Source organism: Bufo bufo, chromosome 6, assembly GCF_905171765.1.
Source record: "Bufo bufo chromosome 6, aBufBuf1.1, whole genome shotgun sequence".
Taxonomy (NCBI): domain Eukaryota; kingdom Metazoa; phylum Chordata; class Amphibia; order Anura; family Bufonidae; genus Bufo; species Bufo bufo.
The window spans coordinates 178,120,620-178,192,708 of record NC_053394.1 but is presented as its reverse complement, the minus strand read 5'-3'; the positions used below and the strand labels follow the sequence as shown (position 1 = coordinate 178,192,708).

General features: G+C 46.3%; 1 protein-coding gene across 2 annotated transcripts; it reads left to right on the top strand.

Annotated features, from left to right (window-relative positions):
* The first annotated feature begins 19,600 nt into the window (after positions 1-19,600).
* On the top strand, positions 19,601-67,517 carry LOC121003407 (oocyte zinc finger protein XlCOF7.1-like). Of its 2 annotated transcripts, none has more exons than XM_040435250.1 (7): positions 19,601-19,698; positions 27,633-27,787; positions 27,870-28,058; positions 28,133-28,256; positions 42,151-42,236; positions 42,748-42,856; positions 63,858-67,517. In XM_040435250.1, exons 2-7 carry the CDS (start codon positions 27,710-27,712, stop codon positions 64,607-64,609), a joined length of 1,338 nt encoding a protein of 445 aa, XP_040291184.1. In that variant the 5' UTR covers positions 19,601-19,698; positions 27,633-27,709; the 3' UTR covers positions 64,610-67,517. The 2 variants fall into 2 exon arrangements, with proteins under 2 accessions (XP_040291184.1, XP_040291183.1); XM_040435249.1 differs by having other exon boundaries at positions 63,855-67,517.
* Positions 67,518-72,089: the final 4,572 nt, after the last annotated feature.

The window sequence follows — 72,089 nt, the reverse complement described above, 5'->3', positions numbered from 1 at the left end:
GCAAGGCAAACACAGAAAACAATCACTAAGAAACAACGTGATCTTTAGATATAGAGCGCGCAGCCACCCGCTGCGACCTCCTGACCCCGGGTATAACGGAGTCAGACGTGGCTCCTGATACCCTCGTGACACTGGGCGAACCAGGAGACAGAGGCAGGTATGAGCCTGGGCGAACCAGGAGACAGAGGCAGGTATGAGCCTGGGCGATTCAGGAGACAGAAGCAGGTATGAGCCTGGGCGAACCAGGAGACAGAAGCAGGTATGAGCCCTGGGCGAACCAGGAGACAGAGGCAGTATGAGCCTGGGCAAACCAGGAGACAGAGGCAGGTATGAGCCTGGGCGAACCAGGAGACAGAGGCAGGTATGAGCCTGGGCGAACCAGGAGACAGAGGCAGGTATGAGCCTGGGCGATCCAGGAGACAGAAGCAGGAATGAGCCTGGGCGAACCAGGAGACAGGGCCAGGTATGAGCCTGGGCGAACCAGGAGACCGGGCCAGGTATGAGCCCGGGCGATCCAGGAGACAGAGGTAGGTATGAGCCTGGGCGGACCAGGAGATAGAGGCAGGTATGAGCCCGGGCGATCCAGGAGACCGGGGCCGGTATGAGCCTGGGCGGACCAGGAGATAGAGGTAGGTATGAGCCTGGGCGATCCAGCGGAAAACAGCGACATATGAATAAAAGCACATACACATACCGCACGGTCCTGCCGCCCCTACAAATCGGTACAGGTAACGGCAGGCAAATGATCAGTGAGCAGTGACCGCGTATGGAGTTTGGTCCAAAGCTGCGAGTTTCCAACCCAGGTGGGTCGAGCTCATGGCAATTGGACTTTCTAACAATCTGCCGCGTCCGTGTATGCAAGCTAAGCAGAGTAAACCTGTGCTGAGAAGCTATATCTAAGCCCTGAGTGGTATTGTCTGCGTTGACCAAACCTAACGAGTTTGGTACTGTCGGCTAATCTGTAGTATCTAACCTACCATGTGTGACAATTTCCCTGAGCAGTGTAACTAACCATATAACGTTAATGAGGTTAAGCCCTAATCTACATCTGGCGAGACCCCCAGATCTCCCCCTGTGCATTACGAAGACTCCCTGTCATAAATGCATCTGCATGTGACCCCCAGACCTAAAATGTGGTATTGCGTGTGCTGCCACCCGGACTAGAGCTACCCATTGTCCTATGAACCAGCTGCATGCGTCCCACCGAGCGCATGAACAGGATTGCTTGGACTCCCCAACCTACGCTATCCATAGCAGAGGGTTATCGACATGCGTTCCACGCTGGAACGCACGCTGTCCCCACAACCAGGAGAGTGAGTGGCAGGAGCGCAGCATGATCCATTATCATTTCAGGCATCAGGGTTCCTGGTGCCCCAAGTAATGCTGAACCTACAGGGTAACCAGATCAAGATGCCCTAGGAGGAGATAACTGTATTACAGATGTAGCAGAGCTCATGTTTCCTTTTAGCAGGGAAACATCAGATGATGGATCGGTGGGGCCCTTGTGGAGGGGGTGAACTGAGGGACGGAGCTTACCCGTCCTGAGCTGCATGTGAGCGGTGGAAGATCCGAGTCCGGGAGCGGATATCCACGTGTGTTCCACGCTGGAACGCACGCCGACCCCGCGACCGGAAGCCCGGAGGCATCAGGGAACGGATCAGTGGGACCCTTGTGTAGGGGATGACCTGCTGGACGGAGCTTACCGGTCCTGAAGCCACCTGAGAGTGGTGGGATAGCCGGATCCGGGAGCGCGTCTTGACGTGCGCTCCACGCTGGAACGCACGCCGACCCCGTTGCCGGAAGCATGTGACCGCTGCCCGGGGAGCCTTGTGGAGGGAACGGACCTGCAAGAAATTAGTTACCTTCCTTGGGGACAAAAACCTGCGGTCTACAAGCAGCGGACATAGCGGGTTGTGGCAGCGAGCGGGCGACTTCGTGTCCAGGATGTGAACAGAAGCGCTCTGAGGAGCTGGGGGCCGGCGCTTATAAAGGTCAGACGCCCCTCCCACAAATTCAGGCTGACTTTTCAGCCTTCCAACTTGTCTCGCTCAGATTTTGATTTTGATTGCTATGTGCTTTCCTACTGACTTCAAATGGCTTCTCTTGTAGTTTCCTCACTTAATGTCCGGGGCCTGAATGAGCCGTGCAAAAGATCCCAGGTGCTTTCCTTGCTACAAAAAGATAAAGTTTCCAAAGTTTTCCAAGAAACACATTTTCGGGCAGGTAAGATCCCTAATCTTCCTTCCAAGAAATTCACTCAATGGTTCCACAATGCGCAGACCTCCGCTAGCCGGGGTGTCAGTATTGCCATTCACAAGCAGGTGGCCTTTGCGGTTGTAGCCTCCTCCTCGGATCCTGACGGCCAGTACTTGTTTGTGAAGGGCTCTATATCGGACACACCGGTTACACTGGCCAATATATACGCGCCTAATAGGGGACAAGTTGCATGGCTGGTTCAGACCCTCTCTGCGCTCACTGCATTCAAACACGGTATGATAATTCTGGGGGGTGATTTTAATGTGACCCTAGACCCACTCCTGGATTCCTCCTCGGGGAGATCGGCCATCACTCATGTTCGTCTTAGACGCCTGAAATCGGCTCTGCGTAAATTGGGTGTCATTGACACCTGGCGTACCCTGAACCCTACAGGTCGTGACTATTCGTTCTACTCTCATGCCAAGTCCTCACACCATAGGTTAGATTATGTATTTCTTTCCTCTGAACATGTTAAACAGATTGTTCATATCCGAATAAGCAACATTACGTTGTCGGACCATGCCCCTGTTTTTTTGACGGTCTCGCTGTCCACTCTCCCTACAAGAGAATGGAACTGGCGTCTCAATGAAACCATCATTCAGGATCAGGTATCATCCGAGAAAATAGCCACCTCCCTACGGGAGTTTTTCAGTAATAACACTGCAGGTCCCTCCCCTCCCTCCCCTGCTGTAATCTGGGAGACTCATAAGGCTGTGATTCGTAGGGAGCTCATCGCCCTCGGCTCCCATATTAAAAAACAAAGGACCCAAGCCATATCCACCCTCCTGTCCCGTATCGCCACTCTTGAGCTCAGCCATAAGCAATCCCAAGCTATAAGCCTTGCGGAGGAGCTTGCGGTCGTGCAAACTCAACTTAAAAATCTGCTAAACATTACCTCGGCTAAACTACTCCTACGTGCGCGCTATAAATCTTACGCCCACGGGGACAGAGGGAATAAACTTATGGCGGCGCTAACTAAACAACAATATTCTGACTCCTTTATACCGGCAATCAAAGACGCGGCAGGTAATCATCTTAAATCTACCCCTGACATAGCCAAAGCATTCTGTGCTTTTTATGAGGACCTTTATAATCTCCCGTGCCCTCCTGGCTCATCTCCCTGCTCTATCGCGGATGCCTCGAATAAGTTCCTCTCCTCCCTTCAACTCCCCTCTATATCCTCAGAACAGTCCTCCCAATTACTAGCTCCCATTTCCGGCCCCGAAGTCCTGAAGGTTCTGGCCACTATCCCCTCCGGACGCAGTCATGGACCCGACCATCTGCTATTATAAAGCTTTTAAACCCATACTGGTCCCCCACTTTAGCTCTTTATGTAATTACCTTCTAGGTGGTGGCCACCTCCCTCCCCAATCACTTACAGCCCACATCACCATTATTCGTAAAGAGAACAAAGACCCGTTGCACTGTGGCAGTTACCGCCCTATCTCCCTACTAAATACGGACATTAAATGGTGGGCTAAGATCTTAGCCCAATGGATTCAAAAATTCAAAAAGTCCTCCCGGACGTTATTCATAAAGAGCAGGTTGGCTTTGTTTCTGGCAGACAGGGAAATGAGAATACCGTTCGCCTCCTTCATCTCATGAACTGGGCATGGACTACTTCTACTCCGCTAGCTCTGCTAAGCACTGATGCAGAGAAAGCTTTCGACAGAGTGAGCTGGCAGTATATGTCCCTGGCTTTGTCGAAGTTTGGCTTTCCTGATCAACTCATTTCTGCTATTCTTTCTGCCAGGGTCAAAGTCAACGGCACTCTCTCTCACCTGCCTTTGCTATTACTAATGGCACTAGACAAGGTTGCCCTCTCTCCCCCTCCCTCTTCGTGATAGTCATGGAAACTCTCCTGTGCAAAATCAGGCAGGATCCCGATATTGAAGGTCTTCGGAGAGCCTCCCACATGCACCTCACAGCTGCGTTTGCGGACGACCTCCTTATTATGACCACTAACCCTGAAAAATCCTTCCCCCGGCTGCACTCTATATTTGAGGAATTTGGCTGGATCTCCAATTTTAAGATCAACTACAGCAAATACCTTGCCTTGAATGTCACCTGCAAACCTGCTCTTGTAGCGTCGCTTAAATGCTCCACCCCCTTCGCATGGGCCACCCGTGATATCACATTTTTGGGGATCCACATCTCTGCCAACCTGAATGATCTTTTCAGCCTTAACTACACCCCTATGCTTAAATCTATCAAATCCCACTTACAGTCAGTTAAAATTGCTTTCATCTCCTGGATAGGCAGGAAGAACTATCTTAAGACTTTCATCGTCCCCAAACTCCTATATCTACTGCAGACGTTGCCTATATGGCTTCCGCGCTCATATTTTACAGAACTGCATCGGAGGTTCTCCCTCTTTCTTTGGGCGAACAAACCGTCTAGGATAGCCTACTCCACATTGACGAGGGAAAAGAGGTTTGGGGGCTTCGGCCTACCCGATGTCCAATTATATTATGTTGCTACGCACCTGAATAGGTGCTTCTCTCTTCTTTCCCGAGGCTCCCCGAACTTATGCACAGCCCTGGAACGTGACCTCATCACATATAAGGATAAACTCATCCTATGGGGGGTTCGTAGCTGCTCGCCCTCACACTCCTTTGTCTCTCCCATCTGGAAAGGCATGCTCGTTGAATGGGCTAAACTCTACAAATCTAAAGATCTTAAATTCCCAAGTCCCCACCTTCCTCTACACCTCTTACAAAATTTAGTGCACCCAGAAACCTCTGCCCCCAAAGGTGTTTGGTATAGGTTGTCTGACCACACCCTACAAGAGATTATGTCCACAGCTGGGGACTTGGCATGGGACACAATTCAGGCCTTACCCGAGGTTTGAAAACAATCCTTCCTAGCTCTTGCTGCCTTCCGCAAAGATATTGCGATTTTAAAACTTCCTCCTCTTTGCACTGAAGAACCCACCTGGCTGGAAAAGAAACTAGATAGTCCGATCTCCCCAAGGAAGCCCCTGTCGACTCTTTACAAGGAATTACTTTCTTCCACACCTCCAGTACTATCCTTTATAGCCGCCTGGGAGAAGGAACTCATTCCGCTTTTCGGAACCTGAAAGAGCATTTATTCTCGCTAATTCTCATGGATTCAGTCATTGTATCAAAATTCAGGAGAATTCCTTCAAGTTACTGACGCGTTGGTACAAAACGCCCAAATTCCTACATAACCTTAACCACGAGATCCCTGACCAGTGCTGGCGGTGTGGAACAGAGAAGGGGTCCCTATCTCACATATGGCGGTCCTGTAGTCTAATCCGTCCCTTCTGGAAACAGATTGAGAGTCTACTCAATCGAATCTGCGGCTCTACTATAAGACTAGACGCGCAACTGGTCCTGCTCTGGTGTCCCAATTTGTCTCTAACCCCTTCCAAAAATAACTTACCAACGTTACTTCTTACTGCTGCCCGCCTGCTGATCCCTGTGCTGTGGAAGAATGACTCTGCGCCCACGCTGCTGATGTGGCAAGAGAAAGTTGATCAGATATGTCGTTTTGAAGAATTGGCTCACTGGGAGTCTCACACTCGCCCTCATTTCCTAGACACATGGAGTCCCTGGAAGGCCTATCGCCACCCGGGGAACTGAGCGATACCACCATGTACTGAGCGACCCCACCACTATTGTAGCTATTCCCCCCCCTTTCTTCTCATGTGTGTCTTCTTCTCCATGTCTGTTAGTCTCGTTTGTTTCGTCTGTGTCAACCCACCCCCTCATAAGTTTAAATACCAGTGTATTTGATTGCATTTGTCTGATGCCATCTGCGTATGGCGTTTGTCATACTATTACGTTTCTCAATTATTTGCATTCTCAATAAAAAGAGATTTGGTTAAGAAAGATGAGCCTCAAAGAAAACCCTTATTTGGTTAGGGATTTAATTTATTTATTCACAGAAGGATAACTACAGTGGATGTACTCTCCATTTACTCTCCATTTACCTGTAAGAAATGCAGAAGATAAGTTTAATTCTAACCATAAGAGAGGGTGTGAGTCCCTCCACAAGTCCATCCATACCTCTGACATAATAATAGCCAATCTATTAGCACCACCAGAGCTCACATTGGTTGATCCAACGCCAAACATTCATTTGGGTACATAAGCATATACATATGCCCTTTGCAAATGATATCTTAATAAGGGTACTTTCACACTAGCGTTATTCTTTTCCGGCACTGAGTTCCGTCCTAGGGGCTCAATACCGAAAAAGAACTGATCAGTTTTATCCTAATGCATTCTGAATGGAGAGCAATCCGTTCAGGATACATCAGGATGTCTTCAGTTCAGTCTTTTTGCCTTTTCAGGACGGAGATAATACCGTAGCATGCTGCGGTTTTATCTCTGGCCAAAAAAACTGAACACTTGCCTGAATGCCAGATCCAGCATTTTTTTCCATAGGAATGTATTAGTGCTGGATCCGGCATTCAAATTGCCGCATTGACGGATCCGGTATTCCATGCGCAGACCTTTAACAATGTGAAAAAAAAATATACCGGATCCGTTTTGCCAGATGACACCGGAAAAACGGATCCGGTATTGCAATGCATTTTTCGGACTGATCAGGCATTTTTTCAGACTGATCAGGATCTGAAAAATGCCTGATCAGTCAGAAAAAATTACAGGCGTTTGCATACAGTTTGCCGGATCAGGCAGGCAGTTCAGGCAACGGAACTGCCTGCCAGAATCAAACAACGCAAGTGTGAAAGTACCCTAAGGATACGTGATGGCAAACAAGATACCCTTCGAGAGAGGGAGACAGGTCAGAGCATTATACATACATACTAGTATACTCACAAAAAGTTAGGTATATTTGGCTGGTGGGTGAAATTTCAGGATGAACTTAAAATGCACTCTAGACTTCCAGTTCCGGCGCCATCATGGTGAGACGCGAGTAATTGCAGCTCTGCGGGGTGAAACTCCTAACTCTTCCCCTTGCAAACCGGAGAAATACCAGGACCATCATCTCCACCTGACTGGTGGCCACCTATGGACTGTTTTTTATTGAACATGGGGAGCAAGAACAAGACAAAAAGCCAAGGCAAGCAGGCAAAGCCCACAGCGCGGGAATCAGAAATGGCAGAGGATGACCTAATACTTCCGACTTTGCAAGCCTCCAGTGCCCAGGCTGAGCTCACATGCATGGACGCAGACATAGTCAGTGAGGAACCGCAAGTCAATTACAAGCAGCTGGCAATTTAAGTAGCCAACAGAATATTACCGGACCTACAAGAGTCCCTGGCCACTACTGTGGGGTCGACGCTACAAGCACTTCAAACCACTATCGCCGAGCATGGCGCCGGATTTGATGGAGTAGAGAATAGAGTCCAGACACTGGAAGGCCTCTCCCACAAAATGAAAACTCACCTAGAGGCTGTGTTTCCCGATAATAGACTGTTAAAAGAAAAGGTAGATGACCTTGAGAATCGTTCCTGCAGGAACAATTTGTGGATCATCGGCATCTCAGAATCGATTCCTGCCCAAGACCTACTACGCATCTGTGAATGTGATATACCAGCGGCGTTGGGGTTACCGCGACCATTGCAAAGTCGAAAGGGCACACAAAGTAGGCCCCGAATTACGGGCCTGAAAAGACCACAACTTGAAGGCCCCAAGCACCTTGGTTAGGCGTCCCAGACCGGTGATAGTAAAATACCTGGACTTTACAGATAAAACAGCAACCCTGCACTCCTACAAACAAAACCACTCAACGTTGGAGTTCAAAGGCCAAAGACTCCTGATTTTCAGAGACTATTCCGCGGAGGTACAAAGGCGAAGGCGGGAATTCTCAGTCATCTGCTCGGAGTTGTATGAAAGGCACATTAGATCTGCTTCAAAAGACGCATCTGAGTGAGGTGGACAGCTCTAGGATGCAAAAACTATGAGTGGGAAAAGTTATGTGCACCCCATCCATAAACTCTAAAGCAGGGGTGTTGACACTTTTGCACAAGAACCAGCCATATACTGTGCAGCCGTGCTCCTCGGATGGAGAAGGGAGGATATTGCGGGTCTGCCTACACTCCCCATCCGACGACATTAGTATCTATAATGTATATGGGCCAAATGATGCTAACTCTTCTTTTTTTGGTGATCTAGGGCGTAGACTCATGAATGACACCTACAAAAACCAAATAGTAGCAGATGACATGAATGTGGTATACAATCACTCGGAAGAACAGCGCCAATCACAGGGTAAACTGATCACCCCAAGAGGTAGGGATTCTTCACTCCCCGGCTTTTGCCAGGCACATACACTATGTGATATATGATGAGCCATGCACCCTGAGGGACGTTAATACACTCACTATTCTAATGCCTGCGAATCATGGTCCAGTCTAGACTACTTCCTCTTATCAGCTACTCTACAGACTAGAACCATGGCTGTATCGATAGGGCCCTGATAATCTCAGACCATGCCCCGATTCAGCTCCCAAATCCTCAGAACAAAGAGGCATGGGTGAAGGCGACATATGAGCAATGGGTACATAAAAAAGAAACTATTTTTAGGACACAATTTGAAGCCAAATTATTTAAATATGGGAACAAAACTGGGAAACTGCTGGCGTGTCTGGCAAGAGGACCGTTCCACACCTCCCCGATTCTGGCTTTGAAGGACGAAAGGGGAAACACACACAACACCCTCAAAAATAAATGAAGCTCTTAAAGACTTCTATACTGCCCTGTATTCAGGACAAGTGGGCCGACCTGATGAGGCGATGAAGTGGCTCTTACACACACCCCTACCTAAAATTACTCTTAGACCTGGCTGCATTAAATACCCCAATCACTAGAGAGTAAGTAACAGAGGTTATTGGGAATTTGGCATCCAACAAGGCCCCAAGCCCAGTGGGCTTTACAGGAGTATTTTAAAAAACGATGAGGGACACCGTTGCACCCTTGTTGACCTCCCTATACGACTATATGTCAGGCCGACAGATGTTCACATTGGCTCGTACCGCCTACAAAAAAATGCTACCAAAACCGGGCAAAGACCCATTGATGGTATTCTCTTATAGACCAATATTCCTCATAAATGTGGACATAAAGATAATATCTAAAATCCTAGCGAGTCAACTAGCTCGATTGATGCCCGGACTTCTTTCACCAGCATAGGCAAGTTTTACGCAAAAGAGGGCGGCGGTGACAAACATCAGGAAGGTATTGGCGGTGCTAGATGATAAATAAATGCGGCCTCGGGTTGGCCAGTCCCTTATAGCAATTAATCCAGAGAAAGCTTTTGATAACGTGGCCTGGGACTGGTTGAACAGAGTGCTGGATTTGATGGGGCCATTTTGTCGATACCTGGCGGCTCTCTACTATACTCCCACAGAACAAATATGAACCCCAGTTTTCCTATCCCCAAGATTTACACTACAAAAGGGCACACGCCAGGGTTGTCCTCTATCCCCACTGCTCCTCAACCTGGTAATTGAACCGCTATCCAGAGCCATAGCAGTAAGCAGAGACATCCGGGGAATCACAGTGGGCAATATTGAAGTTAAACATGTGCTATTCGCGGATGACTTATTGGTATTCCTGGCACATCCAAAGATAGATCTGGCGAAACTATTTGAACTCCTTAACCTCTTTGGCTCCTTCGAAGGGATGGGGTGGTGGGCTTCCCTGACATAGGTCATTATAATATAGCCAGCTTACTGAGACATGGTATAGACTGGATTAAAGGATCATCCCAGTTCTCCAACCCTACCTTAGAGACACAGCTAACACAGGCATGGAGTCTCAATGCCCTGCTACACACCAGATACTGTCACGGCCAGGCCCATGACCGTGACTTCTTACTGCATGCAGTTGCCGGCGGTTTTGCATGGGTCTTCAACCACGGGTGAGGGCCGCTTGTCTGTGGCCTCACTTGTGGTTGCCGCGGGCAACCAGTGTTTGGGTTTAGCAGCAGAGCAGCCTGAGCGTTGCTAGGCAGCTTGCTGCCCTGGCATGCGGTCACACCTAGCAACCTTTTTGTTAGGTGTGTGTGTTGTGTGCACTGTGTTGTATGTCATTGTGTGCACTTTCCTTTATGTATGTGTTTCCCTTCTGTGGCATTGGAAGGGTTAACTTCCTTCCCAGTGTGTGTGTGATGTCACTGGGTGTGTCCAACCTTTGGGTGTGGCCACTTTGGCCTATATATACCCTCTCTCTAGCAGGGCTCAGGAGGTTGCTTCAGTCTTGCTAGCTGAGGCAGCCTCCTGTGCTTTCCATTCCTCTGTGAGAGCCACCACTGTGGTCATAGGTTTAAGTTCAGGTTTTATGTCTTATTAAGTTTATGCTCACCTGTATGTGTGATGTCTGGGTGATGGTCTGTTGGGATTTTCCTATGTTGGTTTGTGCAGCTAATGGTTCTGGATTCTCTGTGTCAGGGATCCAGTCAGCAAGGCTGTGGCAGGTTGGTTGAGCTACTGAGTTCACCTGCCATTTCCGTTAGTCTGTTTATGTTTCCCCTTTTTCCCAACAGCTTGGCCGTTGAGACTCCTGCTCCTCCGTTACTAGGAGGAGTGGGTTGTCTTACTCAGCTCCTAGCTTAGGGCCATCTTGAGGGCTAGCAGGGACTTCCAGGTTCCAGAGCATGAGCCCTCCTACCATCAAGGTTGGCTCATGTAGCTAGGAGCCAGGGTCAGGTTAGGGAAGCGTTTAGGAGGTGACCTGCTCCCTAATCCTGCCTTCTTGGTCAAGCAGCCATACCATCACCTGGCTGCACACGGCTGAGGATTTCCCCCATACTCAGCCGTGACAGATACTCAGCCTTCCACACACACCTAAAAAAAAATTGTGCTACTTAAAGACGCAGTTGAAGCTTGAAAAGCGGCCAGAAAGCTCTTTTGCCTACCTTTTCTCATTTCTAAACATTTTTCCCATTGGAGGCACCCAGTATTCCCAGCAGGACGCTTAAACAAACAGTTCTTGAAGTGGCAGGCAAATGGCATTAAGTCAGTGAAAGATCTATGGGACATGCAAAAACTACATTTACTACTTCTTTACAGACTTAGGCTACTTTCACACTAGCGTTATTGCAGGATTTGTCAGGGTTCAGCAAAAACGCTTCCGTTATTGATAATACAACCATCTGCATCCATTATGAACGGATCGGTTGTATTATCTTTAACATTGCCAAGACGGATCCGTCATGAACTCCATTGAAAGTCAATGGAGGACGGACATGGGTGTAGGAACTTCCAAAAATCTGGGGGGGACAGCATTTTTGCTCGCCGGGTATATTCTTATTCAGTAAACTGCGAGTTGTTTATATCGTTAAATTTTAAGTTTGTGTGTGTGTGAAAAATCTCACAACCAAAAAATATGCAAAATGAACAGTTCTTTGTTTATCAGGTCACAGAAATTAACCAAACGTTTGGCATATATTTCAGTTATTCCGGGTACTTTCTCTGGCACCCCCCCCCTTCCCCCCGCCGAAACAATAATCTCCCCTTATATATAATTTACTTACAGTTCTGAAGACTCAGGGGTGCTGGCTGGCTTTGCCTCAGGGGTGCTGGCTGGCTTGGCCGGGCAGAAGGAGTGTGGGAGACTGTGAGGCCTTTTTCTCCAAGCTGCTCCGGATCAGTGCTCTGGGCAGCTGGGATCCGGGCTGGAAGTGGGCACAATAAGAAAAAAATATTTTTCATTACACTCAATAATCAGACCTCAGCTAACAGCCCCAATAAGATCCCCAATGTTAATAAGACCTCAGATCACACCTCAGCTCAGACCCCAATATGAATGACCCCCAATCACACCTCAGATAAGAGCTCCATGCCTCTCCAGCAGCCCCCAGTGCCTCTCATCAGCCCCCCCAGCGCCTCTCATCAGCCCCCCCCACAGCGCCTCTCATCAGCCCCCCCAGCGCCTCTCATCAGCCCCCCCCAGCGCCTCTCATCAGCCCCCCCCAGCGCCTCTCATCAGCCCCCCCCAGCGCCTCTCATCAGCCCCCCCCATCAGCGCCTCTCATCAGCCGCCCCCCCCCAGCGCCTCTCATCAGCCCCCCCCCAGCGCCTCTCATCAGCCCCCCCCAGCGCCTCTCATCCGCCCCCCCCCAGCGCCTCTCATCAGCCCCCCCCCCCCAGCACCTCTCATCAGCCCCCCCCCCAGCGCCTCTCATCAGCCCCCCCCCCAGCGCCTCTCATCAGCCCCCCCCCCCGCGCCTCTCATCAGCCCCCCCCCCAGCGCCTCTCATCAGCCCCCCCCCCCAGCGCCTCTCATCAGCCCCCCCCCCAGCGCCTCTCATCAGCCCCCCCCCAGCGCCTCTCATCAGCCCCCCCCCCAGCGCCTCTCATCAGCCCCCCCCAGCGCCTCTCATCAGCCCCCCCCAGCGCCTCTCATCAGCCCCCCCCCAGCGCCTCTCATCAGCCCCCCCCCCAGCGCCTCTCATCAGCCCCCCCCCAGCGCCTCTCATCAGCCCCCCCCCAGCGCCTCTCATCAGCCCCCCCCAGCGCCTCTCATCAGCCCCCCCCCAGCGCCTCTCATCAGCCCCCCCCCCCAGCGCCTCTCATCAGCCCCCCCCAGCGCCTCTCATCAGCCCCCCCCCAGCGCCTCTCATCAGCCCCCCCAGCGCCTCTCATCAGCCCCCCCCCAGCGCCTCTCATCAGCCCCCCCCAGCGCCTCTCATCAGCCCCCCCCAGCGCCTCTCATCAGCCCCCCCCCGCCAGTAATAACAGCCCCCCAATCATGTTCAGGTAATAACAGGGCACCCCCCCAATCATGTGGCAGTAATAACGGCCCCCCCAATCATGTGGCAGTAATAACGCCCCCCCCAATCATGTGGCAGTAATAACGGCCCCCCCAATCATGTGGCAGTAATAACGGCCCCCCCAATCATGTGGCAGTAATAACAGGGCCCCTCCCAATCATGTGCCAGTAATAACAGGCCCCCCCCAATCATGTGCCAGTAATAACAGGCCCCCCCCAATCATGTGCCAGTAATAACAGGGCCCCCCCCAATCATGTGCCAGTAATAACAGCCACCCCTCAATCGGCGCATTGCTTATAGCACAGACCTGTCACTTACCAGTAGGAGGTCACAGACAGCGCAGGTAAGTATAATGCTTCTAAAATTGCTAAGTAACCATGGCAGCCAGGACTGCAGTAGCGTCCTGGTTTCCATGGTAACCGATTGGAGCGCCAGCGATTAAACTGGGACTCCGATCTGAACTCTCCACTGCCACCAATGATGGGGGGGGGGGGGGGGGGTGATTTTAATTAGGGGGGGGGGGGAGAGGGGAGGCTGCACTGGCCACCAATGAATTTAATACGGGGGAGGCCGCACTGGCCACCAATGAATTTAAAACTGGGGAGGGAGGGGGGTCTGCCCCCTGCTGCCTGGCAGCACCTGATCTCTTACAGGGGGCTATGATACGCACAATTAACCCCCCAGGTGCGGCACCTAAGGGGTTAATTGTGCGGATCACAGCCCCCTGTAAGAGATTGGGTGCTGCCAGGCAGCAGGGGGCAGTCATGTACACAGTTGTTAGTATATTCTAACTTGAAGCGTCCCCATCACTATGGGAATGCCTCTGTGTTAGAATATACTGTCGGATCTGAGTTTTTACGATCTAACTCAAATCCGATGGTATATTCTAACATAGAGGCGTTCCCATGGTGATGGGGACGCTTCAAGTTAAAATATACCATCGGATTGGAGAAAACTCTGATCCGATGGTATAATAATAGGGACTCCTGACTTTACATTGAAAGTCAATGGGGGACGGATCCGTTTGCAATTGCACCATATTGTGTCAACGTCAAACGGGTCCGTCCCCATTGACTGCATTGTAAGTCAGGACGGATCCGTTTGGCTCCGCACGGCCAGGCGGACACCAAAACGACTTTTTACCTTCATGTCTGGTGATCCTCCAAAAATCAAGGAAGACACACGGAAACAAAAACGGAAACGGATCACGGAACAACGAAACCCCGTTTTGCGGACTGTGAAAAGGCCTAACAGGAATGTTAGCACTAAAGCATTCGTCTTGTTGCCTAATTGATAATGTTTGTATCCTATGCTTATTTGAAAATTCAATAAAATATATTTAAAAAAATTTATATGCACTCTAACCTTTACAGGTGAACTTAATGTGACCTTCTCTAAACATTTGAATGCACATGTCCAACTGTTCAATGTTTGAGTACTTTTTGCACAACTTGCTGTTCTCTAACAAGGAGCTTAACTGCAAACTTTACAACAGGTGTTTGATCCATGAACCATCCAATAAATTTCCTGGTTCAGTTAGAATTGATATTTAAACAGTCCTCCTCATCACGCTGTTCACATTTTGACATCATGAGAGCAAGACGACACCTAACAATTGATCAACAGTACCTCGCCACTGCGAGGCTTCAAGCAGGATGTTCTCAGTCAGAAGTGGTCACTGAGCTTAGTGTCACAGAGTTTCATCAGCAAGTTGCAACAGAGATACAGAGACTGGAAGAGTCACAGAAAGGCATAGTGGACGTCCTTTGACCACATCCAACACTGATGACTGCTTACTTATGAACAATGCCCTGTGGAACCAGATGATGAATGCCCACAACTCCAGGCACATTTAAGGGAGGTGAGAGGCATCCAAGTGTCATGTAAGAACATTCAAAACCATTTACATCAGCATGGTCTGCATGCTAGACGACTTTCAAGGGCACCCGACCACAGGCGTCTTCGTCTTGCATGGGCCAGGGAGCATCTACGTTGGACAATGGACCACTGGGCCTCAGTGCTGTTCACTGATGAAAGTCGATTCACGCTAAGCAGAATTGATGGCCCCCAACGATGTTGGAGATGTCCAGGAGAGTGCTATGCATTAGCCACTGTTGTCACCAGATGAGCCTTTGGTGGTTGTGGTGGTGTTACAGTGTGGGTAGGTGTGTCTAGTCAATGCAGAACTGCCCTACACTTTGTGAATGGTACAGTAAGAAGCCCATATTACCTGAATAACATCATTAATCCAGTCATTGTGCCTCTGCATTAACAACACAGGCCTAATTTCATCTACATGGACGCCAGCTCATCATTAGGGAACGGCTGCTGGAGACTGGAGTACCTCAAATGGAGTGGCCTGCGTTTTCTCCAGACCTGAATCCCATTGTAAACCTATGAGATCCGCTCAGTCGCTTTGTAGAGGCTTGTAACTCTGTATCCCGAAACCTCAATGACCTGAGGGCCACCGTTCAAGAAGAGAGGGATGTAATGCCTGAGCAGACAATAAGTCGACTTGTGAACAGCATGAGACGTTGTTGTCAAGCTGTAATTGATGCTCAAGGCCACATGACAAGTTACTGAGACACTGACATTTTTGTGGGGGTACCCACCACTGTTGTTGGCTTTTGTTTCAATAAATTGTTTGAGATGAGGAAATCACCATTGCTGCTTCTACTTAAATGTCCTACTTTCTTGATATAATATCACTGTAGTGCGAACTTTTTAAGTTTTCCATATATTTCAACAAAAAAATTTAAACTGCAGAATCAGGGTAATAGATTTTGAGTTTTGTTTGGCTGTTAACCCGTGCTGTGTTACAGAAACAATGGATTAAAATGGAAAATCTGGCAAAAAAAGTGAAATTTCATCTCCATTTTCCTTTCATTCTTGTGGAACACCTACAGGGCTAACAATGAATAACTTGAGGGGTGTAGTTTCTACAATGGGGTTATTTATGGGGGGTTTCCACTATGTAAGCCTCACAAAGTGACTTCAGACCTAAACTAGTCCTTAAAAAGTGGGTTTTGGAAAAAAAATTAAGAATTGTTTCTAAAATTCTGTCTTCTAATTAGGGATCGACCAATATTGATTTTTTAGGACCGATACCGATAATCTGTGAACTTTCAGGCCGATAGCCGATAATTTATACCGATATTCTTTTTTTGTTTTTTTTTTCGGAAAAAAAAATCCTACACAAATCTGCTGTTAAATTAACATGTTTATTGTTAACATTTAGATTTTTTTGCAAATCTTTCTTTTTCATTGGTGATATGAGTCAAATACAACAAATTGTACCACTTCTTTTTCTTTTTTAATATCAGTCAAAAGGTAACAACTTAGGCTACTTTCACACTAGCGTTGTTTTAATCCGGCGTTCAATTCCGACACCGGAACTGCCCGCCGGATCCGTAAAAACGTGTGAAAACGGATTACATTTGAATCCTGATCAGGATTTTGATCACAATGAAAAAATGCATTGGAAAAAACGGATCCGCCATTTATGGACTTTAACTTTTTTTTCACATTTTTCAGGCTTAACATGCAAAAGCCGGATCCGTTTTGACTGAACACACAGTGCCAGATCCGGCGTTAATGCAAGTCAATGGGAAAAAGGCCTGATCCGGCGTTCAGTCAAAGTGTTCAGGCTTTTTGGCCGGAGGTAAAAATACTGCATGCTACGTTTTTCTGAAAAGCCTGATCAGTCAAAAAGACTGAACTGAAGACATCCTGATGCATCCTGAAGGACTGACTCTCCATTCAGAATGCATTGGGATAAAACTGATCAGTTCTTTTCCGGATTTGAGCCCCTAGGACGGAACTCAGCGCCGGAAAAGAAAAACGCTAGTGTGAAAGTAGCCTAAGGCCTCTTTCACACTTGCGTTGTCCGGATCCGTCGTGCACTCCATTTGCCGGAGGTGCCCGCCGGATCCGTAACACCGCAAGTGAACTGAAAGCATTTGAAGACGGATCTGTCTTCAAAATGCGTTCAGTGTTACTATGGCACCCAGGACGCTATTAAAGTCCTGGCTGCCATAGTAGTAGTGGGGAGCAGTATACTTACCGTCCGTGCGGCTCCCGGGGCGCTCCAGAATGACGTCAGAGCGCCCCATGCGCATGGATGACGTGATCCATGCGATCACGTCATCCATGCGCGTGGGGCGCCCTGACGTCACTCTGAAGCGCCCCGGGAGCCGCACGGACGGTAAGTATACTGCTCCCCCGCTCCCCACTACACTTTACCATGGCAAACAGGACTTTAGCGTCCTGGCAGCCATGGTAACCATTCAGAAAAACTGTATGTGTGTAATATAATAAGGTATAGGAGTCCTTATATATACCTCATTATATTACACATATACAGTGTGTTATATTATATCATATACCTCGGTCATACTACATCATACACTCCTTAGAGTCCTTATATACCTGATAATAGTATACCATCATATACTGTGTTATATACCTCATATAACACATATACAGTGTGTTATATGTATTATATATACCTCATACTACATCATACACACATTACAATACAATTACATACTATATAATGTGGCACTGTGTATGATGTAGCACGGTCGAGGTATAGAATACATGATATAACACACTGTATAATAGTATATGAGCCTGAGGTATATAAGGTGATTCAGATTGTAGGTAACAAACTATGACGGCGCACGTATTTATTTTACCATGGCACAACTGTATATAGAGTCTAGACTAGACTGTAATGGTGGCAGCCGCAGGCACTCTGGTTCTCGCCTCTGCCCAACACTCTGACCGCCTCCAATGACGTCAGCGTCTGCTATGGAGTTCCGTTCGGCACGTTGCATGCAGACACGCCCACAAGCGTAGTCTCTCCTGTACTCCCGCGATAGTTGGCACTGGCAGCCGAAAGACATGGCTGGACTCAGACTTCGGGCGGCGTAAGCATTATCGGTGGTATCGGCAGTTTAGATGCCGATACCGATAACTTGCAAAAACATGAATATCGGCCGATAATATCGGCCAAACTGATAATCGGTCGATCCCTACTTCTAATGCCCTAAAAAAATAAAATGACATTTACAAAATGATGCCAACATAAAGTAGACATATGGGGAATGTAAAGTAATAAATACTTTATAAGGTATCACTATCTGATTTAAAAGCAGAAAAATAGAAATTTTGAAAATTTGGTAACATTTGGATTTTTTTTAATAAATAAAGTTTAACTATATCGACTCACATTTACCACTATCATGAAGTACAATGTGTCACGAGAAAACAATATCAGAATGGCTCGGATAAGTAAGGCTACTTTCACACTTGTGTTTTTAGTTTTTCGGTATTGAGTTCCGTCATAGGGGCTCAATACCGGAAAAAAACGCTTCAGTTTTGTCCCCATTTATTGTCAATGGGGACAAAAACTGAACAAAACGGAATACTCCAAAATGCATTCCGTTCCGTTTAGTTGCGTTCCCATACCGGAGAGCAAATCGCAACATGTTGTAGTTTGCTTTCCGTCCTGGGATGTGGCCATGACCCAAAGTGTAAGTCATTGGGGACAAATCCGTTTTCTCTGCCACAATCTAACACGGATCCGTCCTTTATTGACTTTCAGTGGAGTTAACGACGGATCCGTATTGGCAATGTTAAAGATGATACAACCGGATCCGTTCATAACGGATGCAGACGGTTGTATTATCAGTAACGGAAGCGTTTTTGCTGAACCCTGCCGGATCCAGTAAAAACGCTAGTGTGAAAGTAGCCTTAAAGTGTTCCAAAGTTATTACTACATAAAGTGACACATGTCAGATTTGCAAAACAAATAAATGACCTTGGCAGGAAGGTGAAAACTGGCCTGGGGTAGAAGGGGTTAAAAGGCAGTAAGGGAGTGCTGCTACTGGGGCATCTATGTGTATGGAGGGGGTACAAACAGGCACTGTACTGGGTTACCGTACGAAGGGGACTGAGTGTTTGGGTGCTGCTGTCTCGCCATTTTCAGGGTGGGGAGTTCTGACTTTCTGTCCTAGGTGAGCTAAAAAGGGTTCTCCAGGCTACAGATATCGATAGGTCATCAACCTCACATTGGTGGGCGTCCGACCCCCCACAGGTTAGAGGCCCTGAGTGGGAGCACAAGGCTCTGTACACTAGTGTCGGGGCTGGCTCCCTTCCACTTGTATCAGAGGTGAGCTGCAGTACCCCGGCATGGCCACTACACAATGTACAGTGCTGCTGGGGGTCAGACACCTGCCAATAGGACATGATGAACCAGAGGACTCCTACAGCTACTAGGGACCGTCACCCATGTGGCACTCTGCTGCTTCTTAGGACCCCGACATAAAAAGCCCACAGTTCACACCATACAAAGGAACCATCCCCCAGCTCATCGCCTCTATGCAGGAGGATCACATGACCATGACATCATGGAAGGTCCTTCACCCGGCACGGCCGCGATAACACCTACTAACACTGCCCATGAAGACACAGTCATTTCCGAAATGCTATTTTTCGCCACAAGTATCTCAGAGTCACCTGATCTCTTCACGTGACCTTCGGGGGTCCTTACACACTAGGGATAAGACTACCGATATCCCCCTGTATGTGACAAATCACATGACTGGGACATCATCAAAGGTCCTATATCCACTGCAATAGAGAGACGTCTACAATTGGTCTGTGCAGGCGACTGATCACGTGGCCATGACGTCATGAAAGGTCCTTAAATGTGAGATCCTTCTGGTACAGGTATAATAATGGTCGGGAGATGTGGGAATTGTATTCGTTGTTATATTGGGATTGTATCGTACTGTGTGTAATATACATATGTGTATGATATGTATGTCTCCACATGATGTGTAACATATAATCATACATCACTAGATATGTAATGAATGTGTTACTATACGGGTGTATACATTATCATTTTTTATATATAGCTGTTAGTTTCTTGACACTATAGCTGGCCCTACAATGGTAGCACTGTTATGGGGCCAAGTCTAGACATGCCTCATCAGGGATGGCGTGAGGGGTTGGTGGATTAGCTGGATTTTTTAGGGTGCCATTAAAGGGGTATTCCCATCACATACAATGGGGGCATATCGCTAGGCTATGCCCCCATTATCTGATAGGTGCGGGTCCCCCCTCTGGGACCTGCACCTACAAGGAGAACGGAGCGGGGAGAGCTGTGGCTGGAGGACCCCGGGTTTCCCAGGGTCTGTCCACCACCAAGCGCTGCTCCCATACAAATGAATAGGAGCGCACAGCGCACACGCTCGGCTATTTTCGGCGGCCCCATTGATTTCCCTGCTCTGTTCTTGTTGTAGGTGTGGGTCCCTAGCGATATGCCCCCATTGTATGTGAGTGCAAAACCCCTTTAAGATGGGTCGGGCTGTTTAAAGGGGTTTTCTGGGATTTTACTACTGATGACCTATCCTCAGGATAGGTCATCAGTATCTGATCGGTGGGGGTCTGACGCCTGGGACCCTCGCTGATCAGCTGTTTTTAGAAGGCAGCGGCGCTACTAGGAGCACCGCGACCTTCTCGCAGCTTACCAAGCACAGCTCCATACATTGTATAGCAGCTGTGCTTGGTATATAGTGCTCAGCCCCATAGATGTGAATGTGCTTAATACCAAGCACAACCGCTATATAATGTATGGCGCTGTGCTTGGTAAGCTGCGAGAAGGTCGCTATCCTATTTTTTAGAACAGTCCTATCCTATTTTTTGGGGCAAAAGGTGACAAAAAAATGGCAAATTGTGCATTTCTTATTATTTTTTCTGTTATGGCGTTCACCGCATAGGAGATATTGTTTAATATTTTAATAGTTTGGACTTTTTCAGACGTGGCGATATGTAATATGTTTTTTATTGTTCATATATTTTATATGTAAAAACTTTTTATTTAATAACTATTAGCCCTCTTAGGAGCTAGAACCCTTGTCCTATTCACCCTAATAGAGCTCTATCAGGGTGAATAGGACCTCACACTCTCCCTGCTGCCCTGTGCATAGTGCACACAGCAGCAGGGAGATTACCATGGCAGCCAGGGCTTCAGTAGTGTCCAGGCTGCCATGGTAACTGATCGGAGCCCTGTGATTTCACTCCTGGGACTCCGATCGGAAGCTGCCACTGCACCACCAATGAAGATACTGAGGAGGAGGGGACCCTCTGGCCACTGCCACCAATGGTTATAATACTGGGGTTGGGGGCGCACTGCACCACCAATGAGTATAATACTGAGGAGGGGGGCGCTCTGCGCCACCAATGACTATAATACTGGGGTGGGGGCTTACTGCACCTCCAATGAGTATAATACTGAGGAGGGGGGCGCTCTGCGCCACCAATGACTATAATACTGGGGTTGGGGGCGCACTGCACCACCAATGAGTATAATACCGAGGAGGGGGGCGCTCTGCGCCACCAATGACTATAATACTGGGGTGGGGGCGTACTGCACCTCCAATGAATATAATACTGGGGTTGAGGGGAGGGGCACACTGCGCCACCAATGAAGATACTGAGGAGGAGGGGACCCTCTGGCCACTGCCACCAATGATTATAATACTGGGGTTGGGGGCGCACTGCACCACGAATGAGTATAATACTGAGGAGGGGGCGCTCTGCGCCACCAATGACTATAAGACTGGGGTGGGGGCGTACTGCACCTCCAATGAATATAATACTGGGGTTGAGGGGAGGGGCACACTGCGCCACCAATGAAGATACTGAGGAGGAGGGGACCCTCTGGCCACTGCCACCAATGATTATAATACTGGGGTTGGGGGCGCTCTGCGCCACCAATGACTATAATACTGGGGTGGGGGCGTACTGCACCTCCAATGACTATAATACTGAGGAGGGGGGCGCTCTGCGCCACCAATGACTATAATACTGGGGTTGGGGGCGCACTGCACCACCAATGAGTATAATACTGAGGAGGGGGGCGCTCTGCGCCACCAATGACTATAATACTGGGGTGGGGGCGTACTGCACCTCCAATGAATATAATACTGGGTTTGGGGGGGGGGGGGCACCCTGCGCCACCAATGAAGATAATTAAACCATTAATACAAATGTAGGCGGTGGGTGCCGGCCGTTTCACATACCCAGCACCCGGCCTCCATGACAGGGCACCGCGATCCCGTTAATTAACTCCTCAGGTGCGGATCGGTGCTCCTGTCGGTTCACGCTGTTAGACCAGGAGCACGGTTCTCATATGAGAGCCGAGCCCTCACTCTCCGCTGCATGGGAGACCCGTTCAGTGCTTAGTCTGGGTCACAGTGAAAAGGCAGTGCCCAAGCCTAAGACCCCTTAGTAACCACCATAAAAAGGCGTATTGGTGGTCACTGAGGGATTTAAGAGGTTGTCCGACTACAATAAGTATTCCCTATCCACAGGGGCCCTACACTGATCACTAGAACGGGAGCCTGTTCATCCCATTTGAATGGAGCAGCATACATGTGTGCATGTTTGTCACTCCATTCAACTCTCTGGGAGTGATGGAGATAGCAGAGTACAAGTGCTCGATTATCTTTGGCATCTCCATACAGCTAATGTAGCATTAGCTTGCATGCATAACTGCTGCTTCATTCAAATCAAGGAGCATGGGTACCTGTTCTTGTGAGGGTGCACCAGCTGCTGGACTGCTCCTGATCAGACACTTATCCTCCATCCTATGCATATACCCCTTTTTAAGGATAATGTCTATAATGAGGAATTCCTTTTAGATGGGACTATCTGAACACATCACCAAAAAATGTTAGAAATGGGATGATGTTCTTCCCTGATGAGGTGGACCCACTAAGTATATATCTGGCATAGTTGAAGATCTTCACCACAAAAAAATTAGCAACGCCACACTTCGAAAAGAAAGTGGTAAATACAACCTTTATTAAATGTAAAATATTACAATGCAATACATAGATAATTATTTAAGACAGCAGCCATAACAAAATGGAGGACACAAAACCAAGGAGGAGGCTGAGGGGTCAGCACATGAGGGACACTGCGAACAGCATGAACAGAGCAGGCATCCACAATAACCTGTCAGTAAGGTGCATAAGCTCCCGGACAAAACCAAGGAATAAGAAAAAAGCACAAGTGACATGTGGAGAAACATAAAAGTAGTAAATACCCGCCGTGTGCTGGCTCCTCAGGCGCCGTTTCGCCAGACACGCTGGCTTCTTCCGGGGATGGTGTCCGGGGATAGTTGAAGATCTTGTAGCCGCACAGGTAAGCAGTGGTGGTGTAGCAGAGCTGTACATAGTGCTGTGGTATTCGGAAATGTAGACTTTGATGTAACAGGCTCAACTCATGAATGTGGCAGTGCTGGAGTGCCAGTGATGCAGTCAACAACCTACACTCCTCAACACCAAGCAGGACAAGCTGTAATGTTATGCAAATCGACGAAGTGGCAGGTGTCACTAAGATCTGCAAATGGTCAAATTGTCAAGCACCTAGCTCCAATCTGTGGCATGTGGGGAGAGCATAAAATCCAGATTGAAAGCAAAGTTTTTAAGCCATGTGAAACCTCAAAGATCAGATCACATTGTGTGGGATGACTTTGCTATGCTTTCTATTTGTTGATATGCCACTTACCACCACTTGGTGCAAACTGAGAGGGACAGAATCCTTGAAACCAGAGGCCTTGGTTTATCACTCCAGCAGATCCCTACTTGCCTAGGCTATCAGCACTGTTCAATGTTGTGTCCCTCGACTGTTAGGAGAACAGCAACGAATTGGAAGGACAGAGTGGATGAATAATCTTATAAGAATGGAGTGAAATCATCTATTCTGTGCTGCAAGTAAAATTGGACATCACATCCCAAGCCTAGGGTGGCAAACAGTGTCTACACAAACCATCAGAAGGTTTTCCATTGACACTATGCCACCTCTGTCAAGGGCTATCATGGTGCACAGCAGGATGGCAATGGAGACTGGAATAGAGTAGAGGTCTGTCCTTTTCAGTGATGAGCCCTGCTTTTGTCTCAGATGCAGTGATAGCCAGAGATTGGTCTGAAGACCATTTGGGCAATGCGTGAAGAGGCCTCCACAAGGGAACATTACGGAGGTGTTATAGGATGTGGTGCCATGATGTACGGTATCCTGACTCCTCTAGTCTTCATTTTATGTACACTAACATCTCGGTGTTACATTGATTTGGTCATGGTATGAGTAGTACGGCCATTTCTCGAATGTGTCTCGGGACTCATTTTTCTACAGGACCGTGCCAGGTAGCATGTTGCTTGTGCTGCTGTGAGCAGTCTGCTTGGCCTGAACTTGCCACCATGGCCGGCAGCATCTCTGGACTTCTCTCCCATCGAGCAGATCTGGGAGGTCATTGTTTGGCAATTGCAAAGGGAGCTGCCAATAGCGTATCTTGATGATTTACATGTCCAAATGCATTCAGTGTGGCAGAACATTCCTCGGACAAACTTTAATAACCTGGTTGATAGCATGTCAAGGCATGTAGTGTGTGTATTTCTGCGCGTGGGGCTCATAGTCAATTTTTATTTGCATATCATTAACTTGTCTATCGATCCTTTGATTTCCAGAATTACACGACTTTTCCTTCTTGGTGTTGCAATTTCAATATTGAGGAGTGTATATGTATATATATATATATATATATGAGGGGAGTGAGACAGTGTACAGGTTTATCCTCTAAGATTTATGCTACAGTTTGGATGACCTTCCTTAGCCAATCAGGGGGGAATTCTTTAGATATTTGTTCCCAATTTATTTAGTTTTTCCTAACTAGCCTATTCCTACTTTTATCTATGCCCCCGTTAGGCCAGAAATCCTGCTAATTAGCCTCTAGGAGCAGGGGGGATGGGCGTTGTTCCTGCTCCTAGAGTCTCCATTCTCCCACCTTTGTCGCCTCCCTCCAAGTCCTGATTGACAGGGCCAGGCAGCGCTCGCATCTGTCTGCCAGCCCTGTGCTCTGGTGAAATCTCGAGCCGTTCAGCATTCGGCGCAGGCGCGGTGAGGGAAAGACACTCGTAGTCTGCCAGCTTCCTCATTGCGCATGCGCCGAATACTGAACTGCGTGAGATTTCACCAGAGCACAGGGCTGGCAGACTGATGCGAGCGCTGCCTGGCCCTGTCAATCAGGACTTGGAGGAAGGCGACAAAGGTGGGAGAACGGAGCCTCTAGGAGCAGGAACAACGCCATCCCTGCTCCTAGAGGCTAATTAGCAAATTATAACAGTTAGATTTCTGGCATAACAGGGGCATGGATAAAAGTAGGAATAGGCTAGTTAGGTTTAGCTGACATTAGCACATTGCTAATGTCAGCTAGCTTAATAGGGTTAAATCTGGTGACAGAATCCCTTTAAGGGGTTGTGGCACTAGTGTGAGTGCTGTGTCCTTCATTATTTACCCGTACTTACTCTACATTATAAAGATGGCATTGCAGTGCAATTACAGCTGTTCTTTCCATTCACGTGAACTGCACAAAAAGCTGTGATATCCACTACAATGTAGACAGCATGCCGGTAATCGTTAAAGAGGACATACCACAAGGTAATGCAGAACAACTGATTGTTGGAGGTGCCGAGGATAGGTCATTAATATACTACTTTGAGTCTAAGCACCATTAAAGGGATGTTTCAGGATTTTAGTATTGATGGCCTATCCTCAGGACAGGCCATCAGTATCAGATTGGCGGGGATCCGATGTCCTGCAGCCCCACTAATTAGCTCTCACACCTCAACTACATAGCTCTGTCCAAAGCTGTGCACTTTAGGGGCATCTGGCGCTGAAGCTACGTGAAAACAACTGATCAGCCGGGGTCGCAGAGTGTTTTACCCTGCAGATCAGATATTGATGGCCTATCTTGAGCATAGGCAACGCAATCAGTATTAAAATCCCGGAATAGGCAATTGAAAAAGGAATGTATTAATAATTAAGTGAGTAACCACTACTGCTCAGCACACCACCTCACCACAGTGTGGGAGGTTCTACCTTTTATACCTGTCGGTTTCCTCTGCTTTGGGGTAGACCATCTCTCCTTGCGCACTCAAAATACATGTGAATCTAATAATCGCTATTTTTCTGCTCTAGACCACTAGGGACACTGTCATTAACCCCTTCTGTGCTCCATACCACCAGTAATGCAAACATTAGCCCCTTCATTGCCCTAAACCACAGGGATGCTATTATTAACCCATAAACTACCCTGCTAATTATTTGTTGCCATACAGCATTAGTGATGTGCATTTCCCAGTTTAGAGGTAACGGCCCTAGGTTCCTTGCCCACTTATAGGACGTTGGCTGTAGACTGAGGCATAATAAAAAGAGACATTGTAGGTAGCAAGTAAAAAAACGGACTTGGCAGCGCCAGGGGGCGAGCAGTATCTATTTAGAGGAATCAAAATATCTTCAAAGATTCACAGTCCCCCATACATCAACGGGTGGATATACTCTTAGCCCAAGGCACATGTATACAGGAATAATCTGTTCTGCTCATGTACCAGGACATCTACAGCTATGTCCTCAAATGTTCATTAACTATTGACATGCAGGCTGCAAATCTCTATGGCCCCTTTCACACGGGCGAGTATTCCGCGCAGATGCGATGCGGGAGGTGAGCGCATTGCACCCGCACTGAATACCGACCCATTCATTTCTATGGGGCTGTTCACATGAGCGGTAATTTTCACGCATCACTTGTGCGTTGCGTGAAAATCACAGCATGCTCTATATTCTGCGTTTTTCACGCAACGCAGGCCCCATAGAAGTAAATGGGGTTGCGTGAAAATCGCAAGCATCCATAAGCAAGTGCGGATGCGGTGCGATTTTCACGCACGGTTGCTAGGAGACGATCGGGATGGAGACCCGATCATTATTATTTTCCCTTATAACATGGTTATAAGGGAAAATAATAGCATTCTGAATACAGAATGCATAGTACAATGGTGCTGGAGGGGTTAAAAAAATAATAATAATAATTTAACTCACCTTAGTCCACTTGATCGCGCAGCCCGGCATCTTCTTCTGTCTCCTTTGCTGAACAGGACCTGTGGTGACGTCACTCCGGTCATCACATGATCATTTACCATGGTGATGGATCATGTGATGACCGGAGTGACGTCATCACAGGTCCTGTTCCTGTAATGAATGCTCACCACAGGTCCTGTTCAGCAAAGGAGACAGAAGGAGATGCCGGGCCGCGATCAAGTGGACTAAGGTGAGTTAAATTTTTATTTATTTATTTTTAACCCCTCCAGCGCTATTTTACTATGCATTCTGTATTCAGAATGCTATTATTTTCCCTTATAACCATGTTATAAGGGGAAATAACACAATCTACACAACCCCGATCCCAAGCCCGAACTTCTGTGAAGAATTTCGGGTTTGGGTACCAAACATGCGCGATTTTTCTCACGCGAGTGCAAAATGCAGTACAATGTTTTGCACTCGCGCGGAAAAATCGCGGGTGTTCCCGTATCGCCCGTCTGAAAGAGGCCTAACAGTAACTTACTCACATATTAAATTTAGTGCCATTCTCGTGATACCGTTGCATTGATTGCCTACAGTATGGATGTCACATGTCCATGTATTGCACGCCTGCACATGTAAACTGCAGTGTGGTAGAAGCAGACACCCGTGACACGTGTGTACATTACTGATAGCTTTGTGGGACCCCTCTTAAAATCACTTCTTTTTACCCTTTCAAGTTCCTGCACTATACAATCCTGGTGGTTCATGTATTCTTTACAACAAAGTTAACTGTTGCCCCACTGACCGCTCAAGAATGGATAAGGACAACTGCAAGATGGCTGACAGGATATTAAATCTCACCCTGGAGATCATCTACTTGCTAACTGGGAAGGTGAGAACTTCTGTAAATGATGTTGCATGACTTCTATGAATGTATGTAGTGATTTATTTAAGGGTCTCTCTTTCATACATAGGAGTATGCAGAGGTGCAGACATCTAGTGATTTTGTGACCCCTAACAGATATGCCCATGTGTCAGGAGGATGGGGAAAAGGCCAGAGTTCCCTTTTAAAGCCTCCAACTAATGTGCTGATATATGGCAAAAATAGTGCCCAGAAGATTGTAAAACTCACAAACAAGATCATAGAGCTGCTGACGGGAGAGGTGAGAAACGTAAGGAAAATACTAAGTAATGTCAAGGAGTATGTGAGAGATGACTATAATATTGTATATGTCAGGTTTCTATAAGGTATCAGGACGTTGCTGTGTATTTCACCATGGAGGAGTGGGAGTACTTAGAAGAGCACAAGGACCTGTACAAAGACATCATGATGGAGACTCAACAGACCCTCATGTCACTAGGTAAGAAGATGCCTTTTACTTACTAACTCCTCCAGGACCAGTCCAATTTTTAGGTTTTCCTTTTTCTTCCCACATTCCAAGAGCTATAACTTTTTTACTTTTATGTTCCCCTACCCATATGAGGGCTTGTTTTTTGCTGGACAAGTTTTATTTTTAATAGCACCATTCAGTTTGCCATATCATGTAATAAGAAAAGAGAAAAAAAAACTCCTTACGAGGTGAAGTTGGAAAAAACAAACTACAAAATTCTGCCAGTGTTTACAGGATTACAGTGATACTGAAGTGATATACTAATGCATCTTAATAAATTAGAATAACATTGAAAAGTTAAAGAAGTTTTCTGAGATTTTTTAAACTGATAACCTATGCTATGGATAGGTTATCAGTATCTGAACGGTGGGGTCCGACACCTGGGACCCCCACCAACCAGCTGTTTGAGAAGGCAGCGGCACTCTTGTGAGGCCAGTGACGACACGTTCCTCCATCATGTAGCCTAGGAGCAGCTCATTCCCATTCAAGTGAATTGGCCTGAGCGTGATACTAAGCACAGCCGCGATACAGTGTACGGCGCTGTGCTTGACGAGAAGCCAAAGGCGCTCACAGGAGCACCACTGCCTTCACAAAACAGCTGATCGGTGGGGGTCCTGGATTTCAGATCCCACCAATCAGATACTGATGACCTATAGCTCATCAGTAAAAAAAATTAAATCCTGGAAGACCCTTTTTATTTCAAAAAGTGAAACTCATGTATTCTATAGATTCATTACTCACAGAGATCTATTTCAAGTATTTATTTATTTTAATGTTGGTTGTTACGGCTTACATCTAATGAAAACCCAAATGTCAGTATCTCAGAAAATGTGAATATTGTGAAAAAGTTTTATACTATAGACTTATGGTGTCATGCTCTAATCAGCTAATCAATAGAAAACACCTGAAGGGGGTTCCCTAAGCCTTTAACTGCTCCCTCTGGTTGAGTAGACTACACAATCATGGGGAAACTGCTGACTTGACAGTTGTCCAGTAGACAATCATTGACACCCTCCACAAGGAGGGTAGGCCACAAAAGGCCATTGCTACAGAAGCTGTCTGTTTACAGAGTGCTGTATTCAAGCATATTAATGGAAAGTTGAGTGAAGGAAAAAGTGTGGTAGAAAAAGCTGCACAAGCAACATGGATGTCGGCAGCCTTAATTGTAAAATAATTAAGTAATGTCATAGGCATATTTCTGCTATTTAAGGACTCTATAGTGACAGGGAGTGTTTCATAGGATTGATGCGTATGTGGTGCCAATATTCAAAAGAGGGTGAAAAACAGTGCCTGTAAACTATAGGCATCTGTTGTGGGTAAAGTGTTTGGGGGTTTTCAGAGATGCTATCTTTGAGTACCTCAACGAAAATAACTGTATAACGCCATATCAGCATGGCTTCATGAGTGATTGGTCCTATCATACTAATGTAATCAGTTTGATACTGTGCCATATACACTCACCTAAAGGATTATTAGGAACACCATACTAATACGGTGTTGGACCCCCTTTTGCCTTCAAAACTGCCTTAATTCTACGTGGCATTGATTCAACAAGGTGCTGATAGCATTCTTTAGAAATGTTGGCCCATATTGATAGGATAGCATCTTGCAGTTGATGGAGATTTGAGGGATGCACATCCAGGGCACGAAGCTCCCATTCCACCACATCCCAAAGATGCTCTATTGGGTTGAGATCTGGTGATGTGGGGGCCATTTTAGTTCAGTGAACTCATTGTCATGTTCAAGAAACCAATTTGAAATGATTCGAGCTTTGTGACATGGTGCATTATCCTGCTGGAAGTAGCCATCAGAGAATGGGTACATGGTGGTCATGAAGGAATGGACATGGTCAGAAACAATGCTCAGGTAGCCCGTGGCATTTAAACGATGCCCAATTGGCACTAAGGGGCCTAAAGTGTGCCCAGAAAACATCCCCCACACCATTACACCACCACCACCAGCCTGCACAGTGGTAACAAGGCATGATGGATACATGTTCTCATTCTGTTTACGCCAAATTCGGACTCTACCGTTTGAATGTCTCAACAGAAATCGAGACTCATCAGACCAGGCAACATTTTTCCAGTCTTCAACAGTCCAATTTTGGTGATCCCGTGCAAATTGTAGCCTCTTTTTCTTATTTGTAGTGGAGATGAGTGGTACCCGGTGGGGTCTTCTGCTGTTGTAGCCCATCCGCCTCAAGGTTGTGCGTGTTGTGGCTTCACAAATGCTTTGCTGCATACCTCGGTTGTAACGAGTGGTTATTTCAGTCAACGTTGCTCTTCTATCAGCTTGAATCAGTCGGCCCATTCTCCTCTGACCTCTAGCATCCACAAGGAATTTTCGCCCACAGGACTGCCGCATACTGGATGTTTTTCCCTTTTCACACCATTCTTTGTAAACCCTAGAAATGGTTGTGCGCGAAAATCCCAGTAACTGAGCAGATTGTGAAATACTCAGACCGGCCCGTCTGGTACCAACAACCATGCCACGCTCAAAATTGCTTAAATCACCTTTCTTTCCCATTCTGACATTCAGTTTGGAGTTCAGGAGATTGTCTTGACCAGGACCACCCCCCTAAATGCATTGAAGCAACTGCCATGTGATTGGTTGACTAGATAAATGCATTAATGAGAAATAGAACAGGTGTTCCTAATAATTCTTTAGGTGAATGTAAAAGGTTGGTACATAAAATGAGAATGCTTGGACTGGGGGAAAATGTGTGTATTGTGGGTAAGTATGGGCAGCACGGTGGCTCCTTGCAACATCTGCATGAAGTTTGTATGTATGTGTTTGTGTGGGTTCCTCCGGGTACTCCGGTTTCCTCACACACACCAAAGACGTACTGATAGGGGACTTGTTGTGAGACCCATTGGGGACAGTGTGATGCTAATGTCTGTAAAGCACTGTGGAATATAGATATATAAATGCGTAAAATAAATAAAAAATAACTGGCTCAGTGATAGAAAACAGAGGGTGGTTATTAATGGTACACACTCAGATTGGGTCACTGTCACTAGTGAGGTAGCACAGGGGTCTCTCTTCAATATATTTATTAATGATCTTGTAGAAGGCTTGCACAGTAAAATATCAATTTTTTTGCTGACGATGTTAAACTGTGTAAAGTATTTGACATGGAAGAGGACAGTGTACTGTTACAAATGGATCTGGATAGATTGGAGGCTTGGGCAGAGAAGTGGCAGATGAGGTTTAACACTAACAAATGTAAGGTTATGCACATGGGAAGGAATAATGCAAGTCACCCGTACATACTAAATGGTAAAACACTGGGTAACACTTACTGTACATTGGAAAGGAATTTTAGTGTGTCAGTTATTCATGGCAATTTTTTTTCACTGTCATGTGAATGTAGCCGTAGTCTTTCGTATGTTTTACTACTAAAAACTATATAAAACTGTTGAAAAAAAATCTGAATGTTTGATTAGCATCGCCATATTCTGACATCCGTAAGAAATTAAGTTTTCATTTTTACAGCTAAGTTTTATTCTATGAAATGCCTGTTGGTTGAAAGTGCTCACTGTACCCCTTAAAATTCATTGGGTGGTGTAGTCTCCAAAATGTGGACACTTTTTGGGGGTTTTCACTGTAGGAGTACCTCAGAGTCTCTTTAAATGTAACATGGCGCCCAGAGACCATTCCAGCAAAATCTGTCCTCCAAAAACCATATGGCTCTCCTTGTCTTCTAAGCCCTGTTGTGTGCCCATGCAACAATTTATAACCACATATGTGGTGTTTCTGTAAACTGCAGAATCAGGGTAATAAATATTGAGTCCACATGAAAAGAAAAGAAGCTCTAGCACCAGTTGTAGATGTTTTTGCGGTCCCGATCTTTATTCACCAAAATTGTTCAAGGTATATACAAAATACAGTGGCACTGATTCCCACTCTTCCCCAGTTGATTTACGCATTTCGAACAGTAGTGTTTTTAGAACACTACTGTTCGAAACGCGTATATCAACTTGGGAAGAGTGGGAATCAGTGGCACTGTATTTTGTATATACCTTGAACAATTTTGGTGAATAAAGATCGGGACCGCAAAAACATCTACAACTGGTGCTGGAGCTTATTTTCTTTTCATGTGGACTTACATCAGGACTGGCTTGGGTCCGTTCCGTGCACCGCTTCACAGGATGAATATGGGTGAGCTGGCTGTTGGAGGGTGTTTTGGTACCATTCTTTATTCATGGCTGTGTTTTTGGGCAAAATTGTGAGTGAGCCCACTCCCTTGGATGAGAAGCAACCCCACACATGAATGGTATCAGGATGCTTTACTGTTGGCATGACACAGGACTGATGGTAGAGCTCACCTTTTATTCTCCGGACAAGCCTTTTTCCAGATGCCCCAAACAATCGGAAAGAGGCTTCATCAGAGAATATGACTTTGCCCCAGTCCTCAGCAGTCCATTCACCATACTTTCTGCAGAAGATCAATCTGTCCCTGATGTTTTTTTTGGAGAGAAGTGGCTTCTTTGCTGGCCTTCTTGACACCAGGCCATCCTCCAAAAGTCTTCGCCTCACTGTGCGTGCAGATGCGCTCACACCTGCCTGCTGCCATTCCTGAGCAAGCTCTGCACTGGTAGCACTCCGATCCTGCAGCTGAATCCTCTTTAGGAGACGATCCTGGCGCTTGCTGGACTTTCTTGGACGCCCTGAAGCCTTCTTAACAAGAATTGAACCTCTTTCCTTGAAGTTCTTGATGATCCTATAAATTGTTGATTGAGGTGCAATCTTAGTAGCCACAATATCCTTGCCTGTGAAGCCATTTTTATGCAACGCAATGATGGCTGCACGCGTTTCTTTGCAGGTCACCATGGTTAACAATGGAAGAACAATGATTTCAAGGATCACCCTCCTTTTAACATGTCAAGTCTGCCATTTTAACCCAATCAGCCTGACATAATGATCTCCAGCCTTGTGTCACGGCTGTATGTGGGCAACAATAGTAATACACAGTACAGAGCTACTGACTGGACCCAGAACTAGGGAGGATAACGGGTGACCCCTGTCCGACCCTCAACGCTCTCCCTATTCTGCTAAAGCACATGCCCGGATCCAAATGGCGGAAAGAGGCATGCCCACGTGCCTAAGACTAATGACCACTGTAACCCCTACAATAGTGGAAGGGGCACGGCCACCAGTGCCCTACTCAGTATATGGAGGGAACCGTGGCCACCTCAGATCCAGTCAGAAAATAAACAGGAACACAACAATGTCTGCACACTTAGCTGACGGTGTTGCAGCCGCAGAGAAGATGGATCCAAGGACAGGCTGGCAATATCCGGAGTGCTAGCTGCAGCAGAACACAGGTCCAGTGAACTGATAGCTACAAGTGAAGAAACTAAAGCCAGAGCTACAACTGAAGTGAGAACTATAATCCACATCCTATCATAGGAGGAGGGGTGATATAAAGAGAGGAAAATCAAACACATGAAGGACAGCTGTGGTGAAAGAAACCAAAAGTAAACAGAGTAGTGAGAACTCCTCCCAGCTCTAGTAGTGACATCATCACAGGGGTGGAGAAACAGAGCTGTGAGAACGTCCCAAAGCTCTGGTAGTGACAGTACCCCCCCCCTCTACGGGTGGACTCCGGACACCCAGGACCCACCTTCTCAGGATGAGCCCTATGAAATGCCCTGATGAGGCGAGTGGCTTTAATGTCCGACACCGGAACCCACATCCTCTCCTCAGGACCATACCCCTTCCAATGAACGAGGTACTGAAGAAAACCGCGGACCATGCGAGAGTCCACAATTCTGGAAACCTCAAACTCCAGATTGCCATCAACCAAAATCGGAGGAGGAGGCAAAGAGGAGGGTACCGTGGGCTGGACATATGGTTTTAAGAGAGATCTGTGAAATACATTATGTATCTTCCAAACCCGTGGAAGATCAAGACGGAAGGCAACAGGATTGATGACTGACAAGATTTTATAAGGCCCAATAAACTTGGGACCCAATTTCCAGGAGGGAACCTTTAACTTAATGTTTCTAGTAGACAACCACACCAGATCACCCACATTCAGGTCCGGACCAGGCACACGTCTCTTATCAGCCACACGCTTATACCTCTCACTCATCTTTTTAAGATTACCCTGAATCTTTTGCCAAATGGTAGACAAAGACGAGGAAAATCTCTCCTCCTCAGGTAAACCAGAAAGAGCCCCTCCCGAGAATGTCCCAAACTGTGGATGGAACCCATATGCACCAAAGAATGGTGACTTATCAGAAGATTCCTGACGACGGTTGTTCAGAGCAAACTCAGCAAGAGGGAGAAATGAACACCAATCCTCCTGGTTCTCTGAAACAAAACAGCGCAAATATGTCTCCAGATTCTGATTGAGGCGCTCAGTCTGACCATTCGACTGCGGATGAAAAGCAGAAGAGAAGGACAGCCGAACCCCCAGGCGAGAACAGAAAGCCTTCCAGAACCTGGACACAAACTGCGTGCCTCTATCGGAAACAATATCAGAGGGAATGCCGTGCAATTTAACAATATGGTCGACAAAAGCTTGCGCCAACGTTTTAGCATTAGGTAAACCAGGGAAAGGTACGAAATGAGCCATCTTGCTAAAACGGTCCACCACCACCAGGATCACCGACTTCCCCGAGGAACGAGGAAGATCCGTGATAAAGTCCATGGACAGGTGTGTCCAAGGACGGGAAGGAATGGGTAACGGGAGAAGGGAACCTGAAGGCCGTGAACGAGGGACCTTAGCGCGAGCGCACGTCTCACAAGCAGCCACAAAACCCTCCACCGACTTACGAAGAGCCGGCCACCAAAATCTCCGAGCAATGAGATCCACCGTGGCTCTACTCCCGGGGTGACCAGCAAGAACCGTATCATGATGCTCCTTAAAGAGTTTGTGACGTAGCTCAGGAGGCACGAACAACTTCCCAGAAGGACAACGGGCAGGTGTCTCAGTCTGGGCAGCCTGGACCTCGGCCTCCAAATCGGAATATAGAGCAGAAACAACTACCCCCTCCGCCAAAATGGGACCCGGGTCCTCAGAGTTTCCTCCTCCCGGAAAACAGCGAGAGAGAGCATCAGCCTTCACATTTTTTATCCCAGGTCGGAATGTAACAACAAAATTGAATCTGGAGAAGAACAGAGACCATCTGGCCTGTCTCGGATTCATACGCCTGGCCGACTCCAAGTATGCCAGATTCTTATGGTCGGTAAAAACGGTGATAGGGTGCCTGGCCCCCTCCAACCAATGGCGCCATTCCTCGAAAGCCAACTTGATGGCCAACAACTCCCTATCGCCCACATCATAGTTTCTCTCTGCCGGGGAGAGTTTTTTAGAGAAAAAGGCACAGGGTCGCCACTTGGCAGGGGAAGGGCCCTGGGACAAAACCGCACCCACACCCACCTCGGAAGCATCCACCTCAACAATAAAAGGTAAGGAAACATCGGGATGCACCAAGACGGGAGCAGACGCAAAATTCTCTTTAATCTTAGAAAAGGCTGCAAGCGCCTCCTCCGACCAAGAGGAAAAATCCGCCCCCTTTTTTGTCATGTCAGTGAGGGGTTTGACAACAGAGGAATAATTCAAAATGAACTTTCTGTAATAGTTCGCAAAACCCAGAAAGCGCATCAATGCCTTCTGATTCTCAGGAAGCTCCCACTCAAGTACAGCACGGACCTTCTCGGGATCCATGCGAAAACCAGAAGCAGAGAGGAGAAAACCCAGAAATTGAATCTCCGATACCATAAAAAGACATTTCTCCAGCTTGGCGTACAATTTATTTTCCCGCAGAATCTGCAGAACCTGAAAAAGATGATCCTGATGGGTCTGAACATCAGGGGAAAAAATCAAAATATCATCAAGATACACCAATACAAATTTCCCCATTAAATGATAGAAAATACTATTAACAAAATGCTGAAAGACGGCCGGAGCATTCATCAGGCCGAAAGGCATAACGAGATTCTCGAAATGCCCGTCAGGGGTATTAAAGGCCGTTTTCCATTCATCCCCCTCTCTGACCCTGACCAGGTTGTACGCGCCTCTCAAATCCAATTTGGAAAACACCTTGGCCCCAACAATTTGATTGAAGAGGTCCGGGATCAGAGGAAGGGGATAGGGATCGCGAATCGTGATACGGTTCAGCTCCCTAAAATCTAGGCAAGGTCTCAGAGAGCCATCTTTCTTTTTAACAAAAAAAAAACCCGCGGCCACAGGTGACTTTGAGGGACGAATATGCCCCTTTTCGAGACTCTCGGAGATGTAAGTTCGCATAGCGATTCTTTCCGGTTGTGAGAGATTGTAGAGGCGTGCTTTTGGCAGCTTGGCGCCAGGAATGAGGTTAATGGGACAGTCAAACTCCCGGTGAGGAGGTAGCTCCTGAACACCGCTCTCGGAAAACACGTCCGAGAAATCAGAGAGAAATGATGGCACCGTTTTAGTAGACACCTCTGCAAAAGTCGCTGTGAGACAATTCTCTCTACAAAAGTCACTCCACTCATTTATTTGCCTTCCTTGCCAATCAATAGTGGGGTTATGTCTAGTGAGCCAGGGTAACCCCAAAACTAGAGGAGACGGCAATCCGTTAAGGACAAAACAAGATATATCCTCCACATGAGTGTCACCTACAGCTAGCCGGATATTGTGAACAATGCCTTTCAGAGATCTCTGTGAGAGTGGAGCAGAGTCAATAGCAAAAACAGGTATATCTTTATCTAATGTGCAAACCTGAAAACCATGCATGGCTACAAATTGAGTGTCAATAAGATTGACGGCCGCTCCACTATCGACAAAAATCTCACAAGAAATGACTTTGCTCTCTAGCGCCACCCTGGCAGACAGGAGAAAACGGGAACTGCAGGTCAGAGGAAAAGCATCAAATCCTACATCAACTTTGCCCAAAGTAGCAGATGAAGCAGAACTTGATGATTTACCTTTTGAGATTTTTCTCTTATTATCGCTCTTAGTACGGTTCAAGAATCTCCTAGATGGACAAACATTTGCCAAATGACCTATGCCCCCACAACAAAAACAGACCATACTCTGAGGACTAAATCCTCTTTTATCAGGGGCAAGTCGAGCTAGCTGCATGGGCTCCTCCTCAGAGGGGAGCGAGACAGGATGAGGCCCCTGCACACTGAATGAGTCCGCACCACTTCCCCTAGACTGACAATGGCTGGACAGAGAGGTCTCGTTTCTTTCTCTTAGACGCCTGTCAAGGCGTACCGCCAATGACATGGCAGACTCTAAGGACGTTGGTCTCTCATGGAAAGCAAACGCATCTTTTAATCTCTCCGAGAGACCATGACAGAACTGACTCCGGAGTGCAGCATCATTCCAACCCGAATCAGCTGCCCATCTCCGAAATTCAGAACAATAAAGCTCCGCAGACCGTTTGTTCTGGCATAAAACACGTAGGTTAGATTCGGCCAGAGCAACACGATCCGGGTCATCATAAATCTGCCCCAGGGCCACAAAAAATCCCTCCACGGATCGAAGGGAGGGATCCCCTGATGGCAGCGAAAAAGCCCAAGTCTGAGCATTACCCCTGAGCAGGGAGATGACAATCCTCACCCTCTGCTCTTGATTACCAGAAGAGTGAGGACACAAGCAAAAATGGAGTTTGCATGCCTCTCTGAAACGAACAAAATTCTCACTGCCCCCGGAGAACGTCTCCGGAAGTGAGACCTTTGGCTCGCAACAGACTCCATGAGCCGGAGCAGGGCCCAATGCTTGAAGCTGAGTCATAGATTGACGGAGATCCGCTACTTCCAAAGAAAGACCCTGCATGCGGTCAACCAGGCCAGAAAGCGGATCCATGTCAAAAAAGGACAGTTTTGGTGGATTATAATGTCACGGCTGTATGTGGGCAACAATAGTAATACACAGTACAGAGCTACTGACTGGACCCAGAACTAGGGAGGATAACGGGTGACCCCTGTCCGACCCTCAACGCTCTCCCTATTCTGCTAAAGCACATGCCCGGATCCAAATGGCGGAAAGAGGCATGCCCACGTGCCTAAGACTAATGACCACTGTAACCCCTACAATAGTGGAAGGGGCACGGCCACCAGTGCCCTACTCAGTATATGGAGGGAACCGTGGCCACCTCAGATCCAGTCAGAAAATAAACAGGAACACAACAATGTCTGCACACTTAGCTGACGGTGTTGCAGCCGCAGAGAAGATGGATCCAAGGACAGGCTGGCAATATCCGGAGTGCTAGCTGCAGCAGAACACAGGTCCAGTGAACTGATAGCTACAAGTGAAGAAACTAAAGCCAGAGCTACAACTGAAGTGAGAACTATAATCCACATCCTATCATAGGAGGAGGGGTGATATAAAGAGAGGAAAATCAAACACATGAAGGACAGCTGTGGTGAAAGAAACCAAAAGTAAACAGAGTAGTGAGAACTCCTCCCAGCTCTAGTAGTGACATCATCACAGGGGTGGAGAAACAGAGCTGTGAGAACGTCCCAAAGCTCTGGTAGTGACACCTTGTGCTCGTCAACATTCTCACCTGAGTTAACAAGACGATTACTGAAATGATCTCAGCAGGTCCTTTAATGACAGCAATGAAATGCAGTGGAAAGTTTTTTTTGGGATTAAGTTAATTTTCATGGCAAAGAAGGACTATGCAATTCATCTGATCACTCTTCATAACATTCTGGAGTATATGCAAATTGCTATTATAAAAACTTAAGCAGCAACTTTTCCAATTTCCAATATTTATGTAATTCTCAAAACTTTTGGCCACGACTGTACACTATGCGGTAAAATTGTTATCTTCATTCTCTAGGTCAGTATGGTTACAACTATACCACACTTGTATAATTTTTCTTGCTTTTTAATACTGAAAAAATTAAAACCTTTGAGAAAAATTAAATACATTTATCACAATATTTTGACCGCTATAACTTTTTTTTTTGTTATGTGTAAGGGGTTGTGTGAGGGCTAATTTTTTGCGGGGTGATTTGTACTTTTACCAATTTGAAGTGTGTGCAACTTTTTGATCATTCTAAAAAAAATTATTGGGGAGTTAGTGACAAAAAATGGCGAATTGGCTGTTTTTATATTTTTTCCTGTTACGCCATTTGCCGTATGGCATCAATATTGTTATATTTTAATTGTATGGGTATTTTTGCATATTTTTTTTTAAGAAAAGGGGGGTGATTTGAATATATATATATATATATATATATATATATATATATAAAAAATATATATATATATATATATATGTAAAAAAGAGAGCAGCACTCCTAGGATAAAACAAAATCCAAAAGATTTATTCACCCATAGTGTGGCGACATTTCGGCTCTACAATTGAGCCTTTCTCAAGCAATACATGGGACTCAGTGACTCAAATATACAGTATACACCCACATCATTAACAAGGTGTCACATGATCGTTACAATACAAATAATTTTTAACCATCTATTGTGTCATGATTACAAAAGATAAAGAGATACATGTGTATAAATCAATAATTATAATACATCCATAAATATACCTATACATGCAATATATCTAGTGCTGTGTTAAAATAAAACAACCATAAAATCACATCTGAAATCACATATGAAAGTTATAGCTGTACTGCAGCTATAACTTCCGCCACTTTCTGGTGAAAGTTATAGTAAATGCGGTGGGCTGCACTAAGCCACGCCCCCTTTTCTTGGCACTTTAGAAAGGTGCCAGAACCTCTAAAAGTCACAAATTATGGTGCACAGACACGGTGCGCCATATTGTGCGACTTACTTACACCACAATTGTGGCGTACAAACATTCATAAGTGTCCTCCACTGTCTTTCCTGGAAACACTGGGCAGGTGGCAGCAACAGCCTCTGCTACAGGTAGCAGCAAGAAAAAATGGAGGCACCTCACAACTGAGCTTTAAAGAGGTTCTGCCCTAGTTATAAAATTGGTGAACTTGGGGTGTTAAGGTTGAGCGGCATATACATAGAACCTGCCAACTTTTCATGGACGGACCCGCACCTATCAGACAACAGGGGCATAGCCTAGCGATATGCCCCCATTGTCTGTGATAGGAATACCCCTTTAATTCCAGGGGTATTCAGAGTAGCAGGGCTCCTGACTGCTGACACAACAGCTGTTTTGTGTCTCACGTGTCAAGGTGCCTCACAAGAAAGGCCTTGAGCGGCACGATTCGTCACATCAGCAGGACTTCTTCCCTTGTTGATGGGCTGTCCCTGCAGGTGAAGAAGCACCCATCCGCAGCTAGATTGAAAGGCCTGGATATTTAGCCCAGCCCTGACAATTAGCATAGCAAGGGCAGAGGCTTGACTTTGGAGCAGCGACTGCACAGGGAGAGGCAGAGGAGAAACATTGGAAGATTTGGATTAAGCATGCAGCAGAGTTAAGAATAAATTGGAAAGGTGCTAGAGTGTTCCATGGGAAACCACAGAGGACAATGTTGTAGTAGTCCAGGCAGGAGATGATGAAGGTATACCCTAGCATTTAGTTGACTAGGCATTGAAGAAGTAGCAGATTTGAGAAACATTGATCATTATAGAGGTGGTATTAAAAGCCTTGGTGAGCAGTCCCCAGTGAGGTATACAAGGAGAAAAATAGTGGTCCCAGGATAGCCTTGAGGGACACCAACAGGAAGAAGTCATGATGAGGAGGTGGTGTGTGAATGACAGACACCGAATGTTCAGTTGGGGAGGTAAGGAAATTCTGGAGAGGGTCAAGTCTCTGCTGCCAAGGAATGAGAGAGTTTGGAGGGAGTGTTCAACTGTGTCAAAGGCAGATGACAGGTCAAGGTAGAGGTGTACAGATTGTTACATCGCCAGCATGTGCACTGCTCACCTGCTTTTTCGCTCTGGTCTTCCCTCCACGCAGGCTTGACAGTTAGGCCCTTCTCTCTTCCCATAGGGCGCGCACCCCCTCCCACTCCTAAAGAGCCGATACGAGTGCCTCTGTCCCCTCTTTCACATCCACTGGTGTAGCTCTGTCCCTCCACATAGGTTGTTGCCTGCCTCTTGACAGTTAGACCCCTCTCTCTGCCCGTAGGGCATGCACTCTTTACCACTCTTAAAGAGTAAGCATGAGGCATCCTAATCTTTGCTAGCCATAGGCTGGCCACCTTGGTGTACTTAAGGTACCAATCTCTGTGAGTAGCTGCATGAACAATATATTCTATTCAGCTAGTGTCCTGCAAAGGTGTGCTGTTCTACGTTTGTCCCGGATTTAACCCTTCACTGCTTGACCTGAGCTGTGTCTGATCTCTGTTGTGACCCTGAGTTTCCTGCCCTGACCGAGGACTGTTGATCTGGCTTCAGTGGGGCAAACTTTGTTAAGTCTTCGATTCTACAAAATTTTAAAACATCAGTCCGAAGTTGGCTTCGGTACCAAGATACTAGTCTGTACCTACGCCGACTTCGGATTGCTGTTTTAAAAAGTTTTTCACCAAAGTATTGCATGAGTTAGGATTTAACAAAATTTAAGCCCATACATTTTAATGTCTTCGTACAGCATTAAAACAAAGTTGGGGAATGAATCAACTTCGGCTCTTGGATCCGAAGTGCGATTCGCTCACCCCTAATTATAATGTATTTGGAACGTTGTAATTGTTGATTATCACTGTAGGAACCATTTTCTGTTGCATCCTACATCAAGCATTTTGCATGCACAGTAAACCTTATGTTAAAAATTTGTATTTGAATCTTGGGGGAAAATTGAACAGTTGCAGACAGATTTTAGCTGATAGCCGGGTGACATTTCGATCAATGTTTTGTCAAGAAACTTTTCCAACAACTTTTATTGGAGACAGCATTTTTAGGATCACTTAAATAGATCCAACATTTCATCACATATAAAAATGTATTTACTGTAAGTGTGTGTGTTTCCTATAGATACATCCAGTAAGCAAAGTAAACCCAAGAGATCTCCCAGTCGTCTTTATTTCCAGGATTGTCCAGTGGAAAAGCAGTTTCATCAGGTAAACGGAGAAGTTTCACCATATACTTTATATGATCTGTAGAGAAGACATCTCCTTCTGTTTTGGATTCAGTTATGACTCGTTATCATCAGCCTATTACACAGGCCAATGCAAAGTGAATGTTGGAGGAACTATTGCTACCACAGTCATTCCTTCCTTATTCAGTTCTGTTGATTACACAGGGAGATGTACTGTCTGATAATCAGCATCTTTCATCCTGAAGAAATATTCAAATCACCTGACAAACAAGAGTTTGCTCGTTTATCGGCTGATCAAAGTTATGATTATACAGGCCAATTATCGGGAATGAAGGTTCTTTTGAACCTAATAGGGCCGTTAGAGAGTCTTAGCAGTGCTAATGTATGTGCTATAAACTATGGCCAGCGTAAGGAGACCTGTGGTTGGTTAGATAATGTACATACTGTTGACATTGGACTTTTGATTTGGTTTCAACTAGAATTTTCCAATTGTCTCTTAAAATGTATGTTATTTGTTTGACTGGTCGATACAGGTTGAAGATCTGTCCGATATTAAAGTTATTGTAAAGGAAGAAGAGGATACATTTGTTTGGAGTGAGCAGCAGTGTAAGGAGGAGAACATCCCTACAGATATCAGTCCAGGTAAGTTATGACCAAAAAAATATAATGTTGTGCTACTAAAAGTTAGAGCGCAGTGGCATCTTCCATGATAATGACAGATTATGTGTAGGGAGCAGTTATTGTATAGTACTAACCATCAATAATTAACTCGACAGTTACCATTTGACAAATGCCACCATTTTGTCCTGCAAGTGATGTGAATACATGGGGCTTCATTGTGAAGCAGATAACAAAATCCTACAAATTGTATAGCACCATGCTGGTTTTGAGGACCTTTCCTAAGCAATTGAATGTGATGCTAAAATAAATAAAGCATGCCAGAAGAGAGCAGAGAACAAAAGAAAATTAAAAGGACCTTTCAAAGCAGTGTTTCTCAATACCAATCGTCAGGGCCCACCTGCCGGTCCTAATTGAATACCTCTGATAAGTCCTGATACACTGACAATGACGATATCACCTTCTTAATACTAAGGCTACTTTCACATCTGCGTTTTCCTTTCTGGTTTTGAGATCCGTCATAGGATCTCAAAACTGGAGGAAAACGCTTCAGTTGTGTTCCCATTCATTGTGAATCGGGACAAAACTGAACAAACCAGAACGGAGTGCACCAGAATGCATTCCATTCCGGTTTGTTGGGTTCCCATGCCGGACACAAAACCCCTGCAAGCAGTGTTTTTGTGTGCCGCATGGGAAACTGAACATGCTGGATCCGGCACCAAAAACCTTGTAAGTCAATGATGCCGGATCCGTTTTTTTTCCAGATTTTTACAATGGTTTTAGTGCCAAATCCAGCATGTTCAGTTTCCCTTTGCGGCACACAAAAACGCTGCTTGCAGCGGCATGTTAAGTTTCGATATAATACAACCGGATCCGTTCTGAATAGATGCAGCCGGTTGTATTATTCAAACTGGGATAGATGAACACTGAAATGTATCAGGCGCGGCATCCAGCAGCACGCCTGGTTATCACAGCCTGGCATACGCCGCAGGCGTATGTACCGTATTTGGTTCTACTTTCAGCTACTGAGGAACAGAAATTCCACTGATATATAGAGGCCATCCTTTCATTTGCAGTATAGTCAATTTCTTAGTCATAGAAGTACATAACGTCATAAAGTTGGGAAATTATGTCCCTGTTTCAAACTGCACCCACACCTCAGAGTGGCTTGGTTTTAAAAGATCTGCTTGCTCAGTTTCCACAACATGGTGCAGCTGTAAGATATCATTTTTGATTAGCTAAATTCATGCTTCAGTGTATATTAAATATTATTTCTATTATTGTTTAATATTCATCATGAGGTTAGACCTGGAGGACTTTTAATCTAGTGAATTATTTTTAAGTGTAAAACATGCCCCTCATATAGATTATACTCACCCCGCTCCCTGGCACCTGCGTCGCTTCTGGTCCCTGCACGCCTGCTGCTGCATCTCCGCGGGTGACGCTAGGGTGGCTCGTCCCCGTCTCGGCCTGCTATTGGCTGACCCCCCTTCCCCGGATGTTTTGATCCGCACGGCGGGGAGATGCAGCGGGTGCCGGGGAGTGGGGTAAGTCTAATCTATGAGGGGCCTGGACATTGGGTGGCATGTTTTACACTTTAGATAACGCCTTTAATTTTAGGTTACTGCATTATCAGAACAGAGAAGATGTCTTTTCTGTGAGTTACCCTGGAATCTGTCTACAGGTCTCTTCTATGTGGAGATATGATCAGTTGAAGCTAGAGGCTCAAGGCCTGATAGGTTCTTTCCGATAACAACTCTGTGGATAACAGAAATCAGATGGGGACATACGAAGACATAATCACTAAATTGGGTTCTTGATGAGTAAACAGGTTTTCATCTTTTATCAAAGTTAAACGTTCTTCAACTTTCTAACATAATGTTGATCACAGACTTTCAACCCCTAAGATGCTGTGATCAATAGACACCACGGCATCTATGTGATTATTTTCTGTGAGTGCTGCAGTCCTGGGGACTAAACAGCTCCGCTACACCAAGATCGAGGAATTAATTTGGCTGCTATGGCAGCCTTGGGCCTTCTGAAGGCTCTGAAGCCTGTCCTAGCGAAATTTCAATCCTACTCACATTGTGGCAGGCAGTCCATGGGAGAAGCAATCAGACGATCGCATGCTGAATTTGCCTAAGGGTACTAAAAATAAATGTAAAAAAACTCCCCAAAAAATATAAGAATTGAAATCACCTCCCTTTTTCCATGTTAACCCTTTAACCCCAAAGGTTTTTAATTTTTGTGTCTTCGTTTTTCACTCCCTGCCTCTCTGGGGCCATCATTTTTTTTCTTTTTCTGTTCATAAAGCTGTATGAGGGCATGTTTTTTGCGGGACAAGTTGGCACCATTTAATATTGCATACGATGCAGTGGGATGCTGAAAAAAAAATTCCAAATGGGATAGAATTTGAAACAAAAAACAACAAAATTCCACCACACTTATATGGGTTTAGTTTTTACGACTTTCCCCTAAAATGGTAAAACTGACCTGTTACCTTCTTTCTCCAGGTCAGTACGATTACGGTGATATCATTTATATACCGTATTTTTCACCCCCATAAGACTCACCGGCCCATAAGACGCACCTAGGTTTTAGAGGAGGAAAAAAATATATATCATTTTCATTACACCTCAAGTCAGACCCCCAATCAGACCTCAGATGAGACCCCCAACCCTCATATCAGTCCTCCATGCCTCATATCAGCCCCCAGCCATATGTTAATCATCCCCCAGTCATATATGATCAGCCCCCAGTAATATATAATCAGCCGCCAGTCATATATAATTCAGCCCCCAGCCATAATGTAGCCCCCTGCTGCATTATGGCTGCAGCCCCCAGCCTCAGATCACAAAATAAATAAAGCACTTACCTCTCCTGCTCTTGGACGCTGCCGCTCCTCACCGCCCGCGATCTTCTTCGTTCTCCTGCGTCGGCTGTGCTGTGAACTAGCGCACACAGCCGGAGGTCACAGAGCGCCCTCACGCTGTGCACAGCCTTCACAGCCGACAGCCGAGGGCCAGGAAGCGGTGAGTACAGAGCCTTCACCACTTCCTGGTCCTCCGGTCCTAATGAGCACTTCCATAATGTGAGCGCTTATTAATATTCGCCCATAAGATGCAGGGGCATTTTCCCCCCACTTGTGCGTCTTATGGGCCGAAAAATCCGGAATTTTTTATTTATTTTAATGCTGGAAAAAAAAAAATTAAAAAAAATATTTTTTTGTTTTCATCGCCATATTTTTTGTAGTGTGTACGGAGCTGTTTAAGGGATAATTTTTTTGCGGGGCAATCTACGTTTCATTTATACTATTGGGGTGTCCATGACTTGTGGATTAGTTTTTCTTCAATTTCTTGTGGGAGGTAAAGAGACCATTTTGATTTAGATTTTTTTTTGTTTCGGCGTTTGCTGTATGTGATAAATATTTTTATATTTTAATAGTACAGGCGTTTTCGCATACGTTGATTCCCATGTTTATTTTTTTTATTGCATATCTATTATGAATTTGGGGAAAGATGGCTGGCTGATTTAAACTCTTAACTCAGTAATGTACGGAGTACATTTTATCAATGGGGAACAGGCAGCGCATATTGCTGCTCCTGCCTGTCCTCCCGGAGGATTACTAACTTATGGCATAGCACATGGGTACCCTATACCCATGTACTGTGCCAGGATTAGCTGAGCTGAGCGGGCTCCTGCTTCTGCCTGCTCCTCTAAGCTAAAAGCTGACAAGCAGTTCTCTTATCTTAGTGGAGCAGGCAGAAGCAGGAGCCCACTCAGCTAATCCTGGCATAGTACATCGGTACAGGGTAGCCATGTGCCATGACAAGAGTTAGTAATCGTCCAGGGAGCACAGGCATGAGCAGCAATATGCGCTCCTGCCCATACTCACAGCGTTGCTGTGGCCCTATTCATAAAATGTCTACAACCCGTACTCCGTACATCGCTGAGCTGTCAACGGCGTACAGAGAACAGAGTTTTAAGCGCACACTGAATGGTGCGCTTTAGGCAGGGAAAAGTGTAGTAAAAATCCTAAATTGATTAATTAAGTATGTTAGAGATAGTTTTATTAGGGCATTAGGGACATCATATTAAAAGTTTACATAAAGGTTTAGTTACTCTTTAACTTGAACAAGCAACCATCAGATAGATTCTCTCATAGACATCAGTGCATAACCATTGTTGTTTATGAGAATTACACTGTGTTTTTATGGAGCCCTGCCACAGGCAGGGGTCTTTATAGCAACCTATCTACGGCAGCCTTGGAACATTCAGGAGGACCGAGGCTGCCGCACACATTATCCGTCTCCACCAATCCCGACTAGGGGGAGCTGTTGCGAGCCTGTGCTCCCAGGTTTTTTGAGCTCCCAGATGCCATGGCTGTTTGACCATGGCATCTGAAGGGTTAAATGTGTGCTATCAACGTTATCGTCGTTTTTCTTTGGATGAACCGGGGCTCAGTTACTTAGTTATGAGACTTTTTCCTAATATGCAAATTATACATTTGCTGCAATGAGGGAGTCATCCTTGCGCTTTCTGTATCCAAGCTCCACTCCTTTCTGTGGCCAAGCCCCTCCCTCGCTGCTTTGCCACTGCCTGACCCTATCAATCAAATCAACAAGGGAGGGGCTTGGCCACAGAAAGGAGTGGAGCTTGGGTGCATAAAGCGCAAGGATGACTCCCTCATTGCAGCAAAGGTATAATTTGCTAATCTGGGGTGAAATAATAAATGAAACCCTTGACAAGTGACTCCCCCTTTGGAAACTCTGCCCATCAAGGTATTAAAGGGCTTGTCTCATCATGGACAATGGGGGCATATCGCTAGGATATGTCCCCCATTGTCTATATGTGCGGGACCCGCACCTATATTGAGAACGGAGCCCCGCAAGGTGGTGGCTGGAGGACTTTGAGCCGGCCACCACCAAGCCGGATCCCCATAGAAGTGAATGGGAGGAGCATACCGTGCGCGCGCAGCCCCCGCTCCCATTCATTTCTGTTGGGCTGACGAAAATGAATGGAGGGCGGCTGCGCATGCACAGTGCGCCCTCCTTCACTTGCGGGGCTCCGTTCTCGATATAGGTACAGGTCCCAGCGATGGGACCTGCACCTATAAGACAATGGGGGCATATCCTAGCGATATGCCCCCATTGTCCATGATGAGACAACCCCTTTAAGGAGAGAACATTTTGACGACACAGGTATTCTGCATCAATGAATGCGCAGTGAACTCTATAAAGTTTTCCATAGATATGTTATTTCAGTGCCCAGCATGTGCCATCTGAGACACATAACGCCCCTTAAATTGTTAGACTGGGTACTGAAATGCCTTAAAGAGGACCTTTCATGGGTACGAACATTGTAAGATAACTATTTGGACATGTAGAGCGGCGCCCAGGGATCTCACTGCATTTAGTATTATCCCTGGGCGCCGCTGTGGCCCCTTTACCTTCTCCCGCGTTGTATGGTAATTGCCACTATCGGTTCACCAGGGAAGATTCTGCCCTGTCTCTGGCGAACCGATAGTAGCAATTACCATACAGCGCTGGAGAGGTTAACGGGGCCACAGCGGGCTAACGGAGCGGCGCCCAGGCATAATAGTAAGTGCAGTGAGATCCCTGGGCATCTTACAATGTTTGAACCCATGAAAGGTCCTCTTTAAATATGGACATAAACCGCTGTTTGGGTACACTGCAGGGTTCAGAAGGGAACAACTACCTTTTGTCTTTTGCAGCCGCCATGTTGCTTTTGAACAGCATCTGGGGTACCAGTACAGCCATTTTCTAATAAGCATAATCTGTGTGAGGGCTTATTTTTTGCAGGACAAATTTCCATTTTCATCGGTTCTATTTTGGGTTACATGCAACTTTTTGAATCTTATTTTATTTTGCTTTTTGGGAAGCAGGATAAAGAAAAGGCAGCAATACTTTCATTGCTTTTTGGATTTTGTTTATATGACGTGTACTGTGCAGGAAGCATGACATGTTAACTGTATTACACAAATACCAATTTTATAATGTATTTTTTTGTTTTACCACTTTTATTCAATAAAAGCATTTTTGAAAAAAATTAAATCCATGTTTTTGTGTCACCAATATTTTGAGAGCCATATTTTTATTTTTATTTTTCTGGCAATGGTCTTGTTTGAGGGTTTGTTTTGTGGGCTGATAAAATTTTCATTTTATGGTACATCCGACTCTTTGATCGCCCGATATCATGCTTTTTCTGAGACTAGGTGACAAAAAAGGCTGTTCTGGCATTGTTTTTATTTTTATTTTTTTACAGCATTTACCTGACAAGGTAGATCATGGATATTTTTGTAGAGCCGGTCGTTATGGACATGGTGATACCAAATATGTCAATTTTTTTTTAAATAGTTCTTGATGGCTTGAAACTTTTTTAATTTTTATAAAACACATTTTTTTACTTTTTATTTTTATCCCAATAGAGGACTTTAGTGTTTGTTCATTGGTACAATGCATTACACTACATATTGTACTGTACTGCATTGTAACTGTTGATTTCAGACTGACAGTTGCCTATTAGACCCAGCCTGGGGTCTCATAGACTTCCATCGCTCGCAGACTGAGAAGCCTTTGTAAGGCCTCTGGCTGCCATAGCAACCATCGGCACCCCTCAATTACATCTTGGGAAGTCGATGGGTTGAGAGAAGGAGCCCCCTCCCTCTGTAAACCCTTCAGATGTCGTGGTCAGCATTGACCACTGCATGTAGGGGGTTAAACCGTTGGCAGTAGAGTGATCTCTGCTGCCGGCAGTTACAGCGGAGGCCTAGCTGTTAGTAGCAGCCAGAACCCTGTCTTGATTGAGTGATAGCGGCTTAATTGCCCACTGGATCAGAGCGCTGTGTGTATAGATATATAGTACATGTCAGGAACTTGCTTCCCGCTGTGCCTATACGGTGCTCATCCTTAAGGAGTTTGTAGGCAGGATCAACCATATTAAACCAGGCATATTATCAGGATTTGGTAAATCCATTCAGTGTGCATAGTCAGGTACCTAAATACACCAATATAGTCACTGGTAAGGCTCCAAAGTTATTGAAAAAAACCTACAATAATTATGCGCCACAGTGTACCAAATATGCCGAAATGTGCTCCATCCTGGTCACATACATCAGGGGTAAAGCTACTTCTATTATTTTGATCTTGGTTTAATGTATGGTTTTGCAGGGCATGTTGTTACTGTGTCCTTATCTGGGCTTGTTCACACTTCTTGCCCATGATATCTTTATGTCTGGTGGTTTATGTTCCACCTGCTTGGTGATTATTATATTCTGTAAGTGCCCCTACCATTTTGCCACAATAGTAAAATTTATGATCATTACTTAAATACTCCCATATGGTGTATGGTCACCAGTGATGACAGCTTTTTCTACCTCCTTATCCTTATTTTATGTACTGTAATGTTTACTACGGTATTGAGTCCATAAAGACTTTCATATTTTTGGTATGTTGTGGCTCATAATTCTTGTAGATATTACCTGGTATGGTTGATCGTTCTGATTAAATTGACACCTGTCTTGTGAAAATCTGTTGCAATGTTTCCAGGAAAATAAGGCTTCAGTGCACCGAGAAGTGGGGCTTAGCACCGTTTTCCAGTGCTGGCCACACCCCTTGGTGCACTGAAGCTCTCATTTGCATAAAGAATAAACATCTCTTTTCTTTGGAATGCAACAACTGATTTTCACAATAGAAAATAGTGTGTCTTCCCAGGAAATATGACTGCAGGGGCAGTTCACATAGGTACCGCTCAGGGAAGTAAAGATATGCAGAGAAGGGGAGCAGTAACAATTTTAAAACATAACTTTTAATATGTCTATTCTCCCAGGGTAGGGAGTAAAAGACCCCTTACTAACAAAAACACAAAAAGACAGACAAGACCCCTGGAGGGTTATGCCGCGTATATAACGCTGTGTACCCACACAGGTGTCATCCACCCTAGGCCTACGGTATATTAGCACCAGGGCCTATAAGGGAAGGACCATGTGATCCCTAGTATCTGAAACCCTAAGGGTGATGTTAGGATCAGACATAAAATAAATGCCCAAGGGGTGGCCCCGTCCGGAACCTTGCCCTGATGCGGAATCCCTAGGTAACCCTATCACAAAGTGACTACGGGCAGGGTCCTGTATATCAAGGCAGGTAGAGATATAAATAGTCTAAAGTAACATATATCTCAAAATCAATGATGTGAAAAAATTAAATAGCAATAAGCACAAGAGGAGTGCGTATTTATGGTGATATGTGAGCGTGTCCCAACGCGTTTCATAAGTGTAACATATCTAAAATCCACAATCTTAAACCTAAAACCCCATAAATCATCAGGGGACACGGGGTAAGGTGTTAAAGCTTAGCTCCTGTCGGTCTGACTATTACAACTGTATAAAGTATTGCAGTGTATTATAGTATAAGGGAGTGATCACTCAAGCAAATGACTCCATATCAAATTAGACCATAGACAGAGTGAGGCATATAGGAGGATGTACCTATAGAGAAACATAGACAAAAGCAGTGTGAGAAGAATGTCTAAGTGCCTATGCTGTCCACATAGTGATGGGTGCAAGCCAGTACTTACATAACTACTGGAGTGGTATCGTTCGGTATCCAGAAGTGACGGCATGGAGGTTCACCATGTCGTCCATCACATGGTGCACGCCTGACATGTAGGCCAAGGCGCGCTGTATTTAAATGAGAGGAAGGGGAGAGTCGCCGGTCAGTGCGCATGCGTCAGTACGACGTCGACCCACGTGACCAGATCAAGTCACATGATCGGGCCAGAAGGGGGTGCGGCGTCCCAACACAGCGCATGTGCCCTGAAGCCCGGCGATATCGGGTAAGGCTAAAGGGGAGGTGATGCTAATGTGACGCAGTCGCGTCACCACGCCTACCGGGCCGTCCGATGGGCGCAACTCAAGGGGGAGGAGTGGAAGGCCTCAGATCACCCCAGTATGTAGCGCCACTTGCAGTGTAATCTGCAGAAAGAGGGGGTGGAGCCAGACAAGGAAAGTAAACCGAGTGGCTACTACACCGATCTTCCCCAGGTGGGGAGAGAATAACCCCTCAGTATTTGGACCTAGTGGGACATTTTGGCCGGCTGAAATACTAGCTAGCCTGAGAGGGGAAGGGTTAAGGAGGAAAAAGCAAACAGTTGATAGTGAGGACATTAAACTATATAAATACCAAGGGAGAGACATTATATGTAGAAATGCCAATGACCCATTCAGTAATAAATACGGAGAGAACCTTATATTCTGAACTCTAGCTATGTGAGTACCAAGGGGGAAACATAAGAGGCAGAGCTGCCAATGACCCATGCAATGATATACGGGCAGGAGAACTTCATATATAGCAGCCAAAATGTAATTGTTCGTTCAGGCCATGGGGGTGGGATGTATTGAGTTTAAAGATCCACCAGCATTCACGCTGGAGGATCCGTCTATCCCAATCACCCCCCCGGAGTGGTTTGTTCACCAGTTCAATTCCCATGAACTTAATGGCTGATGTGCGGCCACCGTGTAGTGACCGAACATGTCTGGATACCGGTGTATCCCTCCCATTGCGGATGTCTCCCAAGTGTTCACTAATCCTTTTACGGAGTTCCCTCCGGGTTTTGCCCACATAACGTTGACCACACTCGCAGCTAAGTAGGTAAATCACCCCTATGCTGCGGCAGTTAATAAACTGCTTGATCATGTGGACTTTGTCCGGGGGGTTCGCCGCGAAGGATTTGCCCTTGACCAACCAGTCACAAAAACTGCAGTGGCCGCATTTGTAGCAGCCTATGGTGTCTCTGTCCAGCCATGTCCCTTGGGTCGTACCTGGACTAAAATGGCTGTGTACTAACTTGTCCCTTAGGTTGGCCCCCCTTCTGAATGTTACCGAGGGGTGCGGGCTCAGAATTTCGGCTAGGTCGGGGTCCATCAAGAGTGTCTCCCAGTTGCGACCCAGAATGCCTTTTACTTGGGTTGCAGCTGAGTCATAGGTGCCAATTATCCTTATCGTTTTTTGCTGAATCTGTGTTGGGGCGTGTGGTAGGATATAGAAGGGTAGTCCTACTGCGTCCCAATGCCTTTTGATACGCTTGTCTCAGTATTTTATCTGGGTAGCCACGTTCTGAGAACCTGGCTCTCATGATGGCTGCCTGTTGTTTGAATTCACTGAGTTCGGAACAGTTACGTCTGAGACGGATGTATTGGCCGAAAGGGATTCCACGTTTGAGTGGCGCAGGGTGGCAACTGTCCCACCTCAATAGTGAGTTTGTGGCTGTCGGTTTTTACGATATATCGTTGTCCTCAGCCCGCCCACATCATCCCTGGAAATAGCAATATCTAAAAAGGGGAGGTTATCCCTCGTGATGGAGGAGGTAAACTTAAGTCCAATAGAGTTGGTGTTTAACTCTTGGACAAAGCTATCAAATTGCCCTTCGGTCCCGCTCCACTGAATGAAAATGTCTTCTATGTAGCGGTGGAGATGAGTTTGAATTCTTATATCCCCTCCACCCGGTGACAGCAACGTTTTACTGTCTCCCCAAAGTCCACAAGGACACGACACCGATGAGGGGGCGCCCCATTGTGTCAGGGATGGGCAGCCTTTCGCAGAATGCGGGCATTTACATCGACCGTCTCCTCAGCCCGTTTGTGCAAGCGTTGCCCTCCTATGTAAGAGACACTGGGGATCTTCTAACCAAACTAGAGCACATCTGCATTGAACCCGATTGGCTCCTGGCATCAATCGACGTGGAGGCACTGTACTCCTCCATCCCTCACGATAAGGGTCTGGGGGCAGCCGCACACTTCTTAAGAGCAAGGGGGTGCCAGCATTCAGCACACAGCGACTTTGTACTGGAGCTCCTACAATTCGTTCTTACCAGGAATTTTTTCCTGTTTGATGGCCGCACGTACCACCAGCTCAGGGGCACGGCGATGGGCAGCTCTTGTGCGCCCTCGTATGCCAACCTGCTCCTGGGCTGGTAGGAGGAGACGATTGTATTTGGGGACGCGCTTAGCAAGTCCGTTGGACACGTTGCTCTTTGGTCTCGCTACATAGATGACATTTTCATTCTGTGGAGCGGGACCGAAGGGCAATTTGATAGCTTTGTCCAAGAGTTAAACACCAACTCTATTGGACTTAAGTTTACCTCCTCCATCACGAGGGATAACCTCCCCTTTTTAGATATTGCTATTTCCAGGGATGATGTGGGCGGGCTGAGGACAACGATATATCGTAAACCGACAGCCACAAACTCACTATTGAGGTGGGACAGTTGCCACCCTGCGCCACTCAAACGTGGAATCCCTTTCGGCCAATACATCCGTCTCAGACGTAACTGTTCCGAACTCAGTGAATTCAAACAACAGACAGCCATCATGAGAGCCAGGTTCTCAGAACGTGGCTACCCAGATAAAATACTGAGACAAGCGTATCAAAAGGCATTGGGACGCAGTAGGACTACCCTTCTATATCCTACCACACGCCCCAACACAGATTCAGCAAAAACGATAAGGATAATTGGCACCTATGACTCAGCTGCAACCCAAGTAAAAGGCATTCTGGGTCGCAACTGGGAGACACTCTTGATGGACCCCGACCTAGCCGAAATTCTGAGCCCGCACCCCTCGGTAACATTCAGAAGGGGGGCCAACCTAAGGGACAAGTTAGTACACAGCCATTTTAGTCCAGGTACGACCCAAGGGACATGGCTGGACAGAGACACCATAGGCTGCTACAAATGCGGCCACTGCAGTTTTTGTGACTGGTTGGTCAAGGGCAAATCCTTCGCGGCGAACCCCCCGGACAAAGTCCACATGATCAAGCAGTTTATTAACTGCCGCAGCATAGGGGTGATTTACCTACTTAGCTGCGAGTGTGGTCAACGTTATGTGGGCAAAACCCGGAGGGAACTCCGTAAAAGGATTAGTGAACACTTGGGAGACATCCGCAATGGGAGGGATACACCGGTATCCAGACATGTTCGGTCACTACACGGTGGCCGCACATCAGCCATTAAGTTCATGGGAATTGAACGGGTGAACAAACCACTCCGGGGGGGTGATTGGGATAGACGGATCCTCCAGCGTGAATGCTGGTGGATCTTTAAACTCAATACATCCCACCCCCATGGCCTGAACGAACAATTACATTTTGGCTGCTATATATGAAGTTCTCCTGCCCGTATATCATTGCATGGGTCATTGGCAGCTCTGCCTCTTATGTTTCCCCCTTGGTACTCACATAGCTAGAGTTCAGAATATAAGGTTCTCTCCGTATTTATTACTGAATGGGTCATTGGCATTTCTACATATAATGTCTCTCCCTTGGTATTTATATAGTTTAATGTCCTCACTACCAACTGTTTGCTTTTTCCTCCTTAACCCTTCCCCTCTCAGGCTAGCTAGTATTTCAGCCGGCCAAAATGTCCCACTAGGTCCAAATACTGAGGGGTTATTCTCTCCCCACCTGGGGAAGATCGGTGTAGTAGCCACTCGGTTTACTTTCCTTGTCTGGCTCCACCCCCTCTTTCTGCAGATTACACTGCAAGTGGCGCAACATACTGGGGTGATCTGAGGCCTTCCACTCCTCCCCCCTGAGTTGCGCCCATCGGACGGCCCGGTAGGCGTGGTGACGCGACTGCGTCACATTAGCATCACCTCCCCTTTAGCCTTACCCGATATCGCCGGGCTTCAGGGCACATGCGCTGTGTTGGGACGCCGCACCCCCTTCTGGCCCGATCATGTGACTTGATCTGGTCACGTGGGTCGACGTCGTACTGACGCATGCGCACTGACCGGCGACTCTCCCCTTCCTCTCATTTAAATACAGCGCGCCTTGGCCTACATGTCAGGCGTGCACCATGTGATGGACTACATGGTGAACCTCCATGCCGTCACTTCTGGATACCGAACGATACCACTCCAGTAGTTATGTAAGTACTGGCTTGCACCCATCACTATGTGGACAGCATAGGCACTTAGACATTCTTCTCACACTGCTTTTGTCTATGTTTCTCTATAGGTACATCCTCCTATATGCCTCACTCTGTCTATGGTCTAATTTGATATGGAGTCATTTGCTTGAGTGATCACTCCCTTATACTATAATACACTGCAATACTTTATACAGTTGTAATAGTCAGACCGACAGGAGCTAAGCTATAACACCTTACCCCGTGTCCCCTGATGATTTATGGGGTTTAAGGTTCAAGATTGTGGATTTTAGATATGTTACACCTATGAAACGCGTTGGAACACGCTCACATATCACCATAAATACGCACTCCTCTTGTGCTTATTGCTATTTAATTTTTTCACATCATTGATTTTGAGATATATGTTACTTTAGACTATTTATATCTCTACCTGCCTTGATATACAGGACCCTGCCCGTAGTCACTTTGTGATAGGGTTACCTAGGGATTCCGCATCAGGGCAAGGTTCCGGACGGGGCCACCCCTTGCGGGGCACGGACCCCGTGATAGGTCACTAGGGCCAGGTAGGTCAAGTAGGGAGGTACTAGAGTGAGTTTCTTCTCTGAGGCTACTCTAATACCTGGCTGTTTGGACACTTCGACGTCCTTCTCCCCTCCCTACATGAACATCTGTTGACGTACCTTTCTGCCCGATCGTGACCACCTCCTGTACTAACCCACTATTGGGGTTATTCAGTGAGGCCTTCTAAGAAACTGGTAAGACCTTTCCATTTATTTTATGTCTGATCCTAACATCACCCTTAGGGTTTCAGATACTAGGGATCACATGGTCCTTCCCTTATAGGCCCTGGTGCTAATATACCGTAGGCCTAGGGTGTATGACACCTGTGTGGGTACACAGCGTTATATACGCGGCATAACCCTCCAGGGGTCTTGTCTGTCTTTTTGTGTTTTTGTTTGTAAGGGGTCTTTTACTCCCTACCCTGGGAGAATAGACATATTAAAAGTTAGGTTTTAAAATTGTTACTGCTCCCCTTCTCTGCATATCTTTACTTCCCTGAGCGGTACCCAGGTGAACTGCCCCTGCAGTCATATTTCCTGGGAAGACACACTATTTTCTATTATTTATCTCTAGGGACATGGCGGGTTTTCTTACGGCCGGCCTGGATAGGGAGACATGGTTAACAGAGGCTAACACTGTATTTTCAGACCAATCTTTCACCCAAAAGAAATATACTCCCACACTCAACGGGGCTTTCTCTGAACTTACTCGCATATATAAAGAACACATCAGTTCCTGGTGGGAGCTGCAGGGGTTAGAACACTACATTAAGCAAGGAATAGTGCCCCGGGGTCTCCGTATTTCCCTTGCACCAGCGTACCGCATCAGGAGTCCAGAACTCATGGTGAGGTGGGAAAAGGAGGCAACCAGCAGCTCCCTAAAGTTTATGCAACTTCTCGTAGACGAAGAAAGGGTCATACTTGCGCGGTTGGATAAAAATCTAGCTGAACAGATAGAGATCGTCAAGAAATTCCACTCTGACACAGAATTCAGTGTTAAGGAGAGTCTACTGCAGAATACAATAGAGCGCTACCAATACCATCTTAAGGAGCGCAAGCACAAGCAGTTTACTAGGGATCTGCAGGACTTCAAAGACAACAAGGTATACTTGTTTCTCACGAGGCCAGGCACGTCCGATAAAACTGACTTGTCCTCCACCGACACGGAGGCCTCGGATACCGATAGAGACAGATACCCTAGGAATAGAGGTCGGGGGAGAGGTGGCTATAGAGGTAGAAGACGGGGAGGTGGTAGATACAATACGGGTCAATTCCCAAACCAACCACAATGTCCCCCCTCTACCCAACCGCCCTTCTCCACGCAGCCCTCCTCCTCCTCTTCTTCCTCTACTTTTTTAGGACAAGGGACACACTATCCGCTGCGCAACAGAAACCCCACGGTACAAAACGTGTAAGATTAGAGGACGACAGGCTAGTCATCAACCTGTCCTCTCGCTCCTTGACTATGAAGGAGAATAGCCTGCTGAGAAAGGGACTTTCCTTTGTCCCGACCCAAAGGTATGACGTTTTCCGCTGGGTCAAGGATCTCCACCTGTTTGCCAGGAAGCTGAAATGGCACAAGCACTTTAGAGTCAAAGACCATAAAGAAAGTCGCGATCTAGGCATCCCGGTGGAGATCCTTGAGGATGTCCATCTCCTATACAATTTGGATACGGTACCCGCCAACTTGGAGGGGAAAGGCCCCTTTACAAACCTCAAGAAGAGAAGTATAAGAATGCCCCCAGCAGGTGAAGTCTCATGTATAGATGTTTTCATTAAACAAACCGTAACTGAACTCTGCTCTCTTGAATCTACTGCTACTCGGTTTAATTGTAGCAGAGAAGAAAGAGACATCATCAATTCTCTTGAGGGTGACAAAAACATAGTCATAAAACCCTCAGACAAGGGAGGAAACATCGTCCTCATGGACACCCTAGCATACAAATCAATGTGTCTGGCCATTTTGAACGACAAAACGGGTTATGAAATCTTGCGGAACAACCCCACACTGGGTTTTCAGGGTTAACTGTGTACGATACTCGCTAGTGCTAAAACTGCCCAGCTTATCAATGGAGATGAGTTTGAATTCTTATATCCCCTCCACCCGGTGACAGCAACGTTTTACTGTCTCCCCAAAGTCCACAAGGACACGACACCGATGAGGGGGCGCCCCATTGTGTCAGTGATGGGCAGCCTTTCGCAGAATGCGGGCATTTACATCGACCGTCTCCTCAGCCGGTTTGTGCAAGCGTTGCCCTCCTATGTAAGAGACACTGGGGATCTTCTAACCAAACTAGAGCACATCTGCATTGAACCCGATTGGCTCCTGGCATCAATCGACGTGGAGGCACTATACTCCTCCATCCCTCACGATAAGGGTCTGGGGGCAGCCGCACACTTAAGAGCAAGGGGGTGCCAGCATTCAGCACACAGCGACTTTGTACTGGAGCTCCTACAATTCGTTCTTACCAGGAATTTTTTCCTGTTTGATGGCCGCACGTACCACCAGCTCAGGGGCACGGCGATGGGCAGCTCTTGTGCGCCCTCGTATGCCAACCTGCTCCTGGGCTGGTGGGAGGAGACGATTGTATTTGGGGACGCGCTTAGCAAGTCCGTTGGACACGTTGCTCTTTGGTCTCGCTACATAGATGACATTTTCATTCTGTGGAGCGGGACCGAAGGGCAATTTGATAGCTTTGTCCAAGAGTTAAACACCAACTCTATTGGACTTAAGTTTACCTCCTCCATCACGAGGGATAACCTCCCCTTTTTAGATATTGCTATTTCCAGGGATGATGTGGGCGGGCTGAGGACAACGATATATCGTAAACCGACAGCCACAAACTCACTATTGAGGTGGGACAGTTGCCACCCTGCGCCACTCAAACGTGGAATCCCTTTCGGCCAATACATCCGTCTCAGACGTAACTGTTCCGAACTCAGTGAATTCAAACAACAGGCAGCCATCATGAGAGCCAGGTTCTCAGAACGTGGCTACCCAGATAAAATACTGAGACAAGCGTATCAAAAGGCATTGGGACGCAGTAGGACTACCCTTCTATATCCTACCACACGCCCCAACACAGATTCAGCAAAAACGATAAGGATAATTGGCACCTATGACTCAGCTGCAACCCAAGTAAAAGGCATTCTGGGTCGCAACTGGGAGACACTCTTGATGGACCCCGACCTAGCCGAAATTCTGAGCCCGCACCCCTCGGTAACATTCAGAAGGGGGGCCAACCTAAGGGACAAGTTAGTACACAGCCATTTTAGTCCAGGTACGACCCAAGGGACATGGCTGGACAGAGACACCATAGGCTGCTACAAATGCGGCCACTGCAGTTTTTGTGACTGGTTGGTCAAGGGCAAATCCTTCGCGGCGAACCCCCCGGACAAAGTCCACATGATCAAGCAGTTTATTAACTGCCGCAGCATAGGGGTGATTTACCTACTTAGCTGCGAGTGTGGTCAACGTTATGTGGGCAAAACCCGGAGGGAACTCCGTAAAAGGATTAGTGAACACTTGGGAGACATCTGCAATGGGAGGGATACACCGGTATCCAGACATGTTCGGTCACTACACGGTGGCCGCACATCAGCCATTAAGTTCATGGGAATTGAACGGGTGAACAAACCACTCCGGGGGGGTGATTGGGATAGACGGATCCTCCAGCGTGAATGCTGGTGGATCTTTAAACTCAATACATCCCACCCCCATGGCCTGAACGAACAATTACATTTTGGCTGCTATATATGAAGTTCTCCTGCCCGTATATCATTGCATGGGTCATTGGCAGCTCTGCCTCTTATGTTTCCCCCTTGGTACTCACATAGCTAGAGTTCAGAATATAAGGTTCTCTCCGTATTTATTACTGCATGGGTCATTGGCATTTCTACATATAATGTCTCTCCCTTGGTATTTATATAGTTTAATGTCCTCACTACCAACTGTTTGCTTTTTCCTCCTTAACCCTTCCCCTCTCAGGCTAGCTAGTATTTCAGCCGGCCAAAATGTCCCACTAGGTCCAAATACTGAGGGGTTATTCTCTCCCCACCTGGGGAAGATCGGTGTAGTAGCCACTCGGTTTACTTTCCTTGTCTGGCTCCACCCCCTCTTTCTGCAGATTACACTGCAAGTGGCGCTACATACTGGGGTGATCTGAGGCCTTCCACTCCTCCCCCCTGAGTTGCGCCCATCGGACGGCCCGGTAGGCGTGGTGACGCGACTGCGTCACATTAGCATCACCTCCCCTTTAGCCTTACCCGATATCGTCGGGCTTCAGGGCACATGCGCTGTGTTGGGACGCCGCACCCCCTTCTGGCCCGATCATGTGACTTGATCTGGTCACGTGGGTCGACGTCGTACTGACGCATGCGCACTGACCGGCGACTCTCCCCTTCCTCTCATTTAAATACAGCGCGCCTTGGCCTACATGCCAGGCGTGCACCATGTGATGGACGACATGGTGAACCTCCATGCCGTCACTTCTGGATACCGAACGATACCACTCCAGTAGTTATGTAAGTACTGGCTTGCACCCATCACTATGTGGACAGCATAGGCACTTAGACATTCTTCTCTCACTGCTTTTGTCTATGTTTCTCTATAGGTACATCCTCCTATATGCCTCACTCTGTCTATGGTCTAATTTGATATGGAGTCATTTGCTTGAGTGATCACTCCCTTATACTATAATACACTGCAATACTTTATACAGTTGTAATAGTCAGACAGACAGGAGCTAAGCTATAACACCTTACCCCGTGTCCCCTGATGATTTATGCGGTTTTAAGTTTAAGATTGTGGATTTTAGATATGTTACACTTATGAAACGCGTTGGGACACGCTCACATATCACCATAAATACGCACTCCTCTTGTGCTTATTGCTATTTAATTTTTTCACATCATTGATTTTGAGATATATGTTACTTTAGACTATTTATATCTCTACCTGCCTTGATATACAGGACCCTGCCCGTAGTCACTTTGTGATAGGGTTACCTAGGGATTCCGCATCAGGGCAAGGTTCCGGACGGGGCCACCCCTTGCGGGGCACGGACCCCGTGATAGGTCACTAGGGCCAGGTAGGTCAAGTAGGGAGGTACTAGGGTGAGTTTCTTCTCTGAGGCTACTCTAATACCTGGCTGTTTGGACACTTCGGACGTCCTTCTCCCCTCCCTACATGGACATCTGTTGACGTACCTTTCTGCCCGATCGTGACCACCTCCTGTACTAACCCACTATTGGGGTTATTCAGTGAGGCCTTCTAAGAAACTGGTAAGACCTTTCCATTTATTTTATGTCTGATCCTAACATCACCCTTAGGGTTTCAGATACTAGGGATCACATGGTCCTTCCCTTATAGGCCCTGGTGCTAATATACCGTAGGCCTAGGGTGGATGACACCTGTGTGGGTACACAGCGTTATATACGTGGCATAACCCTCCAGGGGTCTTGTCTGTCTTTTTGTGTTTTTGTTTGTAAGGGGTCTTTTACTCCCTACCCTGGGAGAATAGACATATTAAAAGTTATGTTTTAAAATTGTTACTGCTCCCCTTCTCTGCATATGATTTTCACAATAAAAGTCTCATTTTAATCAGCAGGCAGCAAGCCTGGTTCAATATTGTTGATCTTGATGACAGGTTTTCTTTAAGGCTACATTCACATGTGAAAAAATAGCCATAAAAAAACAGACACAGTCTGTTTTTCATGACCATTTTTCAACCATTTTTTCATCCATTTTCTGGCAGTCTGGACGTTTTTAAATTGCTATTTTGCATCTGTTTTTAATGGCCGTTAAAAATGGACATTACAAATGAATGATCTTAATTTTTTTAATTTAAATGCCCAACTCCTGCAGTACACATAATGTCCCCCATAGAGCCCCCCAGCAGTAATAATGTCCCCCATATTAGACCCCAGCAGTAATAAAGTCCCCCATAGAGGCCTCCAGCAGTAATTACTCCCCCCATAGTGGCCCCCAGCATTAATAATGTCCCCTATAGTGGCCCCCAGTAGTAATAATATCCCCCATACTGTCCCCTAGCAGTAATAATGTCCCCCATAGTAACCCCCAGCATTAATAATGTCCCCCATAGTGGTGTCCTCCAGCAGTAATAATGTCCTCCATAGTAGTACCCTGCATTAATAATGTCCCCCATAGTGGTGGCCCAAAGCAGTAATAATGTCCTCCATACTGGCCCACCAGCAGTAATAATGTCCCCATTACCTCATCCACTAGCACGCGCATCCACACGCAGCGGCAGTCGCTCCTCTCTTGATGCTGAAGGACCTGTGCTCCCAGAGTGATGATGTCACTACGCTCTCCCATGTGATCATGCTGGGAGAGAGTGGTGACATCATCACGCTGGGAACACAGGTCCTTCGGCATTGAGAGGAGCGAGTGCCTCTGTGCGTTCAAGTGGATGAGATTAGTAATTTATTTATTTTTAACTCCTAAATGGCTATTTTCCACGACTGTACCTATTTTAATGGCCGATAGATGGGTGCACTCGTGTCGAACTACCATTAAAAACAGTCCCATTATTTTCATTGGGGTCCGTCTAGTCATGAAAATGTCCAAAAGTAACACGTCCTATTTTTTGACAGCAACCATTGACTGACTGTTAAAAAAAAAGTTCACATGAATAACCCCATTGACATTTATTGGTTTTAAAAAACGGCCATGTGGCGGCCCTGTTAATGTAGCCTCAGAGAGATGGTAGATTTTTCATCAACCAAATGTTGCACTAGTCTGTCAGAGTAATGCATCCATTATTTTTGCAGATCCATTGTAACAATACCTATTCATGTCCACAAGACGGACTAGTATAGGACACACAGTGTTCTAACAGCAAAATATTTCCAGCTCGCCTGCTCCACTCTATAGGCATGCAAGGAACCCCGGATCAGGGAAACAATTTCTTCAGGAACAAAAAAAAATACAGCACATGCACTACGGATAAAATCCAGCCTTTTTATTGTGATTCTTTTAAAAATTCCATGAGCTGATCAGAGCGCTTTACGGTCTACGCATTTCGACAAACTGTCTTATTCATGACCAACACACGGTGTTCTGTCCAAACTTTTTGTGGCCCCATTGAAATGAATGGGTCCGCATCCAATCTGCAAAAAACGCAGACCAAACATACGGTCATGTGAATGGGTCATGATGCATTGTGTGCTTGTGTTATAAACAGTGGCTAACTGCTCCATAACCTTTGAGTATGTACATCCTGAAGCATTTGAAAGTGGAGCTGCCGCCAGGGAGCCAAGTGTAGAAGCCCTGTTCAAGGATTTCTCCTATTTTTAATCTAGAGGGCTGTGTGCAAAACCCCTATTCTGATGGCAGTTATCAGTCATTTATGGTACATTCTGTGGGTATGCCATACATGCTATAATAATAAAGAAATGTTCCTTCTTTTTACAGAAATGTGTGTAATGGCCTCAGAAAATGTAGCTTCTGTTGTGGTTTGGAAAATTAATAACATTAAATTGTTTTTCTTTTTCAGCAGATAATTACAACAGTCTGCAAGTCTCAGATGGACATCTTCTTACATACCAGGATTCTGAAGCAATGCCTAATGATACTATTCGAGATAATTTTGGAGAACGCTCCATTATATTTCCCTCAGTCCCTCCTGTTGCTTATTTACAGACTGTAAAGCAAATTCCAGGCCACAGAGGGGATCAAGCATTTGAACGATATGGGGGAAACTTCAAAAATAGATCTAATTCTAATCTGCAGAAAAAAGATGTGAGACCGTTTTCATGTTCTGAATGTGGGAAATGCGTCACCAGGAAGTTAGATCTTGTAAAACATCTGAGAATTCACACAGGGGAGAGGCCATTTTCATGTTTAGAGTGCAATAAAAGTTTTACCCAGAAATCCCATCTACTTCAGCATCACAAAATTCACACAGGGGAGAAGCCATTTTCTTGTCTTCAATGTGGGAAATGTTTTATCCAGAAATCAAATCTTGTTAAACATCAGAGTGTTCATACAAAGGAGAAACCATTTCTATGTTCAGAATGTGGGAAATATTTTACAAGCAAATCAAATCTTGTAAAACATCTGAGAATTCACACAGGGGAGAAACCATATTCCTGTTCAGAATGTGGGAAAAGTTATACCAAGAAATCAAATCTTGTTGATCATCAGAAACGTCACAGAGTGCAGAACCCATTCGATGCTCAGACTGTAGGCAATGTTTTGCCCCATGTGTGGGGCTCCAATGTGACAGCTGCTTTAGGATCTGATACCTGAAAATGTAGGCTTAGAAATGTCTCTGAAGCATCAGTCACCCTGAAACTTTACACCATGTGTAGTTAGTCTGTTGCAGATGCAAATGTGGTTAGAGATGAACTCCTCATTCAAATAGGTATAAATGCTAATTTATTATCCATTCAAATATGTGACATTTCATCCACTTACACTGCAACTTTCTCAAATACAGTTTGCTGTCTGGATGCAGATAGAAGAGGATTATAGTCTTGTTAGTAGGAATGTGAGCGGTGTCGCTGAGGTTAAGCATGATCCATGACCACCAGTGACGTTGTGCTAGTAAACCAGTTGTGTATAGACAGAAAATCCATTTTGTACAGGAATTCCTAGACATGCAGTCCTTGCTGCAGGTATTGTAAAGACTGGACAGTCTTAATAATCTTATTAGTCTTCTGGAGCACCAAGAGGTGGTCAAATTAGAGGGGTCTGATTTTTATTTTTTTTAACAGCACCTTCTATGAACCTGTAAAATAGGTAACCCTCATTCCCCTTTACAATACTGTGTTTTCCCCTTGTATTTGTTTTTCCCCTGTTTCTGTGCCCTTATATGTCCTGCATGCCTGTATTACAGTCTCTGCCCCTTTGAATGATGGCTACCAGGAGGAATTGCATCCTAATGGCCAGCTTGCAGAAAGTGGAGTCCAGCATGTACATGAGGAGGGATCCATGCTGACAGTGGAGGCAGAGAGATGGTGCAGAGCATTGTACTGTATTATTACTGTGTAGCGAGGGACCATGGTAAGGCTTGAAGGGGCTGGCTGTATTACTAAAATACTGGTGGCTGGCTGTAGCGTGTCAGTGTACCTGCGGCAACTCTTATTCCTGCAGAATGTCTTAGGTGTAGTGAGAGGTCTTTGCACAAGGCCCAGCGGATTACAAACAGTGGGGCAGATTGCCACTGAGTGAGTGACACACAGAAAGGAAGCCTTTCTTGCACCAGCCTGAGAAGTTGACGTGTGCTGAGAAGGTTGAGTCTAGGTTAGTAAAGTTCTGTCTGCCCTTGTCTCTTTTCCAGCTGGGTCAGTCAAGCTACACAGTTGTAAGACAAGTCTAGTGGTGGTAGTGACTGTACAAAATTGAGAGCCATTGCCTTTACAGTGTGGGCTGTGAGAGACTGGTTGACCTGAGGGTCTGAAGGGCCTGATCCTCCAAGTTAACAGAGTGGAAGAAATGGAGGGACAAAGTATTCTAGCACTCTGTATTGGGCTATTGTTGGAAATTCCATTGAGAGGTTCCTTAGAGATGGTACTCTTTTTCATATGAACTAGAACTGAACTAGAGATGTGTTTGCCACCCTGCTTAGGGCGATACTCCAGTGTCTGTAAATGTCGATGTGAGGTGCTGGGTGTACACTTGCAGCCTACAGTAGCCGGGTTATCATCAAAGGTAGTGGCTGTGAGAACCAACATAGGCTAGTGCGGCCCCATGGGTAGTGGTTAGGCATGGCAACCTTGGTTTTAAGACTGTTTAAAAAAAGTAGTGCCACTGTTCAGCACAACTATTTTGTCCTTTGCAGAGGTCTTTGTCATTCAGCAGATCCCCTGAAGGCTTGTTCCAGTGAGGTACAGAAGTTCCCTTTCTGATGATGAGCATAGTACAGAATAATATAATCATAAACTAAATATATCTGTTATGAGGAACAGCCAAGATTTATTTTAAGTTAATGGAAAAAAAAATTCCTGTAAAACTACTGAACGACTTTTCAGACTTCCATTTGGAACCAATACGTTTATATGGAAGCCACATAATTCGCCATTATTCCGATTTCTAATTTAATCTCATGATCTTGTATATATATTGGCCATTCTGTTGTGGGAGAGAGCATATCTGCCTACATTAGGTTAAGGGCTCATGCACACGAGTGTATTTTTTTTTCTTATCCATTCAGTTTTTTTGTTATTTTTTGCTGCGAAACCATTCACTTCAACGGGTCTGCAAAAAAACTGAAATTACTGTGTGCATTCCTTATGTCTGCAAAAACAATAGAGCATGTTCTATTATTCTCCATATTGTGGACAAGGATAGGCATTGTTACAACGGATCCGCAAAAAAACTGATGCAATATGGATGTTGCACGGACCTCATCCGTACTTTTTGAGGATCGGAATATATATATATACGATCGTGTGCATGAGCCCTAACTTGCTGTGAGCAGCTGATCTAGAAACAAAGGAATGCTTGAATGTGCGCAGAACTATAGCTAAGGTAAACAGAGGTATAATTTCAGTAATGGAGTAGTTATGGTCCTAGTATAACCCAGAAATGGGAAAAAAAATCCTCTCATTTTCCCCTGTATTAGAATTTAGTCTCAATTTGGAAAAAAAAGAATGACAATTATAGATGGTAATCCGGACCACAGTGTTACTTACCCTTTAAAAAATTACAGACTGCAATCCTTTGTTTTTGCATTGGATCTGATCTAATAAAGCACGTTATGTTTTCTTTTTCTGTGTCCATTTATACTCCTTTCTACCAGAACTTACAGCAGCCATATTTGCCTTTTGTTATCCTATGGCTTTGAAGTGTCATCTCTGCAAATTCTTCTGCATAAATAATGATGTGCTGCAGCTTTTCTAAAGCAGAATGTCTCCATATATTTCAATGGGGAATGTAATCCGCCCAGAAATCCACATCAGATAACATCAAGATTCACAAAGATATCTGCGTCCTAATCCACAGTATTGTAAAAATCACAACTGCATATTTTCTGTCTGATTTTTACGCCTTGTGTGAAGGAACCGTCAAGCTCTGTAAATATTACTCCAGTATTGTGTTTCAGATACTTATGATTGCTACTACAATGTAGTTTGTGGAATACCAAACTGAGAAAGTTTGCATTGGAAAAGATTTTGCTCAAGAATTACAAACTTTAATAGGCGCTGGTTTCAATAAAGCCATGGAGAAAGTGAATTTGTCCCATCAGTTTTATTATTCTCAAAATGTGCCTATCCTTTTGACCTGTTGTGCGGCTTCTTACAGTTTAATTACTTCTGAGCATATTTTAGTCTTCAAAACCACTAAAGCCTGCATTAGGGTCCATTCACACGTCCGTAGTGTATTGCGGATCCGCGATACACCCGGCCGGCACCCCCATAGAACTGCCTATTCTTGTCCACAATTGCGGACAAGAATAGGAAATGTTCTATTTTTTTTCCGGAGCCGCGGACCCGGAAGATCGGCGGCGCGCTCCGAAAATGCGGATGCGGACAGCACACTGTGCTGTCCGCATCCATTCCTGCCCCATAGAGAATAAGAATGAATGGGTCCGCACCCATTACGCAAAATAGCGGAACGGATGCGGACCCATTTGCGGACGTGTGAATGGAGCCTTACATCTGCAGATTTTTCAGCACATTGCTAACGAGATCACAGAATTGCAGTGGCCAATATGGGGGAACTGCTCAAACCCCAAACACTGTAGCGTGTTTCTCATTGGGCGAGCAGTCCCACCACATGTGAACCACAGAAATATCGTGGCAGATATGGGGGAGCTGCTCAAACCCCAAACACTGTAGCGTGTTTCTCATTGGGGGAGCAGTCCCACCGCATGTGGACCGCAGCAAACGACCATCCCGAGCAATTAATGCATACAAAGCAGGACGCCAGCGCGGCCCACATGCGCCACAAAAGCATCCTACACAGACCAGAGCATTGTGCGGATGAAAATACAATTATATAAATCACTGAGGAAAATGCACCAAAAGGATATGCCACTGACTATACTAGCTGGTCATACAAGCAGATATTAAAAGCTGAGACTTTCGCCAATATATTCCTGTCAGGAAAATATAGGAGCCCATCATGCACCACGTCACGGTCACTCAGCATGGCACGGGGTCCTACCACTACGCTAACTATGGTATGAACAAGGTCTGAAGGTGATGAAATCCAGCTCACAGCCAAGCTTCCACACAACCGCCTAGCAGGACAGCCAGTGCAATGTGGATAAAGCAAGCCTGTAAGCCACACCCATATCAGACCCTGTGATGGAGGATTCCAGGTGCAAAGGAATGTTCAATTGCCAGATGAAGGCACATTCAATACATATAAAACAAAATCACAGAATTGCAGTGGCCAATATGGGGGAACTGCTCAAACCCCAAACACTGTAGCGTGTTTCTCATTGGGCGAGCAGTCCCACCGCATGTGAACCACAGAAATATCGTGGCAGATATGGGGGAGCTGCTCAAACCCCAAACACTGTAGCGTGTTTCTCATTGGGGGAGCAGTCCCACCGCATGTGGACTGCAGCAAACGACCATCCCGAGCAATTAATGCATACAAAGGAGGACGCCAGCGCGGTCCACATGCACCACAAAAGCATCCTACACAGACCCCATATCTGCCACGATATTTCTGTGGTTCACATGCGGTGGGACTGCTCGCCCAATGAGAAACACGCTACAGTGTTTGGGGTTTGAGCAGTTCCCCCATATTGGCCACTGCAATTCTGTGATTTTGTTTTATATGTATTGAATGTGCCTTCATCTGGCAATTGAACATTCCTTTGCACCTGGAATCCTCCATCACATGGTCTGATATGGGTGTGGCTCACAGTCTTGCTTTATCCACATTGCATTAGTTGTTCTGCTAGGCGGTTGTGTGGAAGCTTGGCTGTGAGCTGGATTTCATCACCTTCAGACCTTGTTCACACCATAGTTAGCGTAGTGGTAGGACCCCTTGCCATGGTGAGTGACCGTGACGTGGTGCATGAGGGGCTCCAATGTGTTCCTGACAGGAATATATTGGCGAAAGTCTCAGCTTTTAATATCTGCTTGTATGACCAGCTAGTATAGTCAGTGGCATTGTAATGACCGACGTCACGCACAGGGAGGAAAACAGGGAAAGCCCTGCCCAAGGGAGAGGGAAAGGTGGTGACCCCTAACTCACCTTGCGGCTGGCACCTGACTGCCCTGACGTCCCTAGACGGGTTCCTCACCCGTGCGGCGATCACGTGCCTAAACCCTGGCTTTCCCTAATATGAGCCCTGGATAGTGAACAGGCCGGTGGGATCGCTAGTCCACACCACTATCACTAAGAGGGAAACACCAGGGAGAGGACAGACAAAACATACAAACACATACACCCAGGTGGGCGACCACAATAAACCAAAAAGGTCCAACAGGGATCCGGAGGGTAGCGTACTGGACCAACTACCAGCGAAACGCAGCAACACAGCTCCAGAAGGTCAGAATAGATGTCCAGGCAGGAAGCTCTATCTCTAGCAACCAGAGAAGTGTGAGAGAGGAATATAAGGAGGTCTGGGAGTGCTGGACAAGGAACAGCTGAGGAGAAGGAGCTACGGATCCCTGAGTGAGCCAAAAGGGTTTGCTAAGCAAACCCAGAAAGCTACCATAAGGAAAACAGCCCTATCTTAAATAGAGCGTGCAGCCAACCGCTGCGACTTCCTGACCCCGGGTATAACGGAGTCAGGCGTGGTCCTCGACACCCTCGTGAAAGTACCCCCCTCTCTACGAGGGGCCTCTGGACACTCAGGACCAGGTCTCTCAGGATGAGAGGCATGAAAAACCCGAACTAACCTGTCGGCGTTTACCTCAGACGCAGGAACCCACATTCTTTCCTCGGGACCGTAACCTCTCCAATGCACCAGATATTGAAGAGAGCGGCGGACCCGACGAGAATTAACAATTTTGGATATCTGAAATTCTAGGTTACCATCCACGACAACAGGAGGGGGTGGCAGCGGTGATGGTTCTAGAGGTGGAACATATTTTTTGAGTAACGTCTTATGCAAAACATTATGAATTATAAAAGTCTGAGGTAACTCCAGGCGAAAAGCCACGGGGTTGATGATGGCTACAATTTTGTAAGGGCCAATAAACCTAGGACCCAGTTTCCAAGAGGGAACCTTCAATTTAATATTCCTAGTAGACAACCACACATAGTCATTCACTCCTAGGTCCGGACCTGGCGACCGTCTCTTATCAGCCATGCATTTGTATTTACCTCCCATATTTTTCAAGTTAGCTTGCACCTTCTGCCATACCGATGAAAGAGATGACGAAAACCGTTCCTCTTCGGGAACCCCAGAAGACCCCCCCTCTTTGAAAGTACAGAATTGGGGATGAAAACCATATGCACCAAGAAATGGTGACTTGCCAGTGGATTCCTGACGACGATTATTTATGGCAAACTCAGCTAACGGTAAATATGATGACCACAACTCTTGGTTTTCAGACACAAAACATCTTAGATATGTCTCAAGGTTTTGGTTTGTACGCTCAGTCTGTCCATTCGACTGAGGATGGAAAGCTGAGGAAAAGGACAAGTGTACCCCCAAACGGGAACAAAAAGCTTTCCAAAATTTAGAAATAAACTGGGTACCCCGATCCGAAACAACATCGGAGGGGACCCCGTGAAGCTTCACGATTTCACTGACGAATACCTGAGCAAGAGTCTTAGCATTAGGTAGTGTGGGTAACGCAATGAAGTGTACCATTTTGCTAAACCTGTCCACTACTACCAAAATAACTGTTTACCCGCAGACAAAGGTAAGTCAGTGATAAAATCCATTGACAGATGTGTCCACGGTCTATTGGGAATGACGAGTGGTAATAGAGACCCTGCAGGACGTGTATGTGAAACTTTTGCGCGCGCACAGGTAGAACAAGAAGACACAAAATCCAATACATCCTGACGCAACCTTGGCCACCAAAAACGACGAGACAATAGTTCCAAGGTTGCTTTACTACCCGGGTGCCCAGCAAGTGCCGAATTATGATGTTCCTTTAATAATTCGAAACGTAAGTTCAACGGTACAAACAATTTCTCTGAGGGGCAAGAGACCGGGGCGTCCCCCTGGGCCTCTAACACCTTCCCCTCCAAAACAGAGTGTACCGCAGAAACAACCACTCCTCTTTGAAGAATGGGTACCGGATCACTCACATTACCCCCTCCAGGGAAACAACGAGATAGTGCATCAGCCTTGGTGTTCTTTGCCCCAGGACGATAGGTAATCACAAAGTTAAACCTGGTAAAAAATAGCGACCACCTAGCCTGTCTAGGGGTGAGACGCTTAGCTGATTCGAGGTACAGAAGATTTTTGTGGTCCGTAATCACAGTGACGGGGTGGACTGCCCCCTCTAAGAAATGACGCCACTCCTCAAACGCAAGTTTAATAGCTAATAGTTCCCTATTGCCAATATCGTAGTTCTTTTCTGCTGCAGATAGTTTTTTAGAAAAGAAAGCACAAGGACGCCATTTGCCAGGAGACGGACCCTGAGACAGCACCGCCCCCACTCCCACCTCTGACGCATCGACTTCAACAATAAAAGGCTGAGAGACATCAGGTTGGATTAGTACAGGTGCTGAGGTAAACCTCTCTTTTAGAGAGGAAAAAGCAACTTTAGCGGCGTCAGACCATTTAGAAAAATCAGTCCCCTTCCTAGTCATGTCAGTAAGCGGTTTTACAATAAGTGAATAATTTTTAATGAATTTCCTA

Bases quoted from the DNA above. Each gene is read 5' to 3' on its own strand.
- LOC121003407 (XM_040435249.1), top strand. From the start codon at position 27,710: ATGGATAAGGACAACTGCAAGATGGCTGACAGGATATTAAATCTCACC. The intron at 28,059-28,132 runs GTGAGAAACGTA...TGTATATGTCAG, and splicing joins TAGAGCTGCTGACGGGAGAG to GTTTCTATAAGGTATCAGGA. The intron at 28,257-42,150 runs GTAAGAAGATGC...TGTTTCCTATAG, and splicing joins ACAGACCCTCATGTCACTAG to ATACATCCAGTAAGCAAAGT.